Source organism: Triticum aestivum, chromosome 5A, assembly GCF_018294505.1.
Source record: "Triticum aestivum cultivar Chinese Spring chromosome 5A, IWGSC CS RefSeq v2.1, whole genome shotgun sequence".
Lineage (NCBI taxonomy): Eukaryota > Viridiplantae > Streptophyta > Magnoliopsida > Poales > Poaceae > Triticum > Triticum aestivum.
The window spans coordinates 433,864,684-433,936,772 of record NC_057806.1 but is presented as its reverse complement, the minus strand read 5'-3'; the positions used below and the strand labels follow the sequence as shown (position 1 = coordinate 433,936,772).

At 43.2% G+C, this 72,089-nt stretch overlaps 1 protein-coding gene across 1 annotated transcript; it reads left to right on the top strand.

Annotated features, from left to right (window-relative positions):
* Nucleotides 1-24,379: 24,379 nt before the first annotated feature.
* LOC123101350 (atherin-like) lies at nucleotides 24,380-52,511 on the top strand. Its single transcript, XM_044522843.1, has 3 exons — nucleotides 24,380-24,444; nucleotides 48,325-50,308; nucleotides 50,411-52,511. The coding sequence occupies exons 1-2, from the start codon at nucleotides 24,380-24,382 to the stop codon at nucleotides 49,184-49,186; spliced, it is 927 nt and encodes a 308-aa protein (XP_044378778.1). The 3' UTR covers nucleotides 49,187-50,308; nucleotides 50,411-52,511.
* Nucleotides 52,512-72,089: the final 19,578 nt, after the last annotated feature.

Below are 72,089 nucleotides of genomic sequence, written 5' to 3'. Positions count from 1 at the left end.
TGTGTTTCAGATACTGACACTTCTTTCATATGGAGCTGTTGTTGCTCTGTCATTGCCAAGAGTCAAATTAATTGTATAGTCTTTCATTTCCAAGAGATAATAGCTTTTACAGGGACCTTTATCACAAGATCCATGTTTACCCATTCCTCCTTTATAGATCTAACAACAGGTGTTGTATAGGTCATACAACATGCTCCCCCAGATTACTCCATCTTCACTAAAAATGGCGTATCTTTGAACTTAATTATTTGGGTTTATTCTGTTAAAACTTTCTTCTTTATGGCACTTTAAGCACCGTCTTAGTATTCTTTAGTCTGCTTTCGAAACTGTAAAAGATCCAGGAATACAACTATTTCTTTTCTTTAGGGGTATTATTATGACCGTCGTAGTCCCCCAGATGATCACATTCTTCATTAATGGATCACTTTAGATGCATAATGTTCATCACATTATCTAAAGTATAGGGGAGTATCATCATTCTTAATTTATCTCATATTTCTTTCTCCCCCTCGAAATGTGGCAAGAACTTTTCCGCCACAATTTCGAAAAACCATTTATACCTCTTGTGAATTGAAGAAATTTTGATTATCTACTTCATTTATCTGATTACTTCATACGAAATGAAGTTATCTATTAACTGGTATGTGAGTACTTTTTCCTCATTCCATTTTAGAAACTCAACAGAGTTCTTTATCATTAGTACTTTTGCAAGTCACACTTGCATATCATTCTTTTCTTTAGGTTCGTCAGTAATTTTTATTCTCTTTGGATTTATTAAGTGCTTAATGACCGTTACACATAAGGTGTAAGGTCGATACTAGGAAAGCATAATAGCTACTACATACTTTTCTCGGAGAATGAGACACATTAAAAGCACATGAGTCATCATATCTTTCTCCTATCATATAGGATAAGTCCTTTGCCAGAATTTCTCCCGCCATACGGGATTTTTGTACCCTGTTACACAAGCATTTTCCGATATTTTTCCCGCCATTTGTTTTTATCATAATCATATTTTCCCGCTATGCGGGTGTAACATCCCAAAATTCTAAATTTTGGAATGTTATAATAAATAGATAGATTTGATTGATTGTTTGATTGATTGAGTGAAAGTGAGTGAATTCAAAACTTTTGAAAGTTAAATGAGAGGGAATAAAAGGACTTTCCCAAACTTTCATATTTGCTTTCTGATCTCCATGAATTCAAATTCTTTTCAAATACAAAACCCTTGAGTGAAGATGATATGACTTCTTCCATTTAAATTAAATGAAAGGGTATTTGAAAACAATTGAATTTCATTTGGAAATATTTCAATTCAGAAACTTTAAGCAACTCAATGATTTTCACGAGAGGAGATAAAATGACTTCTTCAAATTATGAAATATGAGTTGGGAGTTTCAAAGAATTAAATTCAAAGTCCTTTTGGAATTAATTTTCAATTTGGATTTATTTGAGTTTTATTCAAATTATTTTTCTCCAAAAATAAAATATATGGAAATTAGGGTAACATGATTCCCTACATTAGAAAATTGGAGAAAAATTAATTTGAAATCATTTTGGTATTTTTAAAATGATTTTTGTTGGATTTTAATAGACCAGTAGCACTTTTTGTTTTATCTGAATTTGTGTGGATTTTATTGGAAGTTATAAAAATGTTCATGTCATAGAAAATCTTTTTCTGAAAATTTTGATATATTATATGCCTATATAATATTTTTAATTATTTTGCTTTTATTTTTTTGTCTGGAAAATAATGTTTTAAAAAAAAAGAACTTCCCTCACCGACTGGGCCGGCCCAGCTCCTGCCAGGCCGCGGCCCAGCCCAGCTAGCCCATGCCGCTCGTCCCCGAGCTCGGGACGGAGTCCCGAGCCACGACGCCATCACCGTCGCCTCCGTGCCGCCGCCGGCCTCTTCTTGCCCCCTCCTCCACGCATCTCGCCGCCCCTCTCCTCCATAAATAGAGCCGCCCCGGAGCCCGGCCTCTTTTTCCTCCAACCGGAGCAACCATCGCCTCCCACAGCCTCGCACAAACCTCACCGAAGACCAAACTCCGACGAGATCCGCCGCCGTCGCACCTCGTTCCACCGCCGCCTACGCCCGACGCCACCATCCCCTTCGGACTCGCCTCGCCGAGCCGCTCCTCCCCATCTACTTCGCCGGCGCCGTTGAGCCCCAGAGTCGCCGCCCGCTCGAAGCCGACGCCGCCGCTGCCATATTCTCCGGCGACGCCGACTCCCACAGCCGCGGTAAGCCCGACTCCTCCCTCGTCCGTTAGATCTAGGGTCAATGGCTAGGATTAGATCTAGTCGTTTTTTTTTCGAACCGGTATTTGTCAAATAGCGAACGCTCGCTGTTTACCTCTTCGTAGCAAGCCAATTCGTTAGTTAGCGTTCGGTAACGAATGTTCACTTTTTAGATTTTTTTTCTTTTTTTAGTTCTCAGTCCAGGGACCCATACGTGAATATTTTCTTTACAGATCAACCCCTGGTTTTCAAACGACTATAACTTTTTGCTCGTTAGTCGGAATTAGACGAAACCAACGCCCACGTCTTCGTTATGATCTCCTCTATCGAGTAATCCAACTCAAACATGTTTTTGAAAAGTTTAAAATTTGAATTAGATCAGATTTGAATTCAAATTTCGTTTGATCATAACTTGAGTTTCGTAGCTCCGTTTGAGTTGATTCTTTTTGCAAATCGAAGCTCTTGACCTAAACATTCTAATAAGGCCAAATTCACATAATTTTGGTACTTTTAGAAATTGTTTTGTGTTGCAAGAGTTATTTGCTTGGTTTCGATGTTTTCCGAATTGTTTTCTTCGTTCTTTCTGATCTTTTGAGTGATTGCTTATGTGTGGTTACTATTGCTTGCTTACAATAGATTGACCGGAGTGTGACGATTAGAGCTATCAAGATTTTTGAGTGCGAATCATCTTCATCAACATTGCAGGCAAGTTCACACTCTGATCATATCCCCTTCCATACCCAGTTTTTTTGCATTAGATCAATCTTCACACATTGCATGATTAGGATCTAATTAAACTGTGGGATGGGAAGTAGATGGGGTAGTACCTATTATCTATTTATTATCAAACCTTTGGGAGTTACATTCTACGTTTGCTTATTATGCCATGCTATGCTAGTAGACGTGGATTGGGTTTTGAGAGTATCCATGACAGATGTGAGATTGTTAATTAATGGTTTACTTAAGGTGGCAACTTAAACACACATCTGGGTGGATTGAGGCACCTGGGTATTCCAGGACTTGCCTGTCTAGGCACTTGGGTATTCCATGACTTGCCTGTTTTTCTTTTGGACCGCCACCCAGGCTCAAAGGGATCATGAGATTATTCATACTAGAAACTTCCGTGTGCAGCCACAAGCCATTATGGGCTCTGGCATAGTTGATTAAGTCGTGCAAACTCTTACAGGGTAGACTAGAAGATGTAGGGGAAAGTAGGTGTACCGGTCTATCCAACGTAAGGTGCTAGCGCTTCTGAAAGGCTATGTCTCGGTCATCCGTTTCTCAAACACCATATAGTGCGAGAAAACCAACGGAGGAGATCGAGTCTTGTGGGGAAAAGTGCGCAAACCTCTGCAGAGTGTACAAACTAATCATGATTAGCCGTGTCCCCGGTTATGGACATCTTGAGTATCTAGTTCTTGGATTATCCTGTTGATCTCATCACGTTACTTTAAATGAATATTGTTGGGTTTAATGATGTTACTTAATTGGGATTGAGAATGCTGTCAACCATTCTCAATGTTCAACAACCACCATGATAGTTAAATAAAATTTATTCCTTTGCAGTAGGGAAAAATTGGCTTTACGCAAAAACCTGATAACCATAGAGCTTTTCCACCAGCCATATATGCATATAGTGATAGCCATTGTTCATCATTTTCTCTATGGTGTGAATTTGCTAGTACATTCAATGTACTGACCCGTTTCGGGCTGCAACGTCTCATGTTGCAGGTTTCTTACGACGAGTAAGTGATACGTTAGGGTTACGATTTCTACACTCAACCTTGCCGTTGGTGCTGATGGGAATCCACAACCTTGTTACTTCCGCTATTTTGGATTTGAGGTAATAGTATTTACGTTACTTATACATGTGATTTACCTCTGTTATAAATCCTCGAGTACTGTGTGTGTCAGCATACTGATCCAGGGATGACACTTAAGCACAGAGACTTGATCCATTCGGGTCGGGTCGCTACAAGATGGTATCAGAGCACATGTTGACTGTAGGACATGACCCTAGAAACTGGCAAGCCCATAGCAAAGACTTTTCTCTACAACTTTCCCTTTCAAAAAGATCTTTTACCTCTCTTCTCTTCTGAGTTTATTCAAATTTCCCTTTAGTGAAACCATACCCCTTTCCCTTTTGACCACTCGAAGATTCGACTAATGAGACCACTCCAAGAAGTACAGGATATCAGACAAGTAAGACCATTCGGAATGAAGAGGATTTTACCATACATTATGATAATGGAAACTACAGCTGTTGAAGACTCTGAAGACTAGGAGAATTGGAGGCTCTGAAGAATCCCCAGATTTGTATGACCTAGGAATGCTACCCTTATGGAACTTGGCAGACTATGGAAGTTGTCAATGCCCGAGATCAAGGTGTATCGGAGAAAGACTGAAACAAGGAGTATGAGAACTCGAAGTTTTGTCAAAGAAGACCCTAAGGCAGGAGATATCAACTATGGAATGATAGCTCATGGGAATGACAAGAGCAGAAACACGGTTATCCGTGATGTCATCGCCCACTGATGCTATTGTCACCATGCTGAGTTAAGGATGCATTTCTTCAGAATGGATTGATGGAACAAGGATGATGGAGCACCTATTAGTAAGATGAAGTTTTAACCTTAGCCGGTGTATCACCAGGATCTGGAGTGTTACATTAATAAGTTAAGATGGACCAACAAGAAGCCGTATTTTGACAACGAAGTATTTTGAGAAAAACTCAGGACCCAGAAGCTAAAAGAGCCAAATTGGAGGAACAAAACCTCGAGAAACCGGAGATTTGTCAAGAACTAGACCATGGTTCATGCCAAGGATGTTGAAACCTAGAAGTTTGAAATGCAACTCCGGAATATTAAAGGATGTCACGAGAGATTTCACGTCAACGGAGATGATCTGGCAAAAGAACTTGAGAAGGACAAGCACGATGGGAAGAAACCATCGGAGACATAAACAAGACTTGAAGAGTTGGCGATTTTGAAGATTTATTGACCCTTAGAAGACCAAACACCTGTTTTATACCCACGTTAGATGCGATGTTTGTGAGCTGTCATTTGTTTGATGTTTTTCTCGACGGCCACAATAAAATCTGTCTTTTCAAAAACTTTTGTTTGTATTGTGTGCGTCCCTCTTGATCTCTCTTATCTCACCCCAAAACCCATGGACCCAATAGAGGACGAATGGAGATGAGCTTGTATTTTCGGGACCGATGAGTCAATTGGAGACGGACCGATGGATTCAGAACATGGAGGATCACATGGAGAATAACCCTATAGTTGGACATGATATGACCCAGCATGCTCTTCAGTGCTTTGAAAGAGATGCTTCTACTTGGTGGAGGATGTACCAAACCATAAATGGATGGCAAGGAGTAACCACTTGGAAAGATTTGAAGTTGACTTTGCTAAAGTCTTGGTTTGTGTCCCAGAAGTTGAAGCCTTATGGAAAGGATATGAAAAAAAACTTGTGCATGCAAGCTTTGTGGAGAAATAGGACACAACCATAAAGAACACAAGGATGAATGCCCTAATTATGAAGGAAGTCACCCAGCTGAAGAATGCCCAACTAGGCAGATCACTTGTTTCTTGTGTGAAGGGACTACCCACTACCCTGCTCAGTGTCACATTTACCCCATGGTACAAAGAACCATCCAGCAGAAGAAAGAAGCAACGAGAGGAGCCCTTATGGAAAGTTTAGAAGAACCTGTGATGAAGGAAGATGTGGAGGACACATCCAAAGAAGAGCCAATTAAACCCTGCACCAAGTCATGCTATTCATGTGGAGAAGAAGGACACATCTCCTAGAATTGTTTGAATGGGGATTTAGTAGAATTCCCGACAGAGGAAGTAGAGTATGACCCACTGGAAATAGAAGCTCTGATGGGAATGGAAAAGTCCAGAAAGAGAAGTAGATTGGATTCCAGGAAGGATCTGAGTCATGTCACCTGTTATAAGTGCAAGGAGTCAGGGCACTACCTCAGCAATTGCCCAAAAAGGAAGCCAAGGACCCAAGTAGGCTACGTAATCACAAGGAAACCTCGAAACCTGTTAGTAGTAATATGTTTTAGTTGTAATGGAGCAGGGAACTTTGCCAGAGAATGCCCCAATGAGAAGGAAACTTGTGCTAGATAGTTGAGTTTGCAACAAAAGAAATATAGTAGTAGTAGTAGTGGGAACATTTTCCTTTAAATTGAGGTGTTGAGTTGAGGCATGTAATGGAAAAACAGGAGATTGTAATGATTTGAGAATTAATAAAGTTAGCAGTGTTGGTACTGATTTGGATTTTATGAGTTACTCTATGGGGAAAGATGTTGATCGTTTTCGAGGATATGAGAAATACGGTCTATGGAATATCGGAGCATTTTAAGGGTGGTAGAACCCTGTAAGAACCGTTGACCCCTGGAAAGGATAAGGATACTCCACTGAGTGGATTTCGGACAAAACGAATATGAGTTTTGTCTCGATATGTTTCATACCCCAAGAGTGTGTGGGATGAAGTTGGAGACCGTCAGTTGTTTGGACCCAATGTGATCAAGGAGTCAGAAGAGAATGTTAAGTTGATTCCAGATAGACTAAAGGTAGCTCAGTCCAGGAAGAAGAGTTATGTAGACTCAAAAACTCAAGGAGGTAGTCTATGAAATTGGAGACAGAGCATGTCTTCATGTGACCCCTCTGCGAGGAGTTAAACGATTTGGAGTTAAGCGAAAGTTAGCCCCGAGATTTGTAGGACCATACCGAGTTTTGGAGCATATGGAAGAAGTGGCCAACAAGTTGGAGTCACTCGAAGGACTGTCAGGAGTTCATGATGTGTTTCACATTTCCCAGTTGAAGAAGTGCCATGCAGAGATGACCAATATTCCCCTGTAAGGACGCTTGACCCTGGAAAGGATAATGATGTTCCACGAAGTGAGTATGGATTTCATAAGTATAAGTTTTTATTTTGGTATGTGGGATATCCCACGAGGATGGAGAGATAAGTTACCATTGGATATAAAGGAGGTATGATGTCAGAAATATGGATCAATGGAAATTCCATGATGAGTCTGAGTGATCATGTCCTAGTTTGGTGCAAATAGAAGGAAGGAAGACAGTACAATTGGACGGATTTAAGAATACTAGGAAGTTGGAAGTTGGAATAATGATCGGTTGCCCGATTGCAAGTTCAAGGACTACAAGTGATGAGATGGGCCATAACCCACAGGCCCCAGGACCTGCCAAGAAGCAAGCACATTTTGCTGAAGGAAAAACCCCGGAGGAAGATACGACATTTATCGATAGACGATTTTATAGGAGTTTACGCAAAACCTGAGAGTTGTGAAGGAAAGATAGATGTTTGTCTGGCTTGCAGAATCAATGGATTATTCCGAACTTGGTTCGTCGACGAGAGAAATTCTGCAATGCTTGTGAGGATGACCGAGTGTTAGTATGCGAGATTTGCTAAACTATATACATGGTAATGATTTGGGTGAGGGATGGATTGATCACCATACCGACTTACTCTTATTATTCGCCTTGCTATATGGGATGGTAAATCTGAGTGACTTACCTATAGTAGAGAGACGACGATCAAAACCTTGTTTAAGCCTTAGAATGGTATAGGTATTTTCCCCTTGTACAAGGCAGCTTTTGCCAACCGTAGGTTATAAGGTGAGGATCAACCTAGACCCATTTCCTGCAGGAGAAACCACAAATTGTTGACCACCATGAGATATCGATAGTTGTTTAGTAGTGGCGCCAGACCCGTCAACTAAGAAGACCCAATCTCGAAATAACCTTACCACGAGGAAAGGACATAAGAAATGAGGAAAAGGTTATGCCACTACTGGAAGAGCCTAGAGAAGGAATTTGCCGAGAATCTGAGAAGACCGGCCCCGTCAAGAATAAGGATGGAGTATATGAGTATTGATGGGACCGTAACCATGTTTCTAAGGGTGGTAGCACCCCAGACCCCCGGTGATGATTGATGGAATTTTGAGGAGACCCCCAAACCCTAACCTTTTCTTGCTAGCCTCTCCGAATCTCGAGGACGAGATTCATTTTAAGGGTGGTAGGTTTGTAACATCCCAAAATTCTAAATTTTGGAATGTTATAATAAATAGATAGATTTGATTGATTGTTTGATTGATTGACTGAAAGTGAGTGAATTCAAAACTTTTGAAAGTTAAATGAGAGGGAATAAAAGGACTTTCCCAAACTTTCATATTTGCTTTCTGATCTCCATGAATTCAAATTCTTTTCAAATACAAAACCCTTGAGCGAAGATGATATGACTTCTTCCATTTAAATTAAATGAAAGGGTATTTGAAAACAATTGAATTTCATTTGGAAATATTTCAATTCAGAAAATTTAAGCAACTCAATGATTTTCACGAGAGGAGATAAAATGACTTCTTCAAATTATGAAATATGAGTTGTGAGTTTCAAAGAATTAAATTCAAAGTCCTTTTGGAATTAATTTTCAATTTGGATTTATTTGAGTTTTATTCAAATTATTTTTCTCCAAAAATAAAATATATGGAAATTAGGGTAACATGATTCCCTACATTAGAAAATTGGAGAAAAATTAATATGAAATCATTTTGGTATTTTTAAAATGATTTTTGTTGGATTTTAATAGACCAGTAGCACTCTTTGTTTTATCTGAATTTGTGTGGATTTTATTTGAAGTTATAAAAATGTTCATGTCGTAGAAAATCTTTTTCTGAAAATTTTGATATATTATATGCCTATATAATATTTTTAATTACTTTTCTTTTATTATTATTTTTGTCTGGAAAATAATGTTAGAAAAAAGAACTTCCCTCACCGACTGGGCCGGCCCAGCTCCTGCCAGGCCGCAGCCCAGCCCAGCTAGCCCATGCCGCTCGTCCCCGAGCTCGGGACGGAGTCCCGAGCCGCGACGCCATCACCGTCGCCTCCGTGCCGCCGCCGGCCTCTTCTTGCCCCCTCCTCCACGCATCTCGCCGCCCCTCTCCTCCATAAATAGAGCCGCCCCGGACCCCGGCCTCTTTTTCCTCCAACCGGAGCCGCCATCGCCTCCCGCAGCCTCGCACAAACCTCGCCGGAGACCGAACTCCGACGAGATCCGCCGCCGTCGCGCCTCGTTCCACCGCCTCCTACGCCCGACGCCACCACCCCCTTCGGACTCGCCTCGCCGAGCCGCTCCTCCCCATCTACTTCGCCGGCGCCGTTGAGCCCCAGAGTCGCCGCCCGCTCGAAGCCGACGCCGCCGCTGCCATATTCTCCGGCGACGCCGACGCCCACAGCCGCGGTAAGCCCGGCTCCTCCCTCGTCCGTTAGATCTAGGGTCAACGGCTAGGATTAGATCTAGTCGTTTTTTTTGAACCGGTATTTGTTAAATAGAGAACGCTCGCTGTTTACCTCTTCGTAGCAAGCAAATTCGTTAGTTAGCGTTCAGTAATGAATGTTCACTTTTTAGATTTTTTTTCTTTTTTTAGTTCTCAGTCCAGGGACCCATACGTAAATATTTTCTTTACAGATCAGCCCCTGGTTTTCAAACGACTATAACTTTTTGCTCGTTAGTCGGAATTAGACGAAACCAATGCCCACGTCTTCGTTATGATCTCCTCTATCCAGTAATCCAACTCAAACATGTTTTTGAAAAGTTTAAAATTTGAATTAGATCAGATTTGAATTCAAACTTCGTTTGATCATAACTTGAGTTTCGTAGCTCCGTTTGAGTTGATTCTTTTTGCAAATCGAATCTCTTGACCTAAACATTCTAATAAGGCCAAATTCACATAATTTTGGTACTGTTAGAAATTGTTTTATGTTGCAAGAGTTATTTGCTTGGTTTCGATGTTTTCCGAATTGTTTTCTTCGTTCTTTCTGATCTTTTGAGTGATTGCTTATGTGTGGTTACTATTGCTTGCTTACGATAGATTAACTGGAGTGTGACGATTAGAGCTATCAAGATTTTTGAGTGTGAATCATCTTCATCAACATTGCAGGCAAGTTCACACTTTGATCATATCCCCTTCCATACCCAGTTTTTTTGCATTAGATCAATCTTCACACATTGCATGATTAGGATCTAATTAAACTATGGGATGGGAAGTAGATGAGGTAGTACCTATTACCTGTTTATTATCAAACCTTTGGGAGTTACATTCTACATTTGCTTATTATGCCATGCTATGCTAGTAGACGTGGATTGGGTTCTGAGAGTATCCATGACAGATGTGAGATTGTTAATTAATGGTTTACTTAAGGTGGCAACTTAAACACACATCTGGGTGGATTGAGGCACCTGGGTATTCCAGGACTTGCCTGTTTTTCTTTTGGACCGCCACCCAGGCTCAAAGGGATCATGAGATTATTCATACTAGAAACTTCCGTGTGCAGCCACAAGCCATTATGGGCTCTGGCATAGTTGATTAAGTCGTGCGAACTCTTACAGGGTAGACTAGCAGATGTAGGGGAAAGTAGGTGTACCAGTCTATCCAACGTAAGGTGCTAGCGCTTCTGAAAGGCTATGTCTCGGTCATCCGTTTCTCAAACACCATGTAGTGCGAGAAAACCAATGGAGGAGATCGAGTCTTGTGGGGAAAAGTGCGCAAACCTCTGCAGAGTGTACAAACTAATCATGATTAGCCGTGTCCCCGGTTATGGACATCTTGAGTATCTAGTTCTTGGATTATCCTATTGATCTCATCACGTTACTTTAAATGAATATTGTTGGGTTTAATGATGTTACTTAATTGGGATTGAGTATGCTGTCAACCATTCTCAATGTTCAACAACCACCATGATAGTTAAATAAAATTTATTCCTTTGCAGTAGGGAAAAATTGGCTTTACGCAAAAACCTTATAACCATAGAGCTTTTCCACCAGCCATATATGCATATAGTGATAGCCATTGTTCATCATTTTCTCTATGGTGTGAATTTGCCAGTACATTCAATGTACTGACCCGTTTCGGGCTGCAACGTCTCATGTTGCAGGTTTCTTACGACGAGTAAGTGATACGTTAGGGTTACGATTTCTACACTCAACCTTGCCGTTGGTGTTGATGGGAATCCACAACCTTGTTACTTCCGCTATTTTGGATTTGAGGTAATAGTATTTACGTTACTTATACATGTGATTTACCTCTGTTATAAATCCTCGAGTATTGTGTGTGTCAGCATACCGATCCAGGGATGACACTTAAGCACAGAGACTTGATCCATTCGGGTCAGATCGCTACAAGATGGTATCGGAGCACATGTTGACTGTAGGACATGACCCTAGAAACTGGCAAGCCCATAGCAAAGACTTTTCTCTACAACTTTCCCTTTCAAAAAGATCTTTTACCTCTCTTCTCTTCTGAGTTTATTCAAATTTCCCTTTAGTGAAACCATACCCCTTTCCCTTTTGACCACTCGAAGATTCGACTGATGAGACCACTCCAAGAAGTATAGGATATCAGACAAGTAAGACCATTCGGAATGAAGAGGATTTTACCATACATTATGATAATGGAAACTACAGCTGTTGAAGACTCTGAAGACTAGGAGAATTGGAGGCTCTGAAGAATCCCCAGATTTGTATGACCTAGGAATGCTACCCTTATGGAACTTGGTAGACTATGGAAGTTTTCAATGCCCGAGACCAAGGTGCATCGGAGAAAGACTGAAACAAGGAGTATGAGAACTCGAAGTTTTGTCAAAGAAGACCCTAAGGCAGGAGATATCAACTATGGAATGATAGCTCATGGGAATGACAAGAGCAGAAACATGGTTATCTGTGATGTCATCGCCCGCTGATGCTATTGTCACCGTGCTGAGTTAAGGATGCATTTCTTCAGAATGGATTGATTGAACAAGGCTTATGGAGCACCTATTAGTAAGATGAAGTTTTAACCTTAGCCGGTGTATCACCAGGATCTGGAGTGTTACATTAATAAGTTAAGATGGACCAACAAGAAGCCGTATTTTGACAAGGAAGTATTTTGAGAAAAACTCAGGACCCAGAAGCTGAAATAGCCAAATTGGAGGAACAAAACCTCGAGAAACCGGAGATTTGTCAAGAACTAGACCATGGTTCATGCCAAGGATGTTGAAACCTAGAAGTTTGAAATGCAACTCCAGAATATTAAAGGATGTCATGAGAGATTTCACGTTAACGGAGATGATCTGGCAAAAGAACTTGAGAAGGACAAGCACGATGGGAAGAAACCATCGGAGACATAAACAAGACTTGAAGAGTTGGCGATTTTGAAGATTTATTGACCCTTAGAAGACCAAACCCCTGTTTTATACCCATGCTAGATGCGACGTTTGTGAGCTGTCATTTGTTTGATGTTTTTCTCGACATCCACAATAAAATCTGTCTTTTCAAAAACTTTTGTTTGTATTGTGTGCGTCCCTCTTGATCTCTCTTATCTCACCCCAAAACCCATGGACCCAATAGAGGATGAATGGAGATGAGCTTGTATTTTCGGGACCGATGAGTCAATTGGAGACGGACCGATGGATTCAGAACATGGAGGATCACATGGAGAATAACCCTATAGTTGGACATGATATGACCCAGCATGCTCTTCAGTGCTTTGAAAGAGGTGCTGCTACTTGGTGGAGGATGTACCAAACCATAAATGGATGGCAAGGAGTAACCACTTGGAAAGATTTTAAGTTGACTTTGCTAAAGTGTCGGTTTGTGTCCCAGAAGTTGAAGCCTTATGGAAAGGATATGAAAAAAAACTTGTGCATGCAAGCTTTGTGGAGAAATAGGACACAACCATAAAGAACACAAGGATGAATGCCCTAATTATGAAGGAAGTCACCCAGCTGAAGAATGCCCAACTAGGCAGATCACTTGTTTCTTGTGTGAAGGGACTACCCACTACCCTGCTCAGTGTCACATTTACCCCATGGTACAAAGAACCATCCAGCAGAAGAAAGAAGCAACGAGAGGAGCCCTTATGGAAAGTTTAGAAGAACCTGTGATGAAGGAAGATGTGGAGGACACATCCAAAGAAGAGCCAATTAAACCCTGCACCAAGTCATGCTATTCATGTGGAGAAGAAGGACACATCTCCCAGAATTGTTTGAATGGGGATTTAGTAGAATTCCCGACAGAGGAAGTAGAGTATGACCCACTGGAAACAGAAGCTCTGATGGGAATGGAAAAGTCCAGAAAGAGAAGTAGATTGGATTCCAGGAAGGATCTGAGTCATGTCACCTGTTATAAGTGCAAGGAGTCAGGGCACTACCTCAGCAATTGCCCAAAAAGGAAGCCAAGGACCCAAGTAGGCTACGTAATCACAAGGAAACCTCGAAACCTGTTAGTAGTAATATGTTTTAGTTGTACTGGAGCAGGGCACTTTGCCAGAGAATGCCCCAATGAGAAGGGAACTTGTGCTAGATAGTTGAGTTTGCAACAAAAGAAATATAGTAGTAGTAGTAGTGGGAACACGCATGTTGGTCAAATTAAACACACATGTTGCTTGTTTCATTTCAAATCATGTTGACTGAAAAATCTTCTTCGTAGAGAGTACATGAAAGACATTCGTCAACCAAGACTCTCAATGATCTACCTCTTTTCTTTCGAAGCCGTTCTTTAAAGAGAACATACTCCCTCACGTTATGACCTTTCTTGGTCATCTTTCGGGTCACAAGTACCCAGCCATTCGCTTTCACGAATGAAAGCATGTAAAACTTTTAGTCTGAGAAAACCTAGCCAATAATTAACCATAATGAGCATAAAAATAGCCCTACATTGGTCTGGTAAAAAATATGCACACTAAATCTTTTAAAACTTTCTTTTTATACTCTAAATCACTGTTGTGGCAAAGTTAGAATAAAACATAATCTCTCTACATTAATTCCATATCACCATTGGGCGGAAATGGAAACAATGCATATAACTCATCAACAATGTGATAATAGTATTTTTATTAAACAACTTTGCTAAGAAATAATCATGATCATCAACTTTATTGCAGCGGGAACAAGAAATATACATTTCTCTAGCTCAAGAGCATTTCTTGATCTTTATCTGTTCTCTGAAATTGATCACTTTGATACAAAATTCATCAGAGATTTAAGCTTTGAACATAAGACTCATAGAATTATAGCACTGTTATCATCAACATTGGTCAGAAAATAACAATGTCATATTTGAATTTTAAAATAAATATATTTCTTTTGTCATAGCAGAAGCTATCTGAATCTGATTTCACCCACAGGAGAAAAACATTGCTAAGAACAGTTCTTCCAATTAAATTTTCCCATTGGTTCCAATTTAATTGGAGGATAAAACTTTTACTTTGCAGCGGAAACTTTACAATATTCTATTCAGAAACAATTATGTACTCTTTTACTCTCTAAGCAATTTTAACCGGTTGGTTCAAAATTGAATTAGAGAAGCAACAATTTAATCTTTCATAGTGGAAAATATGAATAAAATTCATGAAAATAGCACCGTTCAGAAGCAATTCTTTACTTTTCTATTTTCTAAACAAAGAAAATTCTTTGAATAATTTTTTACTAGAGAAAAAAACTGTATTTAAGTTTGCCCAAAAACTGGACAGAAAATAAAAAATGCCAGCCGGCCAAAGAGCCCGCAGCTCGCTCCCGCGCGCGGCCCACGGCCTGCTGGTCAAGCACTGCTCGACCGTCGAGCTGCTCGGCCAACAGCCCCTGCAGCAATGCGGCTGTGGCCTGGTTCGCCGGACCAAAAAGTGTTGGGGAACGTAGTAATTTCAAAAATTTCCTACGCACATGCAAGATCATGGTGATGCATAGCAATGAGAGGGGAGAGTGTGTCCACGTACCCTCGTAGACCGAAAGCGAAAGCGTTATGACAACGCAGTTGATGTAGTCGTACATCTTCATGATCCGACCGATCCAAGTACCGAACGTACGGCACCTCCGAGTTCTACACACGTTCAGCCCGATGACGTCCCTCGAACTCCGATCTAGCCGAGTGTTGAGGGAGAGTTTTGTCAGCACGACGGCGTGGTGACGATGATGATGTTCTACTGACGCAGGGCTTCGCCTAAGCACCGCTACGATATGATCGAGGTGGATTATATTGGAGGGGGGCACCGCACACGGCTAAGAGATCAATTGTTGTGTCTTTGGGGTGCCCCCTGCCCCGTATATAAAGGACTGAGGCAGGGGGAGGGCCGGCCCTCTCTATGGCGCGCCCTAGGGAAGTCCTACTCCCACCGGGAGTAGGATTCCCCCTTTCCTAGTAGAACTAGGAGCCCTTCCAAGTAGTAGGAGTAGGAGGGAAGGAAAGGGAAGGGAAAAGGAGAAGGAAGGAAGGGGGCGCCCCCCTCCCTAGTCCAATTCGGACCAGCCCATGGGGAGGGGTGCGGCCACCCTTTGAGGCCTTTCTCTCCTTTCCTGTATGGCCCATTAAGGCCCAATACGAATTCCCGTAACTTCCCGGCACTCCCGAAAATACCTGAATCACTCGGAACCTTTCCGATGTCTGAATATAGTCGTCCAATATATCGATCTTTACGTCTCGACCATTTTGAGACTCCTCGTCATGTCCCCGATCTCATCCGGGACTCCGAACTCCTTCGGTACATCAAAACACCTAAACTCATAATATAACCGTCATCGAACTTTAAGTGTGCGGACCCTACGGGTTCGAGAACTATGTAGACATGACCGAGACACGTCTCTAGTTAATAACCAATAGCGGAACCTGGATGCTCATATTGGCTCCCACATATTCTACGAAGATCTTTATCGGTCAGACCGCATAACTACATACGTTGTTCCCTTTGTCATCGGTATGTTATTGCCCGAGATTCGATCGTCGGTATCTCAATACCTAGTTCAATCTCGTTACCAGCAAGTCTCTTTACTCATTCCGTAACACATCATCCCGCAACTAACTCATTAGTTGCAATGCTTGCAAGGCTTATAGGGATGTGCATTACCGAGTGGGCCCAGAGATACCTCTCCAACAATCGGAGTGACAAATCCTAATCTCGAAATACGCCAACCCAACAAGTACCTTCGGAGACACCTGTAGAGCACCTTTATAATCACCCAGTTACGTTGTGACGTTTGGTAGCACACAAAGTGTTCCTCCGGTAAACGGGAGTTGCATAATCTCATAGTCATAGGAATATGTATAAGTCATGAAGAAAGCAACATGAACAAACTAAACGATCAAGTGCTATGCTAAGGGAATGGGTCAAGTCAATCACATCATTCTCTAATGATGTGACCCCGTTAATCAAATGACAACTCATGTCTATGGCTAGGAAACTTAACCATCTTTGATTCAACGAGCTAGTCAAGTAGAGGCATACTAGTGACACTCTGTTTGTCTATGTATTCACACATGTATTATGTTTCTGGTTAATACAATTCTAGCATAAATAATAAACATTTATCATGAAATAAGGAAATAAATAATAACTTTATTATTGCCTATAGGGCATATTTCTTCAGTCTCCTACTTGCACTAGAGTAAATAATCTAGATCACATCGCCATGTGATTTAACATTAATAGTTCACATTAACATGTGATTAACACCCATAGTTCACATCGCAACGTGACCAACACTCAAAGGGTTTACTAGAGTCGGTAATCTAGTTCACACCGCCATGTGATTAACACCCAAAGAGTACTAAGGTGTGATCATGTTTTGCTTGTCAGAGAAGTTTAGTCAACGGGTCTGCCACATTCAGATCCGTATGTATTTTGCAAATTTCTATGTCAACAATGCTCTGCATGGAGCTACTCTAGCTAATTGCTCCCACTTTGAATATGTATCTAGATCGAGACTTAGAGTCACCCAGATCGGTGTTAAAGCTTGAATCGACGTAACTCTTTACGACGAACCTTTTGTCACCTCCATAATCGAGAAACATATCCTTATTCCACTAAGGATACCTAGATCACTATTGTACTCCCTTGCCAAAAAATAGTGTAGGGTATACAATAGATCTGGTACACAGCACGGCATACTTTATAGAACCTATGGCTGAGGCATAGGGGATGACTTTCATTCTCTTTCTATCTTCTGCCGTGGTCGGGATTTGAGTCTTACTCAATTTCACACCTTGTAACACAGGCAAGAACTCTTTCTTTGGCTGTTCCATTTTGAACTACTTCAAAATCTTGTCAAGGTATGTACTCATTGAAAAAACTTATCAAGCGTCTTGATCTATCTCTATAGATCTTGACGCTTAATATGTAAGTAGCTTCATCGAGGTTTTTCTTTAAAAAACTCCTTTCAAACACTCCTTTATGCTTTGCAGAATAATTCTACATTATTTCCGATCAACAATATGCCATTCACATATACTTATCAGAAATGATGTAGTGCTCCCACTCACTTTCTTGTAAATACAGGCTTCACCGCAAGTCTATATAAAACTATATGCTTTGATCAACTTATCAAAGCGTATATTCCAACTCCGAGATGCTTGCACCAGTCCATAGATGGATCGCTGGAGCTTGCATATTTTGTTAGCACCTTTAGGATTGACAAAACCTTCTGGTTGCATCATATACAACTCTTCTTAAATATATCCATTAAGGAATGCAGTTTTGTTTATCCATTTGCCAGATTTCATGAAATGCGGCAATTTCTAACATGAATCAGACAGACTTAAGCATAGATACGAGTGAGAAACTCTCATCGTAGTCAACACCTTGAACTTGTCGAAAACATTTTTGCGACAATTCTAGCTTTGTAGATAGTAACACTACTATTAGCGTCTGTATTCCTCTTGAAGATCCATTTAATCTCAATGGCTCGCCAATCATTGTTCAAGTCAATCAAAGTCCATACTTTGTTCTCATACATGGATCTCATCTCAGATTTCATGGCCTCAAGCCATTTCGTGGAATCTGGGCTCATCATCGCTTCCTCATAGTTCGTAGGTTCGTCATGGTCAATTAACATGACCTCCAGAATAGGATTTCCGTACCACTCTGGTGCGGATCTCACTCTGGTTTACCTACGAGGTTCGGTAGTAACTTGATCTGAAGTTATATGATGATCATCATTAGCTTCCTCACTAATTAGTGTAGTAGTCACAGGAACAGATTTCTGTGATGAACTACTTTCCAACAAGGGAGCAGGTACAGTTACCTCATCAAGTTCTACTTTCCTCCCACTCACCTCTTTCGAGAGAAACTCCTTCTCTAGAAAGGATCCATTCTCAGCAATGAATATCTTGCCTTCGGATCTGTGATAGAAGGTGTACCCAACTTTTTCTTTTGGGTATCCTATGAAGACGCACTTCTCCGATTTGGGTTTTGCTTATCAGGTTGAAACTTTTTCACATAAGCATTGCTACCTCAAACTTTAAGAAACGACAGCTTAGGTTTCTTGCCAAACCATAGTCCATACGGTGTCGTCTCAACGGATTTAGATGGTGCCCTATTTAACGTGAATGTAGCTGTCTCTAATGCATAACCCCAAAACGATAGCGGTAAATCAGTAAGAGACGTCATAGATCGCACCATATCTAATAAAGTACGGTTACGACGTTCAGACACACCATTACACTGTGGTGTTCCAGATGGCGTGAGTAGTGAAACTATTTCACATTGTTTTAACTGAAGGCCAAACTCGTAACTCAAATATTTTACTTATGCGATCATATCGTAGAAACTTTTATTTTTGTTACAATGATTCTCCACTTCACTCTGAAATTCTTTGAACTTTTCAGATGTTTCAGACTTGTGCTTCATCAAGTAGATATACCCATATCTGCTCAAATCATCTGTGAAGGTCAGAAAGTAATGATATCCGCCGCGAGCCTCAACACTCATCGAACCACATACATCAGTATGTATTATTTCCAATAAGTCAATTGCTCGCTCCATTGTTCCGGAGAACTGAGTTTTAGTCATCTTGCCCATGAGGCATGGTTCGCAAGTATCAAGTGATTCCAAAATCCCATCAGCATGGAGTTTCTTCATGCGCTTTACACCAATATGACCTAAACGGCAGTGCCACAAATAAGTTGCACTATCATTATTAACTTTGCATTTTCTGACTTCAATATTATGAATATGTGTATCACTATGATCGAGATCCAACAAACCATTTTCATTGGGTGTATGACCATAGAAGATTTTATTCATGTAAATAGAACAACAATTATTCTCTAGTTTACATGAATAACCGTACTGCAATAAACATGATCCAATCATATTCATGCTCAACGCACACACTAAATAACATTTATTTTAGGTTCAACACTAATCCCGAAAGTATAGGGAGTGTGCAATGATGATCATATCAATCTTGGAACCACTTCCAATACACATCGTCACTTCACCCTTAACTAGTCTCTGTTCATTCTGCAACTCCCGTTTCGAGTTACTACTCTTAGCAACTGAACTAGTATCAAATACTGAGGGGTTGCTATAAACACTAGTAAAGTACACATCAATAACATGTATATCAAATATACCTTTGTTCACTTTGCCATTCTTCTTATCCGCCAAATACTTGGGGCAGTTCTGCTTCCAGTGACCAGTCCCTTTGCAGTAGAAGCACTTAGTCTCAGGCTTCGGTTTAGACTTGGGCTTCTTCACTTGAGCAGCAACTTGCTTGCCGTTCTTCTTAAAGTTCCCCATTCTTCCCTTTGTCCCTTTACTTGAAACTAGTGGTTTTGTTTACCATCAACACTTGATGCTTTTTTTGATTTCTACCTTCGTCGATTTCAGCATCACGAAGAGCTTGGGAATCATTTCCGTTATTCCTTGCATATTATAGTTCATCACGAAGTTCTACTAACTTGGTGATGGTGACTAGAGAATTCTGTCAATCACTATTTTATCTGGAAGATTAACTCCCACTTGATTCAAGCGATTGTAGTACCCAGACAATCTGAGCACATGCTCACTGCTTGAGCTATTCTCCTCCATCTTTTAGCTATAGAACTTGTTGGAGACTTCATACCTCTCAACTCGGGTATTTGCTTGAAATATTAACTTCAACTCCTAGAACATCTCACATGTTCCATGACGTTCAAAACGTCTTTGAAGTCCCAATTCTAAGCCGTTAAGCATGGTGCACTAAATTATCAAGTAGTCATCATATTGAGCTAGCCAAACGTTCGGAACGTCTGCATCTGCTCCTGCAATAGGACTGTCACCTAGCGGTGCATCAAGGACATAATTCTTCTGTGCAGCAATGAGGATAATCCTCAGACCACGGATCCAATCTGCATCATTGCTACTAACATTTTTCAACTTAGTTTTCTCTAGGAACATATAAAAATTAAACGAGGAGCAACCTCGCGAGCTATTGATCTACAACATAGATATGCTAATACTACCAGGACTAAGTTCATGATAAATTAAAGTTCAATTAATCATATTACTTAAGAACTCCCACTTAGATAGACATCCCTCTAATCATCTAATTGATCACGTGATCCAAATCAACTAAACCATAACCGATCATCACGTGAAATAGAGTAGCTTTCAATGGTGAACATCATTATGTTGATCATATCTACTATATGATTCACGCTCGACCTTTCGGTCTCAGTGTTCCGAGGCCATATCTGCATATGCTAGGATCATCAAGTTTAACCTGAGTATTCTGCGTGTGCAAAACTGGCTTGCACCCATTGTAGATGGACGTAGAGCTTATCACACCTGATCATCTTGTGGTGTCTGGGCACGACGAACTTTGGCAACGGTGCATACTCAGGGAGAACACTTTTATCTTGAAATTTAGTGAGAGATCATCTTATAAAGCTACCGTCGAACTAAGAAAAATAAGATGTATAAAAGATAAACATCACATGCAATCAAAATATGTGACATGATATGGCCATCATCATCTTGTGCCTTTGATCTCCATCTCCAAAGCATCGTCATGATTTCCATCGCCACCGGCATGACACCATGATCTCCATCATCTTGATCTATATCAATGTGTCATCACATGGTCGTCTCGCCAACTATTGCTCTTGCAACTATTGCTATCGCATAGCGATAAAGTAAAGAAATTATTTGGCGCTTGCATCTTATGCAATAAAGAAACAACCATAAGGCTTATGCCAGTTGCCGATAACTTCAACAAAACATGATCATCTTATACAACAACTTATATCTCATCACGTCTTGACCATATCACATCACAACATGCCCTGCAAAAACAAGTTAGACGTCCTCTACTTTGTTGTTGCAAGTTTTACGTGGCTGCTACAGGCTGAGCAAGAACCGTTCTTACCTACGCATCAAAACCACAACAATAGTTTGTCAAGTTAGTGATGTTTTAACCTTGTCAAGGACCGGGCGTAGCCACACTCGGTTCAACTAAAGTTGGAGAAACTGACACCCGCTAGTCACCTGTGTGCATAGCACAGCGGTAAAACCAGTCTCACGTAAGCGTACGCGTAATGTCGGTCCGGGCGGCTTCATCCAACAATACCGCCGAAGCAAAGTGTGACATGCTGGTAAGCAGTATGACTTATATCGCCCACAACTCACTTGTGTTCTACTTGTGCATATTACATCAACGCATAAAACCTGGCTCGGATGCCACTGTTGGGGAACGTAGTAATTTAAAAAATTTCCTACGCACATGCAAGATCATGGTGATGCATAGCAACGAGAGGGGAGAGTGTGTCCACGTACCTTCGTAGACCGAAAGCGGAAGCGTTATGACAACGCGGTTGATGTAGTCGTATGTCTTCACGATTCGACCGATCCAAGTACCGAACGTACGGCACCTCCGAGTTCTGCACACGTTCAGCCCGATGATGTCCCTCGAACTCCGATCCAGCTGAGTGTTGAGGGAGAGTTTCGTCAGCACGACGGCGTGGTGATGATGATGATGTTCTACCAAGCAGGGCTTCGCCTAAGCACCGCTACAATATGATCGAGGTGGATTATGGTGGAGGGGGCACCGCACATGGCTAAGAGATCAAGAGATCAATTGTTGTGTCTTTGGGGTGCCCCCTGCCCCTGTATATAAAGGAGTGGAGGAGGGGAGGGCCTACCCTCTCTATGGCGCGCCCTAGGGGAGTCCTACTCCCACTGGGAGTAGGATTCTCCCTTTCCTAGTAGAACTAGGAGCCCTTCCAAGCAATGTTGGGGATATCGCTTATCGGGAATTTATCGGTCGACCTACGATAAGGGGTAAATCGGCCAGTTTATCGGCATATCGGCCGATTTATCGCCATATCGGTTGATTTATCGGCCGATTTATCTTATCGGTCAGACCATGATAAGCGATAAATCGGCCGATTTATCGAAATATCGGAAGATATATTGAACAGTGCTTCCAAGTAGTAGGAGTAGGAGGGAAGGAAAGAGAAGGGAAAATGAGAAGGAAGGAAGGGGTCGCCCCCTCCCTAGTCCAATTCGGACCAGCCCATGGGGAGGGGTGCGGCCACCCTTTGAGGCCTTTCTCTCCTTTCCCGTATGGCCCATTAAGGCCCAATACGAATTCCCGTAATTTCCCGGTACTCCCGAAAATACCCGAATCACTCGGAACCTTTCCGATGTCCGAATACAGTCGTACAATATATCGATCTTTACGTCTCGACCATTTCGAGACTCCTCGTCATGTCCCCAATCTCATCCGGGACTCCGAACTCCTTCGGTACATCAAAACACATAAACTCATAATATAATAGTCATCGAACTTTAAGCGTGCGGACCCTACGGGTTCGAGAACTATGTAGACATGACCGAGACACGTCTCCGGTCAATAACCAATAGTGGAACCTGGATGCTCATATGGGCTTCCACATATTCTACGAAGATCTTTATCGGTCAGACCGCATAACTACATACGTTGTTCCCTTTGTCATCGGTATGTTACTTGCCCGAGATTCAATCATCGGTATCTCAATACCTAGTTCAATCTCGTTACCGGCAAGTCTCCTTACTCGTTCCGTAACACATCATCCCGCAACTAACTCATTAGTTGCAATGCTTGCAAGGCTTATAGTGATGTGCATTACCGAGTGGGCCCAGATATACCTCTCCGACAATCGGAGTGACAAATCCTAATCTCGAAATACGCCAACCCAACAAGTACCTTCGAAGGAACCTGTAGAGCACCTTTATAATCACCCAGTTACGTTGTGATGTTTGGTAGCACACAAAGTGTTCCTCCGGTAAACGGGAGTTGCATAATCTCATAGTCATAGGAACATGTATAAGTCATGAAGAAAGCAACAGCAACAAACTAAACGATCAAGTGCTATGCTAACAGAATGGGTCAAGTCAATCACATCATTCTTTAATGATGTGAACCCGTTAATCAAATGACAACTCATGTCTATGGCTAGGAAACTTAACCATCTTTGATTCAACGAGCTAATCAAGTAGAGGCATACTAGTGACACTCTGTTTGTCTATGTATTCACACATGTATTATGTTTCCGGTTAATACAATTCTAGCATAAACAATAAACATTTATCATGAAATAAGGAAATAAATAATAACTTTATTATTGCCTCTAGGGCATATTTCCTTCAAAAAGGTCCAAGGCACTTTTGGCCTACTGGCCCGTCTGTGGATCTAGGGGTTTGATCTCGTCTGTTCAATCTAATCCTATAGTAGAGCACCGTTTTCGGTAGATCAAAACTAGGAGGAGCCGATCCCCCCGACCAAAACCCTAGCCACTCGCTCGATCTGTCTGCCTCTTCACTCTCTCAATCTCTTTCTCTGGCCGTCGGGCCACCGCGGGAGGCTCCTTGCCGGCCGCCGGCGATGGCGTCCACCACCGCGCCACGCGAGCCCGGCCACCTTCTCTTCCTTTCCCCACTCCATTTCACCCATCCACCACTGCCTCCTGCGACACAGAGAGAGAGGCGCGACCTGGGCCCTCCTCTGCTCCTCTGTCAGCTCGGGTGATGACGGGTTCAGGCTATGTCGGCCACCGGCGACGAGGTCGATCAGCCACCGCGCCGCGAGCCCTTCTCCCTTTCCCATCATTTCCTACCTCTTTTGCCTTCCATTTCTCCCCCATCCACTGCATCCTGTGGCAGAATGAGAGAAAAGTGGCAGCGCCCTCCTCCTCTGAGCCCCAACGCTCGACGACATCCGATACAGCGGTGACCCCCTTGTCCCCCTTCCATTCTCCGTCGTTTTCCGTTCCACCGCCACAGAGAGAGTGAGCAAAGTGTGATGGCCTTCTCTTCCCTTTGCACCAGACGATGGCGGAGCATACTGCAGCGGCGGCCGTTGCTATCCCCTTCGCCGGTGGCGCGTTCCCCTTGCTGTGAGCGCGCCGCCGCCAAACAGTGTGGCGAGCGGTGCCATTTGCCCCTCTCGGGGTAGTGTTCTTCTTCCCGGATTATCGACATGCCGATGCAATTCGGGATCGAGAGGAACGGCTTGGCTGGTGCGGCGGCGCTTCGTACTGCGAGGTTTCTTTGCCCTTTGATAACCCACAAGTATAGGGGATTGCAACATCTTTCGAGGGTAGAGTATTCAACCCAAATTTATTGATTCGACACTAGGGGAGCCAAAGAATATTCTCAAGTATTAGCAGCTGAGTTGTCAATTCAACCACACCTGGAAAGTTAGTATCTGCAGCAAAGTCTTTAGTAGCAAAGTAATATGATAGTGGTGGTAGTGGCAACAAAAGTAAAGACAACAAAAGTAATGTTTTTGGTATTTTGTAGTGATTGTAACAGTAGCAGCGGGAAAGTAAATAAGCGTAAACCAGTATATGGAAAACTCGTAGGCACCGGATCAGTGGTGGATAATTATGCCGGATGCGGTTCATCATGTAACAGTCATAACATAGGGTGACACAAAACTAGCTCCAATTCATCAATGAAATGTAGGCATGTATTCCGTATATAGTCATACATGCTTATGGAAAAGAACTTGCATGACATCTTTTGTCCTACCCTCCCGTGGCATCGGGGTCCTATTGGAAACTAAGGGATATTAAGGCCTCCTTTTAATAGAGAACCGGAACAAAGCATTAGCACATAGTGAATACATGAACTCCTCAAACTATGGTCATCACCGGGAGTGGTCCTGATTATTGTCACTTCGGGGTTGCCGGATCATAACACATAGTAGGTGACTATAGACTTGCAAGATAGGATCAAGAACACACATATATTCATGAAAACATAATAGGTTCAGATCTGAAATCATGGAACTTGGGCCCTAGTGACAAGCATTAAGCATAGCAAAGTCATAGCAACATCAATCTCAGAACATAGTGGATACTAGGGATCAAACCCTAACAAAACTAACTCGATTACATGATAAATCTCATCCAACCCATCACCGTCCAGCAAGCCTACGACGGAATTACTCACGCACGGCGGTGAGCATCATGAAATTGGTGATGGAGGATGGTTGATGATGACGACGACGACGAATCCCCCTCTCCGGAGCCCCGAACGGACTCCAGATCAGCCCTCCCGAGAGGTTTTAGGGCTTGGCGGCGGCTCCGTAACGTAAAATGCGATGATTTCTTCTCTCTGATTTTTTCCTCTCCGAAAGCAAATATATAGAGTTGGAGTTGGCGTCGGAGGGCATCCAGGGGGCCCATGAGGTAGGGGGCGCGCCCTGGGGGGGGGGGGCGCCCCCCACCCTCGTGAACAGGGTGTGGGCCCCCTGGTCTTCATCTTTGGCGAGGATTTTTTATTATTTTTTCTAAGATGTTCCGTGGAGTTTCAGGTCATTCCGAGAATATTTGTTTTCTGCACATAAAACAACACCATGGCAATTCTGCTGAAAACAGCGTCAGTCCGGGTTAGTTCCATTCAAATCATACAAGTTAGAGTCCAAAACAAATGCAAAAGTGTTTGGAAAAGTAGATACGACAGAGACGTATCAACTCCCCAAAGCTTAAACCCTTGCTTGTCCTCAAGCAATTCAGTTGACAAACTAAAAGAAAGAAAGAAAAACTTTTACAAACTCTGTTTGCTCTTGTTATTGTAACTATGTCAAGCCAGCATTGAAGTTTTTAGCATAGATCATAACTAACCACATTTGCAATAATTCTCAGGTCTTATAATTACTCATATCAATAGCATAATCAAATAGCAAGTCATAATAATAAACCTCGGATGACAACACTTTCTCAAAACAATCATAATATGATATAACAAGATGGTATCTCGCTAGCCCTTTCTGAGACCGCAAAACATAAATGCAGAGCACCTTTAAAGATCAAGGACTGACTAGACATTGTAATTCATGGTAAAAGAGATCCAATCATAGTCACACCCAACATAGATTAATAGTAATGAATGCAAATGACAACTGTGCTCTCCAGCTAGTGCTTTTTAATAAGAGGGTGATGACTCAACATAAAAGTAAATGGATAGGCCCTTCACAGAGGGAAGCAGGGATTTGTAGAGGTGCCAGAGCTCGGTTTTGAAATAGAGATAAATTGTATTTTGAGCGATATACTTTCATTGTCAACGTAACAACTAAGAGATGGCGATATCTTCCATGCTAAACTCATTATAGGCGGTTCCCAAACAGAATGGTAAAGTTTATACCCCCCTCCACCAACAAGCATCAATCCATGGCTTGCTCGAAACAACGAGTGCCTCCAACATACATCATCTCCCAGGGGGAGTTTTGTTTGCAATTAATTTTGATTTAGTTTGCATAAAGCATGGGACTGTGCATCCCGGTGACCAGCCATTTTCTCGTGAGTGAGGAGCGGAGTCCACTCCTCTTGAGAATAACCCACCTAACACGGAAGATAAGGACAACCTTGGTTGATACATGAGCTATTCGAGCATACAAAACAGAATGTTTATTTGAAGGTTTAGAGTTTGGCACATACAAATTTACTTGGAATGGCAGGTAGATACCGCATATAGGAAGGTATAGTGGACTCATCTGGAATAACTTTGGGGTTTAAGGGATTGGATGCACAAGCAATATTCCTGCTTAGTACAGGTGAAGGCTAGCAAAAGATTGGAAAGCGACCAACTAGATAGCGACAACAGCCATGTACATGCATTAAAATTAATAAACATTGGATGCAAGCATGAGTAGGATATAATCCACCATGAACATAAATATCGTGAAGGCTATGTTGATTTGTTTCAACTACATGCGTGAACATGTGCCAAGTCAAGTCACTTAAATCATTCAAAGGAGGATACCACCCCATCATACCACATCATAACCATCTCAATAGCATGTTGGCACACAAGGTAAACCATTATAACTCATAGCTAATCAAGCATGGCACAAGCAATTATGATCTCTAATTGTCATTGCAAACATGTTTATTCATAATAAGCTGAATCAAGAATGAGGGACTCATCATATTTACAAAAACAAAAGAGGTCGAGTTCATACCAGCTTTTCTCATCTCAGTCAGTCCATCATATACCATCATAATTGCCTTTCACTTGCACGACCGAACGGTGTGAATAATAATAAGAGTGTACGTGCATTGGACTAAGCTGGAATCTGCGAGCATTCAATAAACAGGACAAGACAAGGAAATATGGGCCCTTTGTTAAATCAACAATAATGCATATGAGAGCCACTTCAACAATTTAATTATGGTCTTCTCCTACTGACCCCCAAATAAAAGAAAAGAAATAAAACTATTTACACGGGAAAACTCCCAACAAGCAAAAGAAGAACGAGAAATATTTTTGGGTTTTCTTTTTAATTATTACTACTACAGCAGAAAAAATAAACTACTACTAAATTTTTTTGGTTTTCCTTAAGGTTTAACAAACACACAAGAAGAAAGCAGGAAAAGAAAAATAAACTAGCATGGATATTATAGTGAAAAAGTATGAGCACCGACATCTAGCAATGAATGTGTGTGAACATAAATGTAATGTCAGTGAGATATATGTACTCCCCCAAGCTTAGGCTTTTGGCCTAAGTTGGTCTATTGCCACGGCTGGCCTGGCTGATATCCATAATAATAGTTGTTGGGGTCGTACTGTGATGAGGAAGAAGAAGGCTCCGATTGCCACTGGCTGGCAATCATCTCCGAATCCCACTGATAGTTAGACTGCCGTGAAGGATCAAATTGTGGTTCCGATTCTGGCTCCTCAGCTGGTGCAGGGTTCCGGTAGGCGTGAATAGCTGTCAACGGAACAAGGTAAGTGCCTATAGTCAAATCGAACAAAGAAGGAGCAGGCAGGATAATAGTCTCAGGATGATGTTTGTTAAAGAACAATTGATACTTAAGCTCTCCTGCCCTATTTTTAACAATAAAATCATGTGCCACCATACTTTTATGATCTAGATAAACACGGGGCAGCACCTTTTCTTCCTTCTCAGCATGCCTAATAGGTATGTTAAAATGTACGGCTAGGCGTGTAGCATAGATGCCTCCAAAGATGGGGCCTTTGGTATGGTTCATACTTAACCGTCTAGCAATAATACCGCCCATACTAAAAGTGTTATCACTGTATAAACCGTGGAGCAAAATAATTATATCAGGGATACTAAGGTTTCCACAGTTTCCGCGTCCAATTAAACAACGACTAGCAAATAATGCAAAGTAACGTAAAACAGGAAAATGTATGCTAGTGATTCATGCATCGGAAACCTTCCTAGTTTCTCCTATAGTGATAGTATCAATAAACCCAACCACATCATCATGATGTGGTTCTTCTATCTTGCCCTCAAAAGGGACTAAACAAATCCGACAGAAATCATAAAGTGACATCTCCTTATGCTCATCATATAAATGAAACTCCACCGTAGGTGGTGAGTTCCTAGAATGAAAATGAAAGTTTTGCACAAAAGTATTTGTGAGTAAGAGATATTGATCGCATTGGTCGTGGAGGAAAGCGGTGAGGCCTGCATTGTGAGCCAATTCATGAAAATCTTCATAGATACTGGCTGCTATCAAGAAATCATCAGAAGGCCATTCACACGCTTGAATCTCCGCGGTGCGCGGCAAATTATACTTAGGCTTCGGTGCCTTTTCCTTCGAGCTTTGGCTCGATGAGACCCTCAAAAATCTCCTCATTATTTTTCTAAAATAATTCGAAATTTTTAGTAACTTCAAACAAAAGTGAACCAACTTCAATAAAACTTATAGAAACTACTCCTACAAGTGCTTAGAGCCTAAATCAAGCATTAGAACTACTTGGAACCATATAAATTTGACATGCAAGCTCAAGAACATGGTCACCTATGCAGCAAAAATTTGCAAAGAATAAAGCACTAGAACAAAAACCAATTGGACCAATGGAGGAGTCATATACCAAGGAACAATCTCCCCAAGCAGTTTTGCGAGAGGTGCTTCGAGCAAGGAGATCGAAAATCACAGCAAAAGTGGCTGGAACTCGTTCTTGAGTTGGTTTTTCGGGTTTGTGTGAGACAGAGGAAGAAGATGGGTGCTGGGATAAGTGGAGGAGGGCCACCATGGGCCCACGAGGCAGGGGGGCGCGCCCTAGAGGGGGGGGGGCGCCCACCACCCTCGTGGCCAGGTGGCAGCTCCTCCGCGGTAATTTTTGCGCAGTAAATCCTCAAATATTCCCGAAAAAATCATATTAAATTGGCATGTCATTCTGAGGACTTTTATTTTTGGGATATTTTTATGTTGAATGGATAAGCCAGGAAACGGACTGAAAAATACTATTTTTACTTTATTTCTACTAATTAACAGAAAGTATAGAGAGGGTACAGAAGTTTGTGCTTCTAGTTTCATCCATCTCATGCTCATCAAAAATAATCCACTAACAAGGTTGATCAAGTCTTGTTAACAAACTCATTCCGATTAACATGAAACCAGAGAAATTTCGAATAACACTAGGTTACCTCAACAGGGATATGCACATCCCCTATAATAATTATATCATATTTCTTCTTGACAGTAGGAAGAGGAAATTCAAAACCTCCAATTATAATCGATGGAATTTTTCCAATGGAGTTGATACTATGAACTCGAGGTTGTTTCCTCGGAAAGTGTACTGTATGCTCATTACCATTAACATGAAAAGTGTCATTGCCTTTGTTGCAATCAATAACAGCCCCTGCAGTATTAAGAAAAGGTCTTCCAAGAATAATAGACATACTATCATCCTCGGGAATATCAAGAATAACAAAGTCTGTTAAAATAGCAACGTTTGCAACCACAACAGGCACATCCACACAGATACCGACAGGTATAGCACTTGATTTATCGGCCATTTGCAAAGATATTTCGGTAGGTGTCAGCTTATTCAAGTCAAGTCTACGATATAAAGAGAGAGGCATAACACTAACACCGGCTCCAAGATCACATAAAGCAGTTTTAATATAATTTCTTTTAATGGAGCAAGGTATAGTAGGTACTCCGGGGTCTCCAAGTTTCTTTGGTATTCCACCCTTAAAAGTATAATTAGCAAGCATGGTGGAAATCTCAGCTTCCAGTATCTTTATTTTATTATTAATGATATCCTTCATATATTTAGCATAAGGATTTGTTTTAAGCACATCAGTTAATCGCATACGCAAAAAGATAGGCCTAATCATTTCAACAAAGCGCTCAAAATCCTCATCATCCTTTTTATTGGATGGTTTTGGAGGAAAATGCATGGGTTTCTGAACCCAAGGTTCCCTTTCTTTACCATGTTTCCTAGCAACAAAGTCTCTTTTATCATAACATTGATTCTTTGATTGTGGGTTTTCAAGATCAACAACAAGTTCAATTTCTACATCATTGTCATTACTAGGTTGAGCATCATCATGAACATCATCATTAATATTTTCATTAGGTTCATGTTCATTACCAGATTGTGTTTCAGCATCAGACATAGAAATATCATTTGGATTATCAGGTGGTTCAGCAATAGGTTCACTAGAAGTTTGCACAGTTCTATCATTTTTCTTCTTCTTTTTAGAAGAACTAGGAACATCAATATTATTTCTTTGAGAATCTTGCTCGATTCTCTTAAGGTGGCCTTCAGGATACAAAGGTTCCTGAGTCATTCTACCAGTTTTAGTAGCCACTCTAACAGCATAATCATTTTTCTTACTATTCATTTCATCAAGCACTTCTTTTTGAGCCTTAAGTACTTGTTCTACTTGAGTGGTAACCATAGAAGCATGTTTGCTAACAAGTTTAAGTTCACCATTAATATCAGCCATATAATCACAGAAGCATCTAATCATATAAGCATTTTCTTTTAATTGTCTACCAAAATAAGCATTGAAGTCGTCTTGCTTAAACATAAATTTATCAAACTCATCCAAGCACCGACTAGCAATTTTAGTAGGAGGGACTTCAGCTTTATCATATCTATAGAGAGAATTTACCTTTACTACCTGTGTCGGGATATCGGGATTAGGAGGTTCTTCAATAAATAAAGAATTGAGATCATATGTTTCTTCAACAGGCGGTGAATTAAGACCATGTATTTCTTCAATAGGAGGTAAATTCTTAACGTCTTCAGCTTTAATACCTTTTTCTTTCATAGATTTCTTTGCCTCTTGCATATCTTCGGGACTGAGAAATAGAACACCCCTCTTCTTCGGAGTTGGTTTAAGAATAGGTTCAGTAATTGGAGCAGGAGCTGGTTCAGGAACTGGCTCAGGAGGTGCCCAATTATTTTCATTTGTCAACATATTATTCAATAGAATTTCAGCTTCATCCAGCGTTCTTTCCCTGAAAAGAGAACCAACACAACTATCCAGGTAATCTCTGGAAGCATCGGTTAGTCCATTATAAAAGATATCAAGAATTTCAGGTTTCTTAAGAGGATGATCAGGCAAAGCATTAAGTAACTTGAGAAGCCTCCCCCAAGCTTGTGGGAGACTCTCTTCTTTAATTGGCACGAAGTTGTATATTTCCCTCAAAGCAGCTTGCTTCTTATGAGCAGGGAAATATTTAGCAGAGAAGTAATAAATCATATCCTGGGGACTACGCACACAACCAGGATCAATAGAATTAAACCATATCTTAGCATCACCCTTTAATGAGAACGGAAATATTTTGAGTATATAAAAGTAACGCGATCTCTCATCATTAGTGAACAAGGCAGCTATATCATTTAACTTAGTAAGATGTGCCACAACAGTTTCAGATTCATAGCCATAAAACAGATCAGATTCAACCAAAGTAATTATAGGTGAAGTAGCAAAAGCGGGGTCAGGTCTCATTTTATCTCTAAGTGATTCTTTGTTCCATTTAATTAATAACCTCTTAAGCTCATATCTATCTTTGCAAGCTAAAATAGCGGCAGAAGATTCCATATCAAAAAGATAGCCCTCAGGAATAACATGCATATTTTCATCATCACTATCATCATCGTATTCAGATTCAATAATTTCTTTTTCTCTAGCCCTAGCAATTTGTTCATCAAGAAATTCACCAAGGGACACAGTAGTATCAGGCATAGAAGCAGTTTCATCATAAGTATCATGCATAGCACAAGTGGATCATCAATAACATGCGACATATCAGAACAAATAGCAGAAGCAGGTGTAGGTGTCGCAAACTTACTCATAACAGAAGGTGAATCAAGTGCAGAGCTAGATGGCAGTTCCTTACCTCCCCTCGTAGTTGAGGGATAGATCTTGGTTTTTGGATCTCTCAGGTTCTTCATAGTGTCCAGCAGATATAAATCCCAAGTGACTCCAAGAATAGAGCTATGCTCCCCGGCAACGGCACCAGAAATTGGTCTTGATAACCCACAAGTATAGAGGATCACAATAGCTTTCGAGGGTAGAGTATTCAACCCAAATTTATTGATTCGACACAAGGGGAGCCAAAGAATATTCTCAAGTATTAGCAGCTGAGTTGTCAATTCAACCACACCTGGAAACTTAGTATCTGCAGCAAAGTGTTTAGTAGCAAAGTAATATGATAGTGGTGGTAGCGGCAACAAAAGTAAAGACAGCAAAAGTAATGTTTTTGGTATTTTGTAGTGATTGTAACAGTAGCAGCGGGAAAGTAAATAAGCGTAAACCAGTATATGGAAAACTCGTAGGCACCGGATTAGTGGTGGATAATTATGCCAGATGCGGTTCATCATGTAACAGTCATAACATAGGGTGACACAGAACTAGCTCCAATTCATCAATGTAATGTAGGCATGTATTCCGTATATAGTCATACATGCTTATGGAAAAGAACTTGCATAACATCCTCCCATGGCAGCGGGGTCCTATTGAAAACTAAGGGATATTAAGGCCTCCTTTTAATAGAGAACCGGAACAAAGCATTAGCACATAGTGAATACATGAACTCCTCAAACTATGGTCATCACCGGGAGTGGTCCCGGTTATTGTCACTTCGGGGTTGCCGGATCATAACACATAGTAGGTGACTATAGACTTGCAAGATAGGATCAAGAACTCACATATATTCATGAAAACATAATAGGTTCAGATCTGAAATCATGGCACTCGGGCCCTAGTGACAAGCATTAAGCATAGAAAAGTCATACCAACATCAATCTCAGAACATAGTGGATACTAGGGAACAAACCCTAACAAAACTAACTCGATTACATGATAAATATCATCCAACCCATCACCGTCCAGCAAGCCTACGATGGAATTACTCACGCACGGCAGTGAGCATCATGAAATTGGTGATGGAGGATGGTTGATGATGACGACGGCGATGAATCCCCCTCTTCGGAGCCCCGAACGGACTCCAGATCAGCCCTCTCGGGAGGTTTTAGGGCTTGGTGATGACCCACAAGTATAGGGGATCTATCATAGTCCTTTCGATAAGTAAGAGTGTCAAACCCAACGAGGAGCAGAAGGAAATGATAAGCGGTTTTCAGCAAGGTATTCTTTGCAAGTACTGAAATAAGTGGTAACAGATAGTTTTGTGATAGGATAAATTGTAACGAGCAACAAGTAACAAAAGTAAATAAGTGCAGCAAGATGGCCCAATCCTTTTGTAGCAAAGGACAAGCCGGAAAAAACTCTTATAATAGGAAAAGCGCTCCCGAGGACACATGGGAATATCGTCAAGCTAGTTTTCATCACGTTCATATGATTCACGTTCAATACTTTGATAATTTGATATGTGGGTGGACCGGTGCTTGGGTGATGTTCTTACTTGAACAAACATCCCACTTATGATTAACCTCTATTGCAAGCATCCACAACTACAACAAAAGTATTAAGGTAAACCTAACCATAGCATGAAACATATGGATCCAAATCAGCCCCTTACGAAGCAACGCATAAACTAGGGTTTAAGCTTCTGTCACTCTAGCAACCCATCATCTACTTATTACTTCCCAATGCCTTCCTCTAGGCCCAAATAATGGTGAAGTGTTATGTAGTCGACGTTCACATAACACCACTAGAGACTAGACAACATACATCTTATCAAAATATCAAACGAATACCAAATTCACATGACTACTCATAGCAAGACTTCTCCCTTGTCCTTAGGAACGAACGTAATTACTCACAAAGCATATTCATGTTCATAATCAGAGGGGTAATAATATGCATATAGGATCTGAACATATGATCTTCCACCAATTAAACCAACTAGCATCAACTACAAGGAGTAATCAACACTACTAGCAACCTACTAGCACCAATCCCGGACTTTGAGACAAGAATTGGATACAAGAGATGAACTAGGGTTTGGAGATGAGATGGTGCTGGTGAAGATGTTGATGGAGATTGCCCTCTCCCGGTGAGAGGAGTGCTGGTGATGACGATGGTGATGATTTCCCCCTCCTGGAGGGAAGTATCCCCGGCAGAACAGCTCTACCGGAGCTCTAGATTGGATCCGCCAAGGTTCCGCCTCGTGGCGGCGGAGACTCCTCCTGAAAAGTTCCTTCTTATTTTTTTCTCATCAAAAGACTTCATATAGGATAAGATGGGCGTCGGAGAGCCACCAGGGGGCCCATGAGGTAGGGGCGCGCCCTAGGGGGGGCGCCCCCCACCCTCGTGAGCAGGGTGTGGGCCCCCTGGCCTTCATATTTGGCGAGAATTTTTCTTTATTTATTTTAAGATGTTCCGTGGAGTTTCAGGACTTTTGGAGTTGCACAAAATAGGTCTCTAATATTTTCTCCTTTTCCAGCCCAGAATTCCAGCTGCCGGCATTCTCCCTCCTTATGTAAACCTTGTAAAATAAGAGAGAATATCCATAAGTATTGTGACATAAAGTGAAATAATAGTCCATAATGCGATAAATATCGATATAAAAGCATGATGCAAAATGGACGTATCAACTCCCCCAAGCTTAGACCTCGCTTGTCCTCAAGCGAAAGCCAATAACAATAAATATGTCCTCATGTTTAGAGGTAGAGGTGTCGATAAAAATAAAATACGGACATGAAGGCATCATGATTATTCTTATAACAGCAACATATATAGATTTTGTCATATGATTACTTATGTTCAAGTGATGATCTATTCACAATGCAAAAGTATAAATCATAAACCTTATTGGGCTCCGACAAACTATAATCTCAGTCATTGAAGCAATTGCAATTTATCGTAACATCGGAAAGAGTCTATGTCAGAGCTAAAAAGCAAGTCCACATACTCAACTATCATTTAGTCCTCCATAATTGCTAACACTCACGCAATACTTGTGGTTACGGAGTTTTAATTGGACATAGAGAAAGATAGGGGCTTATAGTTTTGCCCCACAACCTTTTACCTCAAGGGTAATGTCAACAATAATGGTTCATGCTCCTCTACATCCAATTAGATATATATATCATGTTCTTTCCAACATGCTGAGCTTGCCAAAGGATAAAATGAAAAAGAAAAGGTGAAGATCACCATGACTCTTGCATAAGGTAGAAGATAATAATAAAGAACAGGCCCTTCGCAGAGGGAAGCAGAGGTTGCCATGCGCTTTTATGTTTGGATATACAAAATCTCAATGCGAAAGAACGTCACTTTATATTGCCCCTTGTGATATGAACCTTTATTATGCAGTCCGTCGCTTTTATTACTTCCACATCACAAGATTGTATAAAGCTCATTTCTCCCACACCAATAAATCATACATGTTTAGAGCAATTTTTATTGCTTTGCACCTATGACAACTTACTTGAAGGATCTTACTCAATCCATAGGTAGATATGGTGGACTCTCATGGCAAAACTAGTTTAGGGATTTTGGAAGCACAAGTAGTATTTCTACTTAGTGCTGAGAATTTGGCTAGCATGAGGGGGAAAGGCAAGCTCAACAAGTTAGAGGATCCATGACAACATACTTTATCTCAGATATAAGAAAGACATAACTCATTACATTGTCTTCCTTGTCCAACATCAACTCTTTAGCATGTCATATTTTAATGAGTGCTCCCAATCATAAAAGATGTCAATGATAATATATCTATATGTGAAAACCTCTCTTTCCTTATTACTTCCTATTAATTGCAACAATGACCAAAGCTATGTCTGCCAACTCCCAACAACTTTTAATCATCAAACTCTTTCTATGTGAAGTCATTACTCTCAATAAGATCAATATGAACTCTTTGTTTCTTTTTATTCTTTTTCTCTTTTCTTTTATTCACCCAAGATCATGGCAAAATAATCAATCCCTTGACTCAACACTAATCTTTATTATATATAGCTCACTGACTCGATTACATAGAGAGATCATAAAGCAAAACTCAAAACTAGATCATGCCATAAACTTTATTCTACTAGATCAAGATACTACTAATAGGATCGAACTAGAAAAAACGGTAAAGATAGGAGTTGTGATTGTGATACGATACCAGGGCACCTCCCCCAAGCTTGGCAGTTGCCAAGGGGAGTGCCCATACCCATGTGATTATATCTCCTTGGTTGGTGAAGAAGGTGGAGGTGTTGTTGATGATGCGGGCTTGTCATCCATCTTCCAAGGCATAGGTTCACCATCATAGAAGTATGATCGCGTCTCCGGAATCCTCGAATCTGCAAGCAAACTCATTCTTTTGAATCTATATTCATACTCACAGTTTTGGTTTTGCAGGTCATAGATTTGGGCTTGGAGGTTCTCGATCTTCTCATATAGCTTGAAGATGGCCTCCTCGGTGTTCTTGGCATCCGTCTTGTAGTTGTTAGTGAACTCCGCGAGCACCGTGTGGCTAGCATTGATTCCACGCTCCACGATCCCCTGGCACTTGAAAATTTGTTGCTCCATTACTTCGAGCCTCGTCTCCACGCTTCCGGTTCCCTTTGGTCCCTCAACATCGCGGATGTGCAACAACCCATCACGCATCTCAATGGTTTGAGGGTGTCGCAGCACCTCTGCGAGGTAAGGGTTGATGACCTTCTAGAAGAACTTTTCCTTGGAAGCACTTGGGGACATCATGATAATCTAGATCTGTCAGAAAAACAACTCGAAACAAAGACATGAGATTTTTGCGTGATACGGGAGTCAAAACCTTCGGGAAAATATATGATGAATTTTTACCGACCAAAATACATAATGTGCAAGAAAACGGAGTCTGAAAGGCACACGAGGTAGGGGCGCGCCCAGGGGGTAGGGCGCACCCACCACCCTCGTGGGGCCCTCGTGTCCTTCCTGGACTGCTACTTATTTTTCTATTTTTCTAAATATTCCAAAATGGAGAAATATTGCCTTAAAAATTGTTTTGGAGTCGGTTTACTTACCATACCACATACCTATTCCTTTTCGGAGTCTGAAACGTTCCGGAAAGTGTCTCTTATGTATTCCTCCGGGGTTACGGTTTCAATAATATTGGTTTCAACATTTATGGGATTACCTGAGATATAATGTTTAATTCTTTGACCGTTTACCACCTTCGGATTTGTGCCCTCGAAGTTGTTGATCTTTATGGCACCGGAACGATAGACCTCTTCAATAACATAGGGGCCTTCCCATTTAGAGTGAAGTTTGCCTCCAAAAAATCTTAAACGAGAGTTGTATAGCAATACATAATCACCTACATTAAACTCACGCTTTTGTATCCTTTTGTATGCCATATTTTAACTTTTTCTTTAAACAACTTGGCATTTTCATAAGCTTGGGTTCTCCATTCATCAAGTGAGCTAATATCAAATAACCTCTTCTCACCAGTAAGTTTAAAATCATAGTTGAGCTCTTTAATAGCCCAATATGCCTTATGTTCTAGTTCGAGAGGTAAGTGAAATGCTTTTCCATAAACCATTTTATACGGAGACATACGCATAGGATTTTTGTATGCAGTTCTATAAGCCCATAATGCATCATCAAGTTTCTTAGACCAATTCTTTCTGGACCTATTAACAGTCTTTTGCAAAATTAATTTGAGCTCTCTATTGCTCAACTCTACTTGACCACTAGACTGTGGGTGATAAGGAGATGCAATTCTATGATTAACGTCATATTTAGCAAGCATTTTACGGAAAGCACCATGAATAAAGTGTGAACCACCATCAGTCATTAAATATCTAGGGACTCCAAACCTCGGGAAATAACTTCCTTAAGCATATTAATAGAAGTGTTATGATCAGTACTACTAGTTGGAATAGCTTCTACCCACTTAGTAACGTAATCAGCAGCAACTAGAATATGTGTGTATCCATTAGAGGCAGGAAAAGGTCCCTGTCAGTGTCAAAACCGGCGGATCTCGGGTAGGGGGTCCCAAACTGTGCATCTAGGCCGGATGGTAACAGGAGGCAAGGGACACGAAGTTTTACCCAGGTTCGGGCCCTCTTGATGGATGTAAAACCCTATGTCCTGCTTGATTAATATTGATGATATGGGTGTTACAAGAGTAGATCTACCACGAGATCAGAGAGGCTAAACCCTAGAAGCTAGCCTATGGTATGATTGTATGTTGTGATTGTTATCCTACGGACTCAAACCCTTCGGTTTATATAGACACTGGAGAGGGTTAGGGTTACACAAGGTCGGTTACAAAGGAGGAGATATCCATATACGTATTGCCTAGCTTGCCTTCCACGCCATGTAGAGTCCCATCCGGACACGAGACGAAGTCTTCAATCTTGTATCTTCATAGTCTAACTGTCTGGCCAATGGAGATAGTCCGGCTGTCCGGAGACACCCTAGTCCAGGACTCCCTCAGTAGCCCCTGAACCAGGCTTCAATGACAACGAGTCCGGCGCGCATTTGTCTTCGGCATTGCAAGGCGGGTTCCTTCTCCGAATACACCACAGGAGAATTTGAATATGAGGATAGTGTCCGACCCTGCAAAATAAGTTCCACATTCCACCGTAGGGAGAATAATGTTTTCGTAGATCTAATACGCTAGCTTGTTTTGGCAACACGACGTTACGTCATGGCCCGGTGATTATTCGAACCATTTCTTTTAACCAGCCCCGCACATAACGCGAGGCAATTTTTCGACACGTCTTGTCAAAGCAGAGATCGTGTCCCCTTATTACGGGATTCTCATCAATACGGGCGTGGGTAACCCAACCGCGCCATCAATTACGGTGCTTGGGGGATAAGCGAGTTTTACCAGGCAAGTGGGGACGCTTAGTTTTGTCCGCCCATATAAAGGGATAAGGATTCACCTTTCTATCCACGCCTTCTTCCTCCTCCACTCATCCGCTCCCGCACACTCGAGCTCTAGCGCCCAAGCCCTCACTTACATCTCAACCTTCTCCAACCATATCCAGAGCGGGAGGCAAGTGGATGGTCTCCTTCGCCAGGGAGGGAGACATCAAGAAACTGAGGAGAGCCGGATACCTGCCCGACGACATCGCGCACCGGCTCCCAGATGAGGGGCAGCTCATCCCCACCCCCAGGCCCCATGAGAGGGTGGTATTCCTCACCCATTTCCTCCGCGGACTGGGATTCGCTCTCCATCCCTTTGTCTGGGGGCTCATGTTTTATTACGGACTGGATTTCCACGATCTGGCCCTGAATTTCATCCTCAACATCTTGGCGTTTATCCTCGTGTGCGAGGCCTTCCTCCGCATCAAGCCTCACTTCAGCTTATGGCTGAAGACCTTCAATGTCAAGCCGAAGGTGGTGAGTGGCTGCCAGGCGGAGTGCGGAGGCGCCATGGTGGGCAAGATGCCCAACATAACATGGCTCGAGGGCTCCTTTGTGGATACCATAAAGGGGTGGCAGTCGGGGTGGTTCTATATCACCGAGCCGTGCGACCCCGCATGGGTAGCGGCCCCCGAGTTCCGATCTAGCATCCCCATGCGGCTCACCTCCTGGAAAGAGAAGGGCCTGTCCTGGGGTAATTCAAAAGAGCTGACCGGACTCCAGACATGTATTCAAAACATGGTGGACAAGAAACTCAAGCTCGTCAACATAGTCCAGGTTATGCTCGTCCGCCGGATACTCCCGTGCCAACAACGGGAGTTCACCTTGTGGGAGTTCAACCCGGCGCAGCACCGAACTCTGAATAGGCTCTTCGTCACGACTCATGAAGATGCCTGGAGGGTGCTGTTCAAGAGCGCTGAGGTCCCTCCCCCCATTACTGAGGATCACGGATTCAGCGCGAAGCGCCAAGCCAGTGCGGTAAGCTGTTTTACCTTTCATAGGATACTTGTTTTCTATATAGATTGACTCTCTGCGGGATCTAAACTCCCGTGCCTTTGACAGGACTGGCAGAAGATGGCCGGACAGATCGACTGTCCGGCTCCTTTGCCCGAAGGCCCCGCAGACGCCCTTCCAGCGAAGATGTTGACTCCGGCCCCTTATAAGGTGCCGGAGAAGACCAAGAAGGCCAAGGGAGCTCGAAAGAGTTCCCGACGCTAGGCGTCGTCGGACTCATCATCCGATGACTCTACGGCGCACTCTTCCCCCGAAGACGAGGAAGAGGAAGAAGAGGCTCCCCCACCGACTGGGGGAGACAAGAAAAGGAAGGCCGCCCCAATTGGGGAGGCCGGAGGGTCCAAGAAGGGAAGGACTCTCCTTCCGGACAGCTCCACCGCCGCCGACGAAAGTGGAGACGAGTGGTTTCCCAGGGCCAAGCCCCCGGGGAGATCGTAAGTATTCGGATGCCAAAGTTATCCATATGATTCCTTTGTCGCACTACTTTTCCTAACACCGAACTCAATTGTGCAGGCCGCCCCGAGCCGATATCGAGGTATCATCGGACGGCTCCCTGGGCTCGTCGGACATGGATAGCGATCCAGTCTCGACCGCCACCTCCCCTCATCCTACCGACGATGCTGAAGTGTTGTCTCAAGAGGCACCGGATTGAGGGGCCCGTCCCGGAGGCGCCTCAAGGCGACCTTCCGGACTCCGGGAGCCGAGGGGACGGGGTCCCCGAGAGCTCTGAGTTTGTCCCTCAGCCGAACACCGCGCCGGATCCTCCAACGGTTCCGGACTCGGGTAGGCGGTCCCCTTCTAAGAGGGGCGAAACTCCAGTGCCGGTGACCTCTGCCCATCCAGAGGCACCGGACAGCCTGCTGGAAGCGCTTCGCGGCGCTTCCATCGACGAGGTAAGAATCACCATCATGGGTGCGGTGATCCAAAAGGTTCAGTCCGCCAAGAGCGGATTGACTGAAGCCTGTGCCAGCCTTCTAAGAGGCTTTGAGGTAAGTGTTTTAAAATGTAGTAGAAGTATTACCGCATAGACAGTAGCCCCTGATGCTTTGTTCGGTGTTCACAAAGAAAAGCCGAACAGAGGATCAAATAATATCACAGGAGTCTAATATAAGTATGTCAATATGCATATGCAGGCTTCTCTGCTGGCGTCCGCCGCACTAACTGCGGAGGTCGCCGTACTGAAGCAGGACCTCGATGGTCCAAGAAAGAGCTCAGCCTTGTCAAGAGGCATCTCGAGGAGAACGAGGGTAAGTAATACCCCGTCTATAGATATGTGTATATAAAAAAGGACGCGATTGCAAAATGATAGGATCATTGTATGTTTTGCCAGGGGCCACGAGCGAGGTGGCGACCCTGAAGCAAGCGCCGACAAAGGCCGAAGATACAGTGGCCAAGGAGCGCACCGAGCGAGAGAGGCACGAGGCTCTGGTGGGCGAGGTGCAGCATGAGCTCCAGGTTCTCGTGAAGAAGCACGAGGCGTTGGAGCTTGACTTGAAGACGCGAGAGTCTGAGCTTGCCGCAGCCCGTGAGAGCGCGAAGAGTGCCAAGGCCGAGGCCCAGATGGCCCTTCAGGAGATCGATGCGATGAAGAAGATAGCGGCAGGTAAGGCTTTCTATATGCAAAGCAAGCATGTAAAAGTGAATTACCGATTACTTACCCGAATCCGAAGCTCTTCAGGAGCATTCGCAGATTTGCCCCGCAGTTTGTCCGATGCCGCACAATTCTACCAGGCCGAGAACGGAAGCTCGACGGAGAAGCTGTTCTGGTCTCAGTATGCTGAGGCCGAACATTCGGTGCCAATGAGCGACCAGCTGAAGCAGATGGTCGAGCTACATAAGGCGGCCGATCAGGCCATGAAGGGCTTCATAGTCCGGTTGTGGCCTGGCGACGCCCTTCTGAACAGCTTCTTCGGCCTGGTGAGGCGGCTCATGGATGCCTGCCCCCAGCTGGAGGTCGTCAAGCGATCCGTCTGCATAGAAGGTGCACGCCGGGCTTTCGCCCGTGTAAAAATGCAGTGGGTCAAGCTAGACACCGTGAAGCTGATCAAGGAGGGGCCACCGGAGGGCAAGGAGCACCGTCACCCCGAGATGTACTACGAGGGTGTTCTGCCGGGTGCCCGTCTTATCGCGGATGAGTGTTCGCAAAATGTAATATTTGAATGAGACTTGCTCGTGTTGTCCTGTATGTATGAAAACTTGTGTCATGTTTGCTATGCAACGCTTGTTAGAATTTAAAATATTACCTTCTGTTTGGCTATTTATCCAATCTGAGAGATGGCTAGTCCTCGGCTTCTGCCCCCATGCCACGAGTGCTGGGGTGTTCGGGATAAACCTGAGCACTCTTGTTCCCATGTTTGGGTCCTTCGAGGGAGGTGCTCAACACAACGAACAAGGCAACTGGACTAATAATGCTTTATCACTCTCACTTAGCCATAGAATTCTATAATTTTAAATTTTGGCGATGCCCCTGGTATTTGGAAGGCCGAATTCGGGGCGCGATACACGCCTGTAAGCCGGACGGAGCCGGCCCCTCTCCCTAAGCGGCATAAGTCTTTAGGGACTCGAAAAAACCTCGCCGAACAGCGACCAGTCTCTCGCCTTATCATGACAGTCAGTTTTAGCTTTCTCTACTGAGGTGCTCGGCCCAGCAGAACCAGGGCACAATCGCAGTAGTTCTCCTAGCGCTACCTTAGCCGATAGAGCAGAACGTAAGGTACCAAAACATAGGAGCCGGGCAAACCCAACATTTGAACAAAGACATGATTTGGAGCTGATGCATATAATGCTATAAGTTCGGGGTGCCGCACTTGTGAAAGTGTTCGGACTTTTCACACCATATTGTGGGTACGTAAGCCCCCGGTGCATTGGCCGTACCAGAGTGTACGGTTGCAAGGCGTCATTAATGAACACATAGATATATATATATATATAATGCAATAATAGTCGTAATGTCATGCATTATATATTAAAAATTTGCATTAAAGCAGAGTGATACAGATAGTGCAATAAGCAAAAGAGTAGGACTATGTCCCTTCCAAGGGCGAGCTGAGGAATGATATGAAATCTGTAATCAACCTGGGAGTTCCGTTGTATAACGTAGTTGTCTGCCTCCTTGGTTGCTGTATCATGTGTTCGGCAATAGAGCTGCCGGACAGTGTTTCCAGAGATTAAAGTCCTAAAAGAAAAGGAAAAATAACCAAACGGGAAGCCCCTATTGTGGCTTAGGCCGCATTTTGGGGCGTGCCGCAGTTGTGCCCGCCCCCTCCCCACCTGTGCCCATGGTATTTTTAATGCGTAATTATGTACGCGCGGCACGAATAACGCCGTTGGGCTGGGATTGGGGTGGCCGCCGTATTGCTACGCGAGCTCAGATCGCGCCAGGCGGTCTGTTTGCCGATTGCCCCGAGCCCGCTTGAAGGTGTCCGGGCTTTGAAACACCGAACTGGCAGATTGCCTTGAGAGGCTGCTTTGCACTTCTGCTGCAAGGGCCGTGGTGTGCTCCTCTGTTCGGAGAGAGCGCTCTGTGTTTCCATTGACTATAATAACTCCGCGAGGTCCTGGCATCTTGAGCTTGTGGTATGCATAATGTGGTACCGCATTGAATCTAGCAAATGTGGTTTGTCCGAGCAACGCGTGATAACCACTGCGGAACGGGACTATATCGAAGATTAACTCTTCGCTTCGGAAGTTATCCGGGGATCCGAAGACCACTTCCAGTGTAATTGAGCCTGTGCAGTGGGCCTCTACGCCTGGAATGACGCCCTTAAAGGTCGTTTTTGTGGGTTTGATCCTTGAGGGGTCTATACCCATTTTGCGCACTGTGTCCTGATAAAGCAGGTTCAGGCTGCTGCCGCCATCCATAAGGACTCGAGTGAGGTGAAATCCGTCGATGATTGGGTCTAGGACCAGTGCGGCGAATCCGCCATGACGGATACTAGTGGGGTGGTCCCTGCGATCGAAGGTGATCGGACAGGAGGACCAAGGGTTGAACTTTGGGGCGACTGGCTCCAACGCATATACGTCCCTGAGCGCACGCTTCCGCTCCCTCTTGGGGATGTGGGTTGCGTATATCATGTTCACCGTCCGCACTTGCGGGGGAAACCTCTTCTGTCCTCCAGTGTGCGGCTGCCGGGGTTCTTCCTCGTCATCGCTATGCGGCCCCTTGTCCTTGTTTTCGGCAATTAACTTGCCGGCCTGCTTGAACACCCAACAATCCCTGTTGGTGTGATTGGCTGGCTTGTCTGGGGTGCCGTGTATTTGACACGAGCGATCGAGTATACGGTCCAAGCTGGACGGACCCGGCGTACTTTGTTTGAATGGCTTTTTCCGCTGACCGGGTTTAGAGCCTTTGAATCCGGCATTGACTGCCGTATCCTCAGTACTTTCGCTGTTAATGCGGCGCTTATGCTTGTTGCGACGTGACCTGCTATTGCCGTCCTTGGTATCTGAGGTACCATGGTTCTTTGATATGTTATTACTGCGAGCCAACCAGCTGTCTTCTCCCGCACAAAAGCGGGTCATGAGCGTCGTGAGAGCTGCCATAGATTTCGGCTTTTCCTGACCAAGGTGCCGGGCTAGCCACTCGTCTCGGATGTTGTGCTTGAAAGCCGCTAAGGCCTCCGCATCCGGACAGTCGACGATTTGATTTTTCTTTGTAAGGAACCGAGTCCAGAATTGCCTGGCCGACTCTTCTGGCTGCTGAATTATGTGGCTCAAGTCATCGGCGTCTGGTGGTCGCACATAAGTGCCCTGAAAGTTGTCGAGGAATGCGGCTTCCAGATCTTCCCAACAGCTAATGGAGTCCGCTGGCAAGCTATTAAGCCAATGCCGCGCTGGTCCTTTGAGTTTTAGTGGGAGGTACTTGATGGCATGTAAGTCATCACCGCGGGCCATGTGGATGTGGAGGAGGAAGTCCTCAATCCATACTGCGGGATCTGTTGTGCCGTCGTATGATTCAATGTTTACAGGTTTGAAACCTTCTGGGAATTGATGTTCCATTACTTCGTCTGTGAAGCATAAGGGGTGTGCGGCGCCTCTGTATTGGGCTATATCGCGACGCAGCTCGAATGGGTCCTGCCCGCTGTGTTCGGCCCGGCCGGATTTGCTTTTACTGTATCCGGCGTGACGTTTACCGTCTCGTAGAGTGGTGCGCCCTCGTGATCCGTAGATCGATCTTGAATGCTTTGCTTTGTCCTCCAATATGTCTCGCAGGTCTGGCGTATCTCCCCATGCCTTTTTATTTGGATGGCGTTGGGGTGGAGGCTGAGCTTTTGGCTGGAATGCCTCTCTATCGCGGCCACGAGGTGGCCGATCAGCCGTATCATACGCTTCTTCCTCCAGTCGGGGTAGTAACCTGCGCCTTGGGTAACTCTTGGAGGGACGCTCGAGTTTATATTCCTCGGCCGCGAGGACTTCAGTCCATTTGTCAGCTAGCAGATCTTGATCAGCTTGAAGCTGCTGCTGCTTTTTCTTCAGGCTATTTGCCGTGGCCATAAGCCTGCGCTTGAAGCGCTCTTGTTCGACGGGATCCTCTGGTACGGCGAATTCATCGTCGCCGAGGCTTGCCTCGTCTTCGGAGGGGGGCATGTAATTGTCATCCTCCTCCTCTCCGCCAGCCGCTCTCTCAGGAGAGCTGGCTCCTTCATCCTCCTGCTCTAAATCTTGCTGGAGGGGATTGTTGTTGTCTTCGGCGCTATCCGGAGTGTTATTATCTCCTGTGCCGGTATCACCACTTTTGCTTTGGCGGGACTTAGAGCGGCGCCGCTGACGTCGGCGCTTGGGTTGCTTCTTGGAGGGGTCATCCTCCGCTATCTCGTCGCCATTGCCTTCATTGGGTGTATCCACCATGTATATGTCATACGACGAGGTGGCTTTCCAGTGCCCTATAGGTGCTGGTTCATGTTCGTCTCCTACATCGTCGTCCATACCGTCGATGTCTTCGGAGTCGAAGTCGAGCATGTCGGTTAAATCATCGACAGTGGCTACAAAGTGGGTGGTGGGTGGGCGTCGAATTTCTTCGTCGTCCGCATCCCAATCCTGTTGGCCATAATCCGGCCAGGGCTCTCCTGACAAAGAGAGAGACCTTAGTGAATTCAGAATGTCGCCGAAGGGCGAGTGCTGAAAGATATCCGCGGCGGTGAATTCCATGATCGGCGCCCAATCGGATTCGATTGGCAGGGGCGCGGATGGTTCGGGGTCCGGAAGAGAGTCCGGCACCTTGGAGTCACGGGCTGCGCAGAGGATTATGCTGGTGTTTGGCTCGATCGCCGTCGAGACTGCAGCCCCTGAGGCGGTGTCTAGCCACCCGTCCTCGATTGGCGCAGTTGGCTCCGAGCTAAGGGTCGGAGCTGATGCGGGCGCGGCCTCTGGGGTACCGTCCGGTGGCAGAGCTAGGTCATACCCATCGCGACAGTGCGGCGCGCCCGGCTGTGGCTCGAATCCGTCGAAGATCAAGTCCCCACGGATGTTGGCCGTGTAATTCAAACTTCCAAATCTGACCTGATGGCCAGGGGCGTAGCTTTCAATCTGCTCCAGATGGCCAAGCGAATTAGCCCGCAGTGCAAAGCCGCCGAATACGAAGATCTGTCCGGGGAGAAAAGTCTCACCCTGGACCGCATCGCTATCGATGATAGTAGGAGCCATCAAGCCTAACGGCGACGACACAGAGGAACTCTCAATGAAAGCACCAATGTCGGTGTCAAAACCGGCGGATCTCGGGTAGGGGGTCCCGAACTGTGCGTCTAGGCCGGATGGTAACAGGAGGCAAGGGACACGAAGTTTTACCCAGGTTCGGGCCCTCTTGATGGAGGTAAAACCCTACGTCCTGCTTGATTAATATTGATGATATGGGTGTTACAAGAGTAGATCTACCACGAGATCAGAGAGGCTAAACCCTAGAAGCTAGCCTATGGTATGATTGTATGTTGTGATTGTTGTCCTACGGACTAAAACCCTTCGGTTTATATAGACACCGGAGAGGGTTAGGGTTACACAAGGTCGGTTACAAAGGAGGAGATATCCATATACGTATTGCCTAGCTTGCCTTCCACGCCAAGTAGAGTCCCATCCGAACACGAGACGAAGTCTTCAATCTTGTATCTTCATAGTCTAATTGTCCGGCCAATGGAGATAGTCCGGCTGTCCGGAGACCCCCTAATCCAGGACTCCCTCGGTCCCATATAATCAAAGCCCCAAACATCAAACGGTTCAATAACAAGAGAATAATTCATAGGCATTTCTTGACGTCTACTAATATTACCAATTCTTTGACATTCATCACAAGACAAGACAAACTTACAGGCGTCCTTGAAGAGAGTAGGCCAATAAAAACCAGATTGCAATACCTTATGTGCAGTTCTATCTCCAGCGTGGTGTCCTCCATAAGACTCGGAATGACACTTGCATAGGATATGTTCCTGTTCATGCTCAGGTACACAACATCTAATAACACCATCTACTCCTTCTTTATAAAGATGTGGGTCATCCCAAAAGTAATGTCCCAAGTCATAGAATAACTTTTTCTTTTGTTGGTATGTGAAGCTTGGTGGTATAAACTTAGCAACAATATAATTAGCATAATCAGCATACCATGGAGTACTACGAGAAGTACTTATCTCTCCCTAATAATAAACCACCGATTGCTTCTGGTGGTACATCGTCAGAGTTTTTGCAAAAAAGCCCCTGCTGTTGTAGTTATTCAACCCGCAGTCCTCATCATAAGTCAGCCCGAACCGGTACGAAGGAAAAAAAGCCAGCCCCGCGCTCCCCCTCTCCGCGCCGCGCTTTGTCCCGCCTCCTGCTCCACCGACCGCCTCCTGCCCTGCCTTGCCGCGCTCCGCCGGCGGCGTCCTGTCCCGCCCGGCGTCGCCGCGCTCCACCGGCCGCCTTCTGCGCCGCCCCGCCTCACCGTCCTCCGCTGCCCGCCTCCTGCCCTGCCTCGCCTCGCTCCGCCGGCGGCCTCCTGCGCCGCCTTGCCTCCCCGCGCTCCCCCGGCCACCTCCTGTGCCGCCCTGCCTCGCCGAGCTCCGCCGGCCGCCTTCTGCGCCGCCCCATCTCACCGTGCTCCGCCGGCCGCCTCCTGCCTCACACCATGGAGAACAGCGACAGGCGGCTGCCAACGGACGGATACAGACAGAGGAGGGTTAGAGAGGTGCGCGGAAGGCCGACGAGGTTGCGCGGCGCCGGATCCAGAGTTCGGGGTGGTGCCATGGTTGCTCGGTGAGCTCCTGCAGGGGAAGATGGCGGGGCAAGATTTGAAGGGAGATGGGAGAGAGAAGGGAAAGGGATTGGCCGGCGGGGATTCTGCTGCTCACCGGCGAATATCGAGCGCTTGGGCACCATGCGAGGCTGCGGCTCCGGGCGGTTGGAGACGCAGCCTTAGGAAAGCTGTTGCTGCTTTCGAGTGCGAGCGTCGCTCCGTTGAGTCCGACGGACGAAGGATTAGGGGAGGGGAGGGCTGTGGAGACTTCGAGGCGGCTGGTGGAGGCGTTGGCCTTGTCGGAAGGCCGGAGGAGGTGACTGGTGGCGGCTCGCCATGGCTGCACTTCAGGGGAGCGGAGGTAGGCATTCGATGGCCAGTCCGTGTGGATGTAGATGAGACCTAGCCGTGATGAACAAATAGTAGTAGACTGTGTTGGACTGCTGGTCTTTTCCTCCTATCTGAATTTTCTGCAGATGAGATCCAGCCATGATAAACAAATAGCAGCAAGCCGTGCTGCTCTTTTATCTATCTGAATTTTGTGCAACTCAGATCCACCAAGGAAGAGATGGATGAGGCCGTGCTGCTCCTTTCATCTATCTCAATTGCTATATGAAAAGCTCTGAATTTCCAATTAGGTAAATATCACCACTAACTCTCATTTTCAAGCATAGTATATGTGCTTCTGCATATAAAGAATATGCGTGCTTCTTTCATTTTCTCTGTTCAAACTTATACTGCAGCAGATAGATACATTTGTATACGGCACTACCATTTGTGTCTTGTCTGATATAGTTCTTTTTTAAGGATTGAACAACATCAGTTATTTTTTAGGGTTAAACAACATCAGTTAGTTGTACTTGCTTGAAGTCTTGACCTTGAGCATAACCTGATATCAACAAGCAAAAACATTTGTTTTAATGTATGCAAATAGTCACATTGTCTGTTTAGTTGAGGGTCGTTTTTCAGTACATGAATTTGCTGCACTGTCATGTAAAAGAATTTGCACTGATGCTAATCATAGTTCTATGTAACTGAATCAACATGGTATGTAATCCTTCTCGACATGAGTTACAAGTTCTTTATTTATTATCCTGTTAATTTAGTACTAAGTAATTTTGACGTGAAGCTCTGCCTTTGTAAGCAGCCATGAAAGACCGATCAGAAGCGAGGTCCTTGCTGCTCGTGTCTCCTTGCTGGTGGCAACCGGACCTTCTTCTTGCCAGCGACAGGCAGGAATCCGGTAAGTGGCCGCCAAATAAGTACAGATTACGGAAGAGACCTAAGTCCGACCAACGGCCAGCTCCCAGTTACTCGCTGCAATTCCCACATCCACCTCAAATGGGATAAGCGCTCCAGGCGAGGCGTCCCCGGCTAGGAGCAGATCTGGATCCCATGGGTCCACCTCTCCCCATTCGTTGGATCTTTTCTCCCCAGCCGTGGCCACTCCTCAGGTTCGCTGGCTGATGTCACGCCTGTTCCAAGGCAGGTTTTTCCCAGGGGAACCTCCTGGGGTGTGTCCTACAAGGTATATATATGATTTCATGCCCTCTTTGTGCTCGACCTTTGTGTGCTCGTTCATGCAATCTTAGTTGACTCACGCGATAGATCATTTATGTTCTGTGTTTAGGTAGAAGTTTCTTGCTCGGTTCCTTTTGTTTGGGATGATCCAGATGAGATAGTGCATCAGTTACTCACAGGAAGAAACCACCACAATGAGAATCCTCTTCTAATCTGGCAAGTACTATTCCTACTTGATTGACGAACATTGTATCTGTAGTATCTCTCATTGTGCACTGTTGGTTATGTTGTATTACTTCTGCGGCTTTTTTCATATTTTAACAATGGAATTTTGTGTTAGGAACTGAGATTCACTAGATTTCATATTCTGCTTTATTTTTTGAATACTGAAAGTGCGTACCCAATCTTAATAAAGACTGGAATCGAATTGTCTCACGAATGACTGATATTGATTTTTTTAACACAACATTTTCTTGTGATGACACAACTTTAGTTAGTAGGTTTCGCAAAGGTCACCAAGTATCAGTTATCTACCATTTAAATCTCGAGTAGTGCCGGCACGAGGCATGAGCTGTGGGCGTGGGCAGCAGGTAGACTGCCCCTTATGCTGAATTTAATTACAGTTGAAAATTATGCAATCATGAATGCCATTATGATTTGATGAATTTAACTACAGTTGCAGCTCTTTTATCATCTGAACAATTAGTTTGAAAGGTCCTACAAATTACTGTAGCTGAAACTTTAAAGATTAACCAACTATGTTCTCCTTGATCCTGTAAAAAATATTTTATTCATTTGAAATTATATGCAGTGTTTATGCAAGCCAATAATATGAGATACTAGAAAGCAAACGAAGAAACTGATTACTTCCATTGTGTAAATCATATTTCTGAATGTAACCTACTTATTTCACCATTCTCTTTATTTGGATACACATGGCTCTATTTTAATAAATCTCCAGTTTATCCTATATGATATGCAGGCCCTCGTTTCTTTTCTTGGTAATATTTGTTTGTATGAAATTTTCAGTGTACAACATAGTTTCTTTTAAATGCTATAGGTGTCTTTCCTGTGTCTTGATTGGTGGTCCGCCTTGTTTTGGTTAGGAAAGATTGTAGGTACAGAGTAGCTTCGGAGATATATGTTCTTTTCTTACAGGTTAGTTCAAAGTAGGGAATTCACATTACGCATATATACGAGTAGGTGACAGTAATATCCTGAAGTGCAGAGTTGTTGGGCTAATTTACTAATGAAACTCACTACCATATCCTTGGATGTCTTGATCACCTCAAGGGACATTAGGGAGCTGAACTCAGGAATGTTTATACTAAAGGTGTAGCTAAAGCAACTTCATGTCTAAAAACTTGAAACTTTGGCTTCCTTCCTGTGGTCATATGTATTTCGTTCTTACAGCTTATTTCTTTTTCAGTTTAGCAACAAAGGTTAGATAAAGGCACCCATAGGTAAAGCGAAACCTGAAGGTTTCTTTCGCTCTCCTCCCTACAGATCTATGCTTATTTCCCAATAGATGTAGCTTCTTATATAATTAAAATATTGTATTTTGAGTGTGTTCGTGTTCTAAAATCAATAATGGTGGTATTCTTGGTAGAACTAATGCATTTCATTATGATTTACTATCTCGACTTAAAAACATTGACTTATTTTACAGTCGCTATGCACATATTACGCTGCTATACGTTTTGTAGTATTATCCTTTTAAGAACAAGTGCCGGTGCTATGTTTTGCTAATCCAAAAGGTGCAGTTTACCATTGCCCTTCAAGTATGGTGCCAACATATATGTGTTTTAACTTTTTGTCCCTTGTTTTGCTATGTTTAACCTTTCATGCCCAACTTCTTTGATAAACTAATTGTCCCCTTCAAGGCCACTGACTGCATGACGGAGAGGTTATCAATTGGACAGATTTGTCCTTCATTTCATTACTCGGTGCTGACCTCTTTCTCTATTTTTATCTCATTTGTCCATTACACTTTTTGAAGGATGATAATAATCTGTCAACATTGCAGAATGGCCATGCTTCTCTTTGTATTCATACACAAATTTGAAGATTATAGCTTGATTTACATTTGAATGACTTCGGCTTTAGTGTTTACTAGAAGAGTTGGGCGCGCTTTGCTGCATCGTTGATGTAATTGGGTTTTCATACTTTTTTTACTCCATCTATTTCAAAATATAAGGTGTATTACTCTTTTTTTAACTGTCAAACCTATTTAAGTTTGACCGAATTTGTGTGGAAATATATCAATATCTATAATATCAAGTCTGATTTTTAGATTCGTCATGAAATGAATTTACATATTTCATTTATTTAGTACTCCCTTCGTCTCAAAATTCTTGTCTTAAATTTTTCTAGATACAGATGTATCTAATACTAAAATATGACTTGATACATCCGTATTTAGACAAATCTAAGACAAGAATTTTGGGATGGAGGAAGTATTATGGATGTCGACATTTTTGGCTCTGAACTTGGTCAAAGTTAAAAGAATTTGACTTTTCAATAGACTAATACACCTTATATTTTGAAACAGAGTGATTATTTGATTTGGTTAGTGGTGAAGATGATGGAGTATGTTTTTTCATTCATATATGTGGTGTTTTGATGGGCCTTTGGTGGTGTGATTTTGTGAGAAATTTTTTGCGTCGACGGTTGCATGTATTATATTGGTCCTACAGTATCACATGTTGTTGCTTCTTTTTTCTAAGTGATGAGGGTGTGCAGGATTGGTATGGTTTTTTAAGGCGGGTTGCTTTCGATTGATTTGAAAAATTGTTGACCAGTCAAAATCATGAACGAAATTCAATATTGAATTTCTCATTTGAATGAGAGAGCTCCAAAATTAGAGAGCATTTTCAATTAAAATAATTGAGTGAGAGATAGTTGACTCGGTCAAAATCGATTGATGACCTCAATTGAATGAGAGCCCTCCAATCCTAGGGAACTTTGTGATATAGTAGACACATTGGTTTCATGAATTGATCAATATCGTCGTTCCAAAATGTTACCCATAGAATTTTCAAGCATAACCACATATTGTTTTACCAGAATTTAGTGTAATGTTATTTTTCTAAAAATCTAACCAATGGAATAATTGTAATATTTTATGTGTGTGTTAAAACACAATGTGTGGACTATAACTACATAGATGGGCAAGTATACATGGTAGAAATAAATAAAAGTAAATTGCTAAGAATACATCATGGAAAACAATTTTAGGCCCACTCTGCTTATGACTGGTAACCACAATTATTTTTAAAGGCATGGACAATTCAAAGTTTCACACTATTTTCTGATTTGAAAATGCTTATAAGGTGCTCGAAGAAACAACCACACTATCATATACCATATTGCATAAAGGTGTGGCGCCGTGTTAAATAGAAGACATGAACCTATGAAAGTCTTGAACTAAGCTTATTGGGTCCATGACGTATGTTATTTTCCCTCGTTGCAATGCACGGGCATTTTACTAGTAACATTTAATTGTTCATCAGGAAAGCTATCATTAATAGGTAGTGGGTCATCAAGAATATGTTCTAACCTAGACAAGTTGTCTGCAACGGGGTTCTCAGCTCCCTTTCTATCAACAATATGCAAATCAAATTCTTGTAGCAAGAGAACCCATCTAATAAGTCTAGGTTTAGCATCTTTCTTTTCCATAAGATATTTAATAGCAGCATGATCAGTTTGAATAGTTACTTTAGAATCAACAATATAAGATCTGAACTTATCACAAGCAAATACAACTGCTAAAAGCTCTTTTTCAGCAGTAGCATAATTTCTTTGAGCATTGTCTAGAGTCTTACTAGCATAATGTATAACATTTAATTTCTTATCAACTCTTTACCCTAGAACAACACCTACAGCATAATCACTAGCATCACACATAATTTCAAAGGGTAGGTTCCAATCAGGTGGCTGAACAATAGGTGCAGCGACTAATGCTTTCTTAAGTATTTCAAATGCTTCTACACAATCATCATCAAAGACAAACGGTATATCTTTTTGCAATAAATTAGTCAGAGGCCGAGAAATTTTTGAGAAGTCCTTAATGAACCTCCTGTAAAATCCGGCGTGACCAAGGAAACTTCTTATACCTTTGATGTCCTTGGGACATGGCATCTTTTTAATAGCATCAACCTTGGCTTTATCAACGTCAATACCTCTTTCAGAAACTTTATGCACCAAGACAATACCTTCATTAACCATAAAGTGGCACTTTTCCCAATTCAAGACAAGATTAGTTTCTTCACATCTCTGCAAAACTCGATCAAGATTGCTCAAGCAATCATCAAAAGAGGAACCATAGACAGAAAAGTCATCCATGAAAACCTCACAAATCTTTTCACAAAAGTCAGAGAATATAGCCATCATGCATCTTTGAAAGGTAACAGGTGCATTACATAAGCCAAAAGGCATACGTCTATAAGCAAAAGTACCAAAAGGGCATGTAAAAGTAGTCTTTGATTGATCTCTAGCCGACACAGGTATTTGAGAGAAACCAGAATAACCATCTAGAAAGCAATAGTGTGTATGTTTGCATAATCTTTCTAGCATTTGATCAATAAAAGGTAAGGGGTAATGATCTTTCTTAGTAGCTTTATTTAATTTGCGGAAATCAATTACCATCCTATAACCTATAATAACTCTTTGTGGAATCAATTCATCTTTATCATTAGGAACAACAGTAATACCTCCCTTCTTAGGGACACAATGGACATGACTGACCCACTCACTATCAGCAACGGGATAGATTATACATGCCTCCAGAAGCTTTAGTATTTCTTTTCTTACCACTTCTTTCATTCTAGGATTCAGATGTCGTTGAGGATCATGAACTGGTTTGGCATCTACTTCCAAATTTATTTTATGTTGACATAGAGTGGGACTAATGCCCTTAAGATCATCAAGAGTATATCCAATAGCAGCATGATGCTTCTTCAGAGTTTTCAATAATCTTTCTTCTTCATGCTCTGAAAGGTTAGCACTAATAATAACATGATATATCTTCTTTTCATCAAGATAAGCATATTTAAGATTATCAGGCAAAGTTTTAAGCTCAAACACGAGATCACCCTTGGGTGGAGGAGGATCCCCTAAAATTTCAACAGGCAAATTGTGTTGCAGAATAGGTTCATGTTTAAAGAATACTTCATCTATTTATCTTCTTTCATTCATGAACATATCATTTTCATGGTCTAGCAAATAGTGTTCTAAAGGATCACTAGGAGGTATGGCAATAGAAGCAAGATTAAATAATTTCATCCTTACTAGGTAATTCTTCCTCACGATGTTGTTTACTAAATTTAGAGAAATTAAACTCATGAACCATATCATCCAAGCCAACAGTAACAACATTCTTTTTGCAATCTATGGTAGCATTGATAGTATTTAAGAAGGGTCTACCAAATATAATGGGACAAAAGCTATCTTGCGGAGAAGTAAGAACAAGAAAATCAGCGGGATATTTAGTTTTCCCACACAAGACTTCAACATCTCTAACAATTCCAATTGGTGAAATAGTATCTCTATTGGCAAGTTTAATAGTGACATCAATACCTTCTAACTCAGCAGGTGCAATTTCATTCTTAATTTCTTCGTATAAAGTATGCGGTATAACACTAGCACTTGCACCCATATCACATAAGCCATGATAACAATGATCTCCTATTTTAACAGAAATAACAGGCACACCTACCACATGTCTATGTTTATCTTTAGCACAAGGTTTGGCAATTCTAGCAGTTTCACCTTCGAACTGAATAACATGCCCATCAATATTATCAGATAAGAGATCTTTAACTATAGCAATATTAGGTTCTACTTTAACTTGCTCAGGAGGTGTATAAGTTCTAATATTGCTTTTACGAACAACAGTTGAAGCTTTAGCATGATCCTTTATTCTAACAGGGAAAGGTGGTTTCTCAACATAAGAAGTAGGAACAATAGGATCATTATAAGTGACAGTCTTTTCTTCAACTTTAATAGGTGCAACTACTTTTACTTCTGTGGGAGGATGATATTTAGACCACTTCTCCTTAGGGAGATCAACATAACTAGCAAAAGATTCACAGAAAGAAGCTACTATCTCAGAGTCAAGTCCATATTTAGTGCTAAACTTACGGAAAATATCGGTGTACATAAAAGATTTAACACAATCAAACTTAGGTGTCATACCTGACTCCTTACCTTCGTCGAGGTCCCAATCTTCAGAGTTGCGTTTAATTCTATCCAATAAATTCCATCTGAATTCAGTAGTCTTCATCATAAAAGAGCCAACACAAGAAGTATCGAGCATGGTGCGATTGTTATCAGAAAGCCGAGCATATAAATTTTGAATAATCATTTCTCTTGAGAGCTCATGATTGGGGCATGAGTATAACATTGATTTAAGCCTCCCCCAAGCTTGATAAATGCTTTCTCCTTCGCGAGGCCAGAAATTATATATATAATTGCGATCACGATGAACAAGATGCATAGGGTAATACTTTCGATGAAATTCCAGCTTCAATCTTTTATAGTCCCAGAATCTCATGTCTTCACATAGCCTATACCATATCAATGCGTCTCCCTTCAAAGATAAAGGGAAGACCTTCTTCTTAGAAACATCATCGGGTATACCTGCAAGCTTAAATAATCCACAAACTTCATCCACATATATTAAATGCTCATCAGGATGCCTTGTTCCATCTCCTGTAAAAGGGTTAGCTAGAAGTTTTTCCATCATACTCGAAGGAAATTCAAAAGGAGTTTCATTTTCAATAGGTTCAGTAGGTTGAGGAGCAACTCTTTGCTCTACTGGACGGGGTGAAGATACCCCGAACAAGCCCCTTAGAGAATTACTTTCCATAGTAACAGGTGACAGTAAATTTCAGCACACTATATAAATTTTTCCTTACCAAATTCCACCTACCAAAAGAGCTACACTCCCCGGCAACGGAGCTAGAAAAGAGTCTTGATGACCCAAAAGTATAGGGGATCTATCGTAGTCCTTTCGATAAGTAAGAGTGTCGAACCCAATGAGGAGCAGAAGGAAATGATAAGTGGTTTTCAGCAAGGTATTCTCTGCAAGTACTGAAATAAGTGGTAACAGATAGTTTTGTGATAGGATAAATTGTAACAAGAAACAAGTAACAAAAGTAAATAAGTGCAGCAAGATGGCCCAATCCTTTTGTAGCAAAGGACAAGCCGGAACAAACTCTTATAATAGGAAAAGCGCTCCCGAGGACACATGGGAATATCGTCAAGCTAGTTTTCATCATGTTCATATGATTCACGTTCGATACTTTGATAATTTGATATGTGGGTGGACCGGTGCTTGGGTGCTGTTCTTACTTGAACAAACATCCCACTTATGATTAACCTCTATTGCAAGCATCCGCAACTACAACAAAAGTATTAAGGTAAACCTAACCATAGCATGAAACATATGGATCCAAATCAGCCCCTTACGAAGCAACGCATAAACTTGGGTTTAAGCTTCTGTCACTCTAGCAACCCATCATCTACTTATTACTTCCCAATGCCTTCCTCTAGTCCCAAATAATGGTGAAGTGTTATGTAGTCGACGTTCACATAACACCACTAGAGACTAGACAACATACATCTTATCAAAATATCAAACGAATACCAAATTCACATGACTACTCATAGCAAGACTTCTCCCTTGTCCTCAGGAATGAACGTAATTACTCACAAAGCATATTCATGTTCATAATCAGAGGGGTAATAATATGCATATATGATTGAACATATGATCTTCCACCAATTAAACCAACTAGCATCAACTACAAGGAGTAATCAACACTACTAGCAACCTACTAGCACCAATCCCGGACTTTGAGACAAGAATTGGATACAAGAGATGAACTAGGGTTTGGAGATGAGATGGTGCTAGTGAAGATGTTGATGGAGATTGCCCTCTTCCGATAAGAGGAGCGTTGGTGATGACGATGGTGATGATTTCCCCCTCCTGGAGGGAAGTATCCCCAGCAGAACAGCTCTGCCGGAGCTCTAGATTGGATCCGCCAAGGTTTCGCCTCGTGGCGGCGGAGTCTCGTCCCGAAAAGTTCCTTCTTATTTTTTTCTCATTGAAAGACTTCATATAGGAGAAGATGGGCATCGGAGAGCCACCAGGGGGCCCACGAGGTAGGAGGGCATGCCCTAGGGGGGAGCCCCCCACCCTCGTGAGCAGGGTGTGGGCCCCCTCGCCTTCACCTTTGGCGAGGATTTTTCTTTATTTATTTTAAGATGTTCCATGGAGTTTCAGGACTTTTGGAGTTGCGCAGAATAGGTCTCTAATATTTGCTCCTTTTCCAGCCCAGAATTCCAGCTGTCGCCATTCTCCCTCCTTATGTAAACCTTGTAAAATAAGAGAGAATAGCCATAAGTATTGTGACATAAAGTGAAATAATAGTTCATAATGCGATAAATATCGATATAAAAGCATGATGCAAAATGGATGTATCACTTGGCGGCGGCTCCGTATCGTAAAACGCGATGATTTCTTCTCTCTGATTTTTTTCTCTCCGAAAGCAAATATATAGAGTTGGAGTTGGCGTCGGAGGGCATCCAGGGGGCCCACGAGGTAGGGAGGCGCGCCCTAGGGGGGGTGCCCCCCCACCCTCGTGAACAGGGTGTGGCCCCCCTGGTCTTCATCTTTGGCAAGGATTTTTTATTATTTTTTCTAAGATGTTCCGTGGAGTTTCAGGTCATTCCGAGAATATTTGTTTTCTGCACATAAAACAACACCATGGCAATTCTGCTGAAAGCAACGTCAGTCCGGGTTAGTTCCATTCAAATCATAAAAGTTAGAGTCCAAAACAAGGGCAAAAGTGTTTGGAAAAGTAGATACGATGGAGACGTATCACCCTTCTTTCCCCTCTTTTGTTTTTGGGGTTAGGGTTCTTGGGCGGGGGGAGGAAACTTTCTTTTCGTTGTTCACTTACCGAAAATATCAACACAAGAAAGGCTCTAATACCAATGTTAAATCCATCAGGATCACATGTGTTGGATATCCATGGTAGTTGCGGGATCAGATGGGGTATTACCTTCACCATGGGTTGATGAACTCCCGTCATTGCTATGGCGGGACGGTGACGGCGGTGTGGGCGTGTGTGCGTGTGTGCAGCGGTGGTTGAGCTTCCCGTCGTATTGCGCTAACCCTAGATTGGTAGGGATGTGGGTGGGGTTCTGGACGTACGATGAATCTCGTGTTGCATGCGGCTGGCTCCCCATCCCTTTATATAGCGCGGCGACAGGGGCCACCAGCCATGGCTTGGTTGGGCACCCAAGATCAAGGCGCGGGTCAAGGGCCCGTCGAGCCATTGGGCTCGATCGGGAAGAGATCAACCTAACATGTAGCACTATTATTCTTTTTGCCGGTTGACTATGTAGCACTGTACCGGACCAATGTTCGGTTTATAATCCATCGTCCGTTTGTTGCGTTTGATGAAAGTGTTCCTTGGGTCGGGCAAATACTTGCACATATGTGGTGGAGTAGGGAGGAAGTGGACGAAAGTGTTATTGTGAGCTCAAGGGAATAGTAAGATCTGAAAAAATATTAAAAGAAAATAAAAGGTTCTGATTTTTTTGCGGGGTGAAAGGAGATTTTCATTACTCAAGGAGGCTTATCATCCTTTGATAGGTTTACAACAAATTCCAACCCTGAGCGCAACCACACTATAGTGCGGGGGGTATTACGGCCATATGCGGCCAACTCATGACTAACTTTATTCTGAGATCGTCTACAGTGAGTAAAAAGAATCTCCCTATCCTCTGACGTAACTATCCTCAGGATCTCGTCAACTAGAGCACGGTGTTGTGAGCGGTCCATCACATGTGTTGTAAGCCTCGTGACCGCTTCCACACTATCCAGCTCCACCACGATGGGTAAGTTGGTCCGATGCAAAGCCAATTCCAAGCCTTCTCTACATGCTGTAAGTTCCGCATGCAGGCTGTTATCACATGTGCGCATCTCCCTACACGCACTGAAGATGATCTCTCCTCTATCATCGCGGAGGACCATGCCCCCTCCTACAACACCTGTAGCAGGGACATAACTACCATCAGTGTTTAACTTCGTCCAGCCCGGGCTGGGCGGCGCCCTACGTAGCTCCTGCTCCTGCTTCGGCTAGGTAACATGCAGGACCATCTTTCCTTTCTCCACGTCTCCATTTGGGTATTGATGAATGCATAGAAGCGAATTAATGTACCCGTTGAGGAAGCAACGGGATGCTTCTATTGGGGTGGCTTCTTTCCATGAGTAATCTCATTGCGCACGTACCAGGTTCGCCACATAATCATGAGGGTGACCAGGCGTGACGTTCCGTCTAGTGGTTCTAGGAGGGAAAACAACCACTCTGGGCCGTTGTTGCAAATTCCCTCGAGCTTTGGGATTGGCCAGTCCGCCTCCATATTCCGCCACAGTCCTCTAGCAAGTGGGCATCTGCATAATGCATGGAAGCCGTCCTCTCATTCCACACCACAAAGAGGACATATGTCAGCAAGCTCAAGATGGTGAGAAAATTTGTTGGCCGAGGTAGCCAATGAGTTAGTTGAAGGAAATATGCCTTAGATGCAATAATAAAGTTATTATTTATTTCCTTATATCATGATAAATGTTTATTATTCATGCTAGAATTGAATTAACCGGAAACATGATACATGTATGAATACATAGACAAACAGAGTGTCACTAGTATGCCTCTACTTGACTAGCTCGTTGATCAAAGATGGTTATGTTTCCTATCCATAGACATGAGTTGTCATTTGATTAACGGGATCACATCATTAGGAGAATGATGTGATTGACTTGACCCATTCCGTTAGCTTAGCACTTCATCGTTTAGTATGCTGCTATTTCTTTCTTCATGACTTCTACATGTTCCTATGACTATGAGATTATGCAACTCTCGTTTACCGGAGGAACACTTTCTGTGCTACCAAACATCACAATGTAACTGGGTGATTATAAAGGTGCTCTACAGGTGTCACCGAAGGTACTTGTTGAGTTGGCGTATTTCGAGATTAGGATTTGTCATTCCGATTGTCGATGAGGTATCTCTGGGCCCACTCGGTAATGCACATCACTATAAGCCCTGCAAGCATTGTAACTAATGAGTTAGTTGCAGGATGATGTATTACGGAACGAGTAAAGAGACTTACCAGTAACGAGATTGAACTAGGTATTGACATACCGACGATCGAATCTCGGGCAAGTAACATACCGATGACAAAGGGAACAATGTATGTTGTTATGCGGTCTAACCGACAAAGATCTTCGTAGAATATGTGGGAGCCAATATGAGCATCCAGTTTCCACTATTGTTTATTGACTGGAGACGTGTCTCGTTCATGTCTACATAGTTCTTGAACCCGTAGGGTCCGCACGCTTAAAGTTCAGCGATGATCGGTATTATGAGTTTTTGTGTTTTGATGTACTGAAGGTAGTTCAGAGTCCCGGATATGATCACGGACATGACGAGGAGTCTCGAAATGGTCAAGACGTAAAGATCGATATATTGGACGACTATATTCGGACACCAGAAGTGTTCCGGGTGGTTTCGGAGAAAACCGGAGTATCGGAGGCTTACCGGACCCCCCCCCCCCCGGAGAAATAATGGGCCTTATGGGCCTTAGTGGAGAGAGAGACCACTGGCCTAGGGCAGGCCGCGTGCCCCTCCCCCTCTGGTACGAATTAGACTAGGAGAGGGGGGCGGCGCCCCCCTTTCCTTCTCTCTCTCCCCCTTCTTTTCCCCCTCCTAGTAGGAGTAGGAAAGAGGGGAGTCCTGCTCCTACTAGGAGGAGGACTCCTCCTCCTGGCGCGCCATAGAGGGCTGGCCGGCCTCCCCCCTTGCTCCTTTATATACTAGGGTAGGGGGCACCCCATAGACACAACAATTGATCATTGATCTCTTAGCCGTGTGCGGTGCCCCCCCTCCACCATAATCCACCTCGATCATATCATAGCGGTGCTTAGGCGAAGCCCTGCGTCGGTAGCATCATCATCACCGTCACCACGCCATCGTGCTGACGAAACTCTCCTATGAAGCTTTGCTGGATCGGAGCTCACGGGACGTCATCGAGTTGAATGTGTGCAGAACTCGGAGGTGCCATGTGTTCGGTACTTGGATCGGTCGGATCGGGAAGACGTATGACTACATCAACCGCGTTGTGCTAACGCTTCTGCATTCGGTCTATGAGGGTACATGGACGCACTCACCCCTCTCACTGCTATGCATCACCATGATCCTGTGTGTGCGTAGGAATTTTTTTGAAATTACAATGTTCCCCAACAGTGGCATCCGAGCCAGGTTATTGCGTAGATGTTATATGCACGAGCAGAACACAAGTCAGTTGTGGGCGATACAGGTCATACTGCTTACTAGCATGTCATACTTTGGTTCAGCGGTATTGTTGGATGAAGCGGCCCGGACTGACATTACACGTACACTTACGCGAGACTGGTTCTACCGACGTGCTTTGCACACAGGTGGCTGGCGGGTGTCAGTTTCTCCAACTTTAGTTGAACTGAGTGTGGCTACGCCCTGTCCTTGTGAAGGTTAAAACATCACTAACTTGACGAACAATCATTATGGTTTCGATGCGTAGGTAAGAACGGTTCTTGCTCAGGCCGTAGTAGCCACGTAAAAACTTGCAACAACAAAGTAGAGTACGTCTAACTTGTTTTTGCAGGGCATGTTGTGATGTGATATGGTCAAGACATGATGCTATATATATTGTATGAGATGATCATGTTTTGTAACAGAGTTATCGGTAACTGGCAGGAGCCATATGGTTGTTGCTTTATTGTATGCAATGCAATCGCCCTGTAATTGCTTTACTTTATCAATAAGCGGTAGCGATAGTCGTAGAAGAAATAGTTGGCGAGACGACAACGATGCTACGATGGAGATCAAGGTGTCACCGGTGACGATGGTGATCATGATGGTGCTTCAGAGATGGAGATCACAAGCACAAGATGATGATGGCCATATCATATCACTTATATTGATTGCATGTGATGTTTATCCTTTGTGCATCTTATTTTGCTTTGTTTGACGGTAGCATTGTAAGATGATCTCTCACTAAATTTCAAGGTAAAAGTGTTCTCCCTGAGTATGCACTGTTGCCAAAGTTCGTCGTGCCGAGACACCACGTGATGATCGGGTGTGATAAGCTCAACGTTCATCTACAATGGGTGCAAGACAGTTTTACACACGCAGAATACTCGGGTTAAACTTGACGAGCCTAGCATATGCAAATATGGCCTCGGAATACTGAGACCGAAAGGTCGAGCGTGAATCATATAGTAGATATGATCAACATAGTGATGTTCACCATTGAAAACTACTCCATTTCACGTGATGACACTACCAAAAAATACACTTCCGTGATGATACGTGTTTGTCACAGTAGGTCGGTTTTTTTGTCATGCATGTACATCCATGACAAATTTATGACAGAATCAAGATAGTCATATATGTGTTGTCGTAGAAGTGTTCCATGACATTACCAAAATTATCATCACGGAAGTGTCCACTTCCATGACGATAAATCGCGCGTCACAGAAGTGCTTTCGTCAAGGGTGACCGACACATGGCATCCACCGTAACGGAACGCCGTTAAGCTATCGGGTCGGGTTTTGGATCCGATAACCCGTTAATAGCCCCGACCAATGGGGATTTTCCATGTGTAAAATCATCATTGGCTAGAGGAAACACGTGTCGGCTCATCATCGGGACAGATGTCATCCACTCACTGGATAGAAGGCGCCTATGATACGTCGACACGTGGCATGACCCAACAAGTTTAAATGGGCTGGCCCAACTAAAGGCCCACAAGATTTTGCGGACCATAATGGGCCAGCCCAGCTAAAGGCCCATGAGATTTTGCGGACCATAATGGGCTGGCCCAGCTAAAGGCCCACAAGATTTTGCGGGCCATAATGGGCCGGCCCAGGTAAAGGCCCACAAGATTTTTGTGTGCCATAATGGGCCGGCCCAGGTAAAGGCCCACAAGATTCTTGCGGGTCATAATGGGTCGGCCCAACTAAAGGCCCACGAGATTTCGCCGACATTAATGGGTCGGCCCAGCTGTAGGCCCACAATATTTTGAGGACCCTAGTAGGCCGGCCCATTAACTGGCTGCCATGTTTTGGGCCAAATGTCAGCCCATATTTGATCCGGTCCATTAATGGCCTGCCACGCTCTGGGCCTAATAGTGGCCCATATGAGATCTGGCCCGTTAAAAGCCTACCATGTTCTGGGCCAAATTACGGCTGAGATCAGGTCCGGCCCTTTAAGAGGCTTTGGGCTCAATTATGGCCCATATCAGATTCGGCCCGTCAACTGGACACTATGCTTTTGGGCCCACTTGCTAAAGGCCCACTTAGTAATTCGGCCTGATATTAGTTTTGCATGTTAAGGGCCCGTTTAACATTTCGGCCCTATATTAATTTCGGCCTGGTAAAAGCCCGTCATATAGTTGGGCCTAACTACGACCCAGTTTGCATCCGGTCTGCTCGCAGCCGATATCTGATTGGGCCAAACAAGGACCCAGACAATTTTGGCCTGTTAAAAGCCCATGATTTGATTCGCACAATCATGGCCGGGGTTCATTTCGGGCTGCTGCGTAACTAGTAGGAATTAAGAACAAACCTACTCTATACAATAAAGAAATTACGACATAGTAACTAAGAATAAACCTACACTACACAATAAAGGATTTAAGGTATATTACATCCACTGGGCATCAAAGTTTGCCACCAGTGATCATAAAGCGCAATGAAGAAGCAGATTACAAAAACTGGGCACCATTGCAGCATAACAAAATAATATTGAACCGAGACCACTTCCAAGATAGTTCAAGAAAGGTTAGCCTTGCGGGGGAACTGCTGCGCAAGCTGCTGAGCAAGGCTGTGAGACCGGCCTAGCATGTCGGTCATAGCTTCTAGGTGTAGCTGTTTAGCGATGAGGTTCTCATTGGTATTCTCCGCAATCTTTCTTAGAGATAGGACTTCAAGTCGAAGTTGATTTGCAGAATGCCTTTCTGCTAGAACTTGGGACTAAAGAAGTCGAACTGATTCAGACAACGAATTCTGTGAGATTGTCTGACTGTTAGTCTCAAGTAACTTGAACACTGCATCAAGACAAGACTTTGGGGTTGTCTCGCTATCTTCAAGATGTTTTGCCTTCTTTGCTACAATATATGTTGGGTTCGTCTCACAGCCTTCAGCAGACTTGTGCATGTCATCAGGCATATCACCCTGAAACAAAGCAGAGAGATGACAGGTTTTGCACGTGTATAAACAAAGATGATAACTGTTCTGTCAATTCTATTCAATTTCAAATTAGAAAATAAAGAGTATATTCAAAATATGAATAGCATAATTTGGCATTGTTCATAATGCGGGGAGCTTCACCACACTACTGGATTACCATGTCAACATAACAAGCATAGATGAAGGGCAAAGAAAATCATTGTATCTATTTTGGATAATGTGCATGGCATGTTGTTCATATCATCAGCCACATCAGTAAGATAAAACAGGAGATGACAAGGTGCAACCGTGGGCTGCTTCACCACACACTGGATTATAGATCCACAAAAACAAGCATACATATAGGGAGTATTAAGTAATGTGCATGGTATGAATAAGGAATTTGGTTTTACAAGTAAAACTTAAAACTTACGGTTCTTACGAACATGCATTTTGGTAGAAACAGCAAACTAAACAGCAGTAAACGATAGGGAGTATGAGCAAATTAAACAACAGTTGAGGATAAAGGCTTTAGAAGGACTGACTTACATTAACAGTTAACACCGGCTTTATAATGCCCTTCTCCATGGCAAGGGAAGGATAACTCAAGAATTTTAGCACAAAATCTTCTTCATAAGCATTGTCTGTACTCTACATTTTGTAGAGAGTAATTATAGATATGATAATACTAGAAGGGATAGAGGATAATGAAGATAAGATGCAGATTGATGCTACATAATCAACTACCAATCCCTGGAAGTACAAGCATTACAGGACAAAATGTACTGACAAGAGCAATGGGCTACACTTCTGCACTGGCATTGTCTGTGTATTCTACTTGTTGGTAAGATTAAATATAGATCTGATCTTTTTTAGTAAATGGTGGGCGAGGGAGATAAGATGCAGAATGCTACAAAATGAACCAATCCCTCTTCCCATAATACAAGAGTGTTTTGAACACTAGTGTACTGTACAAACCATTCTTATATTATGGGACGGAGGGAGTAGCTGTTAATGTAAGTATAGTGATAGACCACGTTCAGTCCTTACAAGAGGACTGCAGAGCTAAACCTCTTCAAAAGCATTGGGTTGATTCTAAATTTATGTAAGAGTCCATAGGATCTTATAATGTCCACTAAATGGACGATTACGAGGCTAACATGTGCAGTGATGCTACATAATCAAACAGCTATGGAAGTAAGTATGGTCATACAGGGCAAGAGGTACTCACAAGAGCAATGGAGTGTGCAGTATAGTTGCGATATTCTGTGGTCCCTTTAGAATGAATGTTCTTCTACTAACAGTTTTCGTACAAGTGAGACATTAAGGCAAATGCAGAAATATAGTTCAAATTGTGATGTGATATCATAGACAGTACCTTACGCTGCAGCTGAGACCAATGTGTAACAAGATGATTCCAGTCACCGTCGGATAAATGTAGCACCGGAGACTTTACAGAAATTTTGTTCAGAGGCTTGCCATTGAAGTGCGCTTGGCTCGGGTAGGAACGATACTTCATCAACGAGTGCTTGAAAAGCGCAACCAACCCTTGCTCGTCATCACAATCCAGTTTGCGCTTCGCCTATTTAAAAGAATGAAATCTTGTGTCTTCTGTCAGCAGAAACATATGCAGTAATGACCATGAATAACATTAGTACATTACTTATGTGTAAGTTGCGGAGGAAGACTGGAAATTGTTCTGTGTCTGCGATATAATCTTTCCATGAAGGAAAGATGCGCACAAAGTTCCTGACAACAACATAAGCTTCGTCTTCTAAATTGGGAAGAAATGGAACAGGGGTCCTATTTGCTGCAATTGGGGCTCTCTCTGGTTCGAAAAGGGATTTGGAAACTAGATTTGGTGTACTCTTTGCTGGAATGGGGGTTTTGCATCGTACAGCTGGTGCTATGTCAACTGGCATAATCATACTGTTTGCTGCAGTTGGGGTCTGCTGAGTTGGGGCATCAGAAATGACCAGTGTAGTAGGGCTAGAGTCTGCTAGAGTTGGGGTATTTTGTGGGTCAGGTGATATTGCAACTACACCTAATGGGCTATTTGATTTATCAGGTGCCACTACCTTTTCCAAATACTTTGCTTGTGCTCCTCCACGATCAGCAATCGCCCTCTTCCTTTTGAACGTCTGATACACAAGAACAACATTTGAATGGATAAATATGGTATGATGACAGATGTAATATGTACTGAAAATGGATAGGCAGGGCATATTCACATACACGATGTGTAAACTAAGCTAATGGCAGTTCAACAAAGTAGAAGCAATGCAAAGCATCAGTTGCAAGATATGTGCGAGCAATGTAACCTTGGAAAGTTAGAGCAAGTACCTTGATGGGTGAATAAGATAGGGCATCTTCCTCTGACTCCTCCACTAGGGAGCTACATTGACTTAGGTCTCCCTCTAGCTCACAATCACTGTTAGGATCATATTCTGAGCATGAATCTGTAGGTGGAGAGTGTTTGCATTGCATTGCATCCAGACTTGATTTCAGTCCCTTAATGCCAAGTTTGACAGCCGTGGCATTGTTCTGCCTTATTCTTTTCATGCGCGCAAGCTCATAATCATTATGATGCTGTTCAGAATCTGAGATTCATGAAAACATAAAAAGTAGTCAGATTATCTATGGAATGCATTGCGGTTTCAACTCGGAGAGTGTCTCCCTATAAACCCCTGCATATGCAAAGTTCACCTCCCCAACTGTGCTGACCAGACCACACACAGAGATACACACCCAAGCGGTGAACATGCATTTTCAAAACTAATTTAGGAACATTTAGCTGACCAATTAAACAACTTTGTTTTAATAATATCAGATTCGTATTTGAACAACTAAGCTTGTTTAGCTTGATGGGTGGAGCAGTGTTATTATGACACGAAGCATGTATTCTGATCGTATAGTGATCATAAAAGGGGGAAACTCTAAGCATATATTTTTAGCAAAAGAGGGTTTCCCCTCTGATTTCTATTAAAGAAACCACCACGGAACCAACGTGATCAATTAAACCCTAAGCATGATCAATTAAACCGTATTATGGCTGTACCATGGCAGATTTGAAGCTGCAAACCGGAGAAATGATATTTAGCATCCATTGTTTGCTTCAAACTAAGAACTAAATTCTAAGAGCTGAAAAGAAAGTAGAGTAACCAAGTTAAGATCTATTTTCTGGTTGAGATCAAAAAGTTGAGGAGATATGAAGTACGACCTCTCTTGCGGCGCCATGTAGGCATCGGGGGTGTGATGGCTGTCGGTGGTCTTGAAGCAGATCTGTGACGGTAGATGGGTGCGTCGGGGGATAAGTCCCGTTGCGGTGGAAGAGAAGGTCGTGTGAGCGGCCCCAGCAAAGAGGACGATAGCACCGATGAAGCGAGAGGACGCGATGCAAGGCTATTGGTCCGTTGCCGTGGATGAGAAACATCCATCTCTAGCAGTGGACGACGCGGTCTTGGTAGGCGCTCCGGCATGGTGGAGGACGGTGGCGATGGATGTGGTGGAGGACGACGGCGATGGATGGGGTGGCGGACGGAGGCTGGTGTGGGAATGGGGTGTTCTAGCGTGGACGGTGTATGAATGGGAAAATGGAGGGAGAGGTACGGGGAACCATGTTTTTGGGACACGCCTGTCTGAAATATGGGAAAGTTACGAACTTATCCCCCGTTTCAAATTTGGACGTCTCGTCGGTTGGGGATAGGACGGTAATCTCGCATCTCCCGAATATTTGTCGGTAACTATTTCGGGCGAGGACAGGGTGTTTTGCCGCCCACGGTTGGCACCCATGGTGTATGAACGGGGCTGACAGGTAGGGCGGTTGTGTCACGTCTAATGGAAGTTACACATTTGCCCCTATTTAAAATATTAGCTTACATCTATTTCGGATGAGGAGAGGGTGTTTTGCCGCCCACAGTGTATGAATGGGGAATGGAGGGAGAAACAGAGGTCTTTCGGACGAGCTTGAATCAAATGAGTTTTTCCGCGCATGTTTGATGCCCACCGTGTCGGAATGGGCTCAGAGGCGGTCGTGTCACGTCTAATTGAAGTTACTAACCTACCCCTATTTAGAGCAGTGGAAATCGGGCCGATGGATTGTCCGTGTAATGGGTAGACACTAATTTCCATCTCCCAAACACTTGGCTTCGGGCATCCGATGTGGGAGTGGGCATTTTGCTGTTTCTTTCGAATTTTGGGACAATAAGCATCCACGTTTACCCTGGAAACTAAATTTGAATCCATTTTGTATTCCTATATGAATCTTTATAAATCATTCTATGTGTTTTTATATATCTTCAAAAGGACGACAAAGATGTATTCCACTGTCATATATGAATATGGTTTACAAATGTCGATACTCAAATTCAGAAACTAGAATCCAGTTTAAGGTGAATTCGAATATTTGGAACACTTCATGTCCAACTCAAATGTCACACGCAGCATAATGTGTACTCCCATTTAGATATGTACACAAGCGATGTATCAAGATTCAAATACCGAGTCAATCAACCAAGAATGTACGGAACTAACAGACATATAAACACTTATAGAGTATATGGATCAATAATATCAACTAACATACATAAGCCAGGCCGCTGTACTTTTTTTGGCTACAACAGCATCCTTTTTTAGCCAGCATCTTGGCCCTTTCCGATGCGTGCCACTTATGGTCCATCTATACTACTATTGTTGAATGCACATTCAGCCCGATTGGCATATTTGTAGGTCTGGCACAGCAATCCAAATGAAATGTCTTCGAGTCTTATCAATTAATACAGACTTGTGCTCAAATAAAATTACAAACAAAAAAACAAAAAAAAATTATTACATGATCTCTAAAACAAATGGTTTGATTGATTACATGAACATACAACACAAAGGTCATTCAACTATGGAAAGAACATTTCACCTATGATTTACCAAGTAGGAATTTAATTTCCTTTTTTCCTTCAGGACCTTAACAATTTGGTCAGTCTCAACTCTCTTCATTTTGAAATCCACCAAATATTTAATGGTTGTCTTGAGTACTGCTTGTGATTGTGTTGTTTGCTTCCTCAACATGTCAACTTCATCTCTAAGTGCAAAAGCAGAATCTCTTTCTACCACTAGTTTAGCCTCTAGAGCATCAGCAGTTGGCAATTCATAATGCACGATTAGGCCGGTGCCACTGCTGTGGGATGATGCAACGTCCATGGGGACCTTGCTCTTTGATCTTGGGCTAACCTGTTTTGCCATTAAAGTTCCGATTGGATTCAGAAAAGTTGAAGTTAGCAAAACATCTCAACTGGGAGTTATAACAGCAAACCAGTTAAACAAACAAGGAATTAAAGAGTTTCAATTTAACATCATTGTAACCCGTTGTTGCAGCAGCAAAGCGGTTAAACAAACAAGTAGATATTTAAGTTAAGGCAAACAGGTAATTCTTAACAGTAAGTATCAAACACATAGATAGGCGCAGTCTACAATATGATTAATAGGCTGTGCCATTATGTAATCAGTAGCAAACTAAATTAAGCCAAGCAACGTAATTGAACAATTTTGCAATAAGTGGCTAACTAAAATTCCGAGAAGCAGGTAACTGAACTTACGCTAGTTCTTTGTACAGGCACACTGCAACTTCTTTTTCGCTTACAAGGTTGTACGAAGGAGTCCATGGCATCAATTGCTTGGATACGCAGTCCCAATACTTCTTTCTTCCCACACTGCATAGGTAAGTCGAATGCTTAATCTGGTAAGATGGTGCGTCCTTGATATGTTATATGAGGACGTGTAGTCAGACTAGTTGTAGCCAAACACATCACACTGGCTTTTACTGTATTTTTCATGCGATTACTTTTGGCATATCGAGATCTAAGCAATCTACAATAGGATGAAAAGACTGGCATCCTTCACATTATTGGCGAACTCAGTTCATAGAAACAAGCAATTCAACCATTCTGTGGGTAAATCAAAAGCGCCACTGGAATATTTTTCACTATCCAATCATACACGCAAAAAGGGGCGGCGGCACCATAGGGGCTGGTATGGGCGGCCGCCTCAGGTGGCTGGAAAGTGTGCACCTAGTTTGAGTCATCCAGGTTGGCCCATGCTAGTTTTGTTCATCCCAACGCACGAGCAAGCAATGTAAAAAATGAAGAAAAATGTTTCAATTTGGATGGGCCAATAACATAAGTGCAAGGCAGGCCCTATAGCAGGCTCGCGGCCCAAACGAGCGCCTCCCATATCGATCGACACCAGGAAAAATCCCAATTCATTCACTCCAGCCTCCAGTCTAGTTCGCTCCTAACCTAGCCACCGCTGGACAGACCGACACAGCACTTCCTCGCGCCCTCGTTGGAGGGCGGTCGCCCAGCTTCAAGCGAACGGAAGGACAAGAAGATGAAGATCCAACCCTGGGTGTAGCCTGCGTGGGAGGCAGTGGCGGTAGCACGGGCATGGCATCGAGCTTGCGCAAACAGACAGTCGCAGCTTGTAAGAGTAGCATGCGCAACGAGCAGGTACATCA

What these genes read in the sequence shown, in the direction of transcription:
- LOC123101350 (XM_044522843.1), top strand. Translation starts at nt 24,380, where the DNA reads ATGGCGGAGCATACTGCAGCGGCGGCCGTTGCTATCCCCTTCGCCGGT. An exon ending in GGTGGCGCGTTCCCCTTGCT is followed by an intron (nt 24,445 to 48,324) that starts GTGAGCGCGCCG and finishes ACCGGTACGAAG; the next exon opens with GAAAAAAAGCCAGCCCCGCG.